Source organism: Malaclemys terrapin, chromosome 25 (genome assembly GCF_027887155.1).
Source record: "Malaclemys terrapin pileata isolate rMalTer1 chromosome 25, rMalTer1.hap1, whole genome shotgun sequence".
NCBI lineage: Eukaryota > Metazoa > Chordata > Testudines > Emydidae > Malaclemys > Malaclemys terrapin.
The window spans coordinates 12,721,588-12,791,809 of NC_071529.1; the positions used below are offsets into that span (position 1 = coordinate 12,721,588).

The window sequence follows — 70,222 nt, forward strand, 5'->3', positions numbered from 1 at the left end:
CGGGGGCTGAGTGGACTCGGAGAGCTGTGTGTGTGTGTGAGTGTGGAGCTGTGTGTGTGTGTGTGTGTGTGTGTGTGAGGGGGAGGAGTCGCGTGTGCCTGCAGCGCCCCCCCCCCACCCCGCTACGGCGCGCCCCCGCGGCCGCCCAGTCCCCTCCGCGCGCTCCCGGCCCGGCCCCTCCCCCGAGCGCGCCCCCGCGGCCCCTCCCCGTGTTTATTAGGGGCGCCGCGGCGGAGGCGGAGGCCAGAGCCCGCTGCAGCCGCCCGGGGAGCGAGCGACGGACCGAGCCCGGCCATGAACCCCAACTGCGCCCGCTGCGGCAAGATCGTCTACCCCACCGAGAAGGTGAACTGCCTGGACAAGGTGAGGAGCCGCGGGGGGGACACGTTCCCCTGGGGGGGCCCTGCTGGGGGGGGGGCTTTGTGGGGGTGCTCGGTCTTTGGGGCGTCTGGGGGGCAGGGGGCGAGTTGGAGGGGGCTCTAGGCTTTTTGGGCGGTGGGCTGAATGCAGGGGATTGGGGGAGAAGGAGGGTTTGGGGAGGAAGGGAAGGGGGATTGGGGGAGAAGGAGGGTTTGGGGAAGGGGATTGGGGAGGAGGGGAAGGGGGATTGGGGAGGAGGAGGGTTTGGGGAAGGGGATTGGGGAGGAGGGGAAGGGGGATTGGGGAGGAGGAGGGTTTGGGGAAGGGGATTGGGGAGGAGGGGAAGGGGGATTGGGGAGGAGGAGGGTTTGGGGAAGGGGATTGGGGAGGAGGAGGGTTTGGGGAAGGGGATTGGGGAGGAGGGGAAGGGGGATTGGGGAGGAGGAGGGTTTGGGGAAGGGGATTGGGGAGGAGGGGAAGGGGGATTGGGGAGGAGGAGGGTTTGGGGAAGGGGATTGGGGAGGAGGGGAAGGGGGATTGGGGAGGAGGAGGGTTTGGGGAAGGGGATTGGGGAGGAGGGGAAGGGGGATTGGGGAGGAGGAGGGTTTGGGGAAGGGGATTGGGGAGGAGGGGAAGGGGGATTGGGGAGGAGGAGGGTTTGGGGAAGGGGATTGGGGAGGAGGGGAAGGGGGATTGGGGAGGAGGAGGGTTTGGGGAAGGGGATTGGGGAGGAGGGGAAGGGGGATTGGGGAGGAGGAGGGTTTGGGGAAGGGGATTGGGGAGGAAGGGAAGGGGGATTGGGGGAGGAGGAGGGTTTGGGGAAGGGGGATTGGGGAGGAAGGGAAGGGGGATTGGGGGAGAAGGAGGGTTTGGGGAAGGGGTTTGGGGAGGAAGGGAAGGGGGATTGGGGGAGAAGGAGGGTTTGGGGAAGGGGTTTGGGGAGGAAGGGAAGGGGGATTGGGGGAGAAGGAGGGTTTGGGGAAGGGGTTTGGGGAGGGGGTGCAGAAGATGATGCACTTCAGTAGTGTGTGTCACAGTTGCAGGCCCCTTATCTTCTCTTCCCTCCCCCCCAGCTGCTAATACACGCCCCAGGATACAACCTTCCCCTTTCGCTTTAGGGCATGGGAGATTGTGCTCAACTTTCTGCCGAGTCTGTGGGTGTCGCTTGAATTTAAAAAAAAAAAAAAAAAAAGTCTGATTCCAGCCCAGATCTCTTCCCTTCTTGGAAGAACAAGTTCATAGCTGGATACAAAAACATCTTCCTCGCTTCTCTGTAAAATAACCAAACTGCAGAATGGCTGAATCTGGCACAGGGATTTACTGAATCTGACTTCTTTCCAGGCAGATTCTTGCAAGAATGTTTGAAGGTCAGAAGAGTTGGTCTGGAAATGAGACACTGAATTAGACCAACTTAGTTCATTAGGCTCTCCTAAGAGCCTGCTTAAAAAAGCAAAGGCCAGTAGACTGTAATGTCCAGATACTGCTTTTTCATAATTTAAGAAAGTCATTTCTGAACATCAAGGCAAGTAGCAAAGGAAACGGTAGTCACTGTTCTGGTTTTTCTTCTTTTTTTTTTCTTCTTCCTGTGTTAGGAGTGCAGCTGGGTGTCCAAACAGATAAAATGGAAAGAAACAGTTAATGCTTCCCCTTGAAGTTGAGAGCCCCTCATCTGTTTTAAGTTAGATGGGTTTTTCACTTTTTGGTTCCAATTCATATTTCTGTTCTGCTCCAGATTTAAATATATTCTATGTAGATTCTTGCACAGCTTCATCACCAGTAGTATCTGAATACCTTGTCTTTTAATGTCAGTTTCATAGGCTTTTTTAAAAGGGCAAATTCCTCTTTTTATTAAATAAATAATCACAACTGATACTAGTGGTGACTGGATTCTGTGTGTGTTATACCAGGGCTGGAGAGCTCAGTAAAGCTCTAATACTGTTGATTCTCCATTGAGAACTCAAAGGGCCCTCTGGTTATTGGAATCTGTTGGTTTGTCACTGGCCCAGAAAAGTCTTCCATCAGCTCTAATGGGTCCCCTTTTTGTGGATAAACTATCGTGTGCTGCTGTGGGTTTCTCCACCCTCTTTTCCACTCCCCCCCACCACCCCTGTAGGGTTCTGGGATGACCAGTTTAGGGACTAGAGGAGCAGCTTGGAGAATGCAGATGTTTTGGCTACAGCATTCCTGAGTCACAATGGACCCTGTTGCTCACATTTTTAACACATGATGTTGCTTTCTTCCTATTTCATGAATCATTCTTTTAAAGCTGAACTAAAGAACGCCTGTGGCCCAAACCCCATTGTATTGGGTCTTGATTGTGTAGTGGCTGTGTTTTCTAGAGTCCTTATTGGACTTAAATATGCAATGCAGGCAGAGCAACGGTGCCTGTGAGTTGTAACTAAAAGGATTTTTCATTCCTACTTCTACTGTGCATCCTGCATCCGTGGGTGCTGTTTTAGCTCAGTTGACAACAATTTCCTCTGAGCTGGCAATTGAAAATTCCCATGCCAGCACAACTAATGCTGACCTTGATGTAGGGTGTTCTAGCAGTATCTATGGTGATCCTTTAATGCTGCCCCTCAATGGCTGGCCTGATGTAAGCGGTCATCTGCTACAAACCTCACCCACTCACCTTTTTTGGAAATCCTGTGTCTGAATGTCCACCTAGTTTAACTCTACGCTGAGCAGGTCTGAGTGACGGGGGCAGAAAGTCTGAGCACAACCAGGTGCTTGCTTTGGTTCAGTTCCAGCAGCAGCACTAAAGATGAAGGCTGAGGGGCTTCTGGGGAGCAGAGGCATGTAGGAAAGGACCATTAGGTTTCACCAGGAGCCATCCCAGTGCACCTTGATTCTTTTCTCCTGCATCCTGATCTCACAAAACTGGGTAACAAAATGGCAGATGGAATTTCATGTTGATAAATGCAAAGTAATTCACATGGGAAAACATCATCCCAACTATACACATACAATGATGGGGTCTAAATTAGCTATTACTGCTCAAGAAAGATCTTGGAGTCATTGCGGATAGTTCTCTGAAATCATCCACTCAATGTGCAGCGGCAGCCAGAGTGAACAGAATGTTGGGAATCGTCAAAGGGGTAGATAATAAGACAGAAAAAAAATCATATTACCTCTATATAAATCCATGGTACACCCACACCTTGAATACTGCGTGCAGATGTGGTTGCCCCATCTCAAAAAAAAAAAAAAAAAAAAAAAAAAAAAAAAAGGGAATTGGAAAAAGTTCAGAAAAGGGCAACAAAAATATTGGGGGGGGGGGGTTATGGAACAGCTTCCATATGAGGAGATATTAATAAGACTGGGACTTTTCAGCTTGGAAAAGAGGCAACTAAGGGGGGATATGATAGAGGTCTATAAAATCATGAGTGGTATAGAGGAAAATAAATAAGGAAGTGATCTTGTATTATGAGAAGGAGTAAATAACAAGGGGCCACCAAATGAAATTAATAGGTAGCAGGTTTAAAACACACAGAAGTATTTTTTTCATGCAATGCACTGTCAAACAGTGGAACTCTTTGCCAGAGGATGTTGTGAAGGCCAAGACTATAACGGGGTTCAAAAGGGAGCTAGATAGCCATTGATGGATCTTTCCTCCATGAATCTATTAGCCAGGATGGGCAGGAATGGTGTCCCTAGCCTCTGTTTGCCAGAAGCTGGGAATGGGCAACAGGGGATGTAACACTTGATGATAACCTGCCGGGGCATCTGCCATTGGTCACTGTCAGAGGACTGGGCTTGGTGGACCTTTGGTCTGACCCAGTATGGCCGTTCTTACGCTCAAAATGTAGGTGCTTTAGTAGAATGGATTCTGCACCTCCGCTGTACTAAGCACTCCAATTCTGAGCCATACCTGGCAGCTCCAAGGAAATGAGGAAAAAGCAATTTGTGTCTCTAAATCTGCATTGTGAAAATTGGAGACGTGAGAATCTAAGCACTAAGGGCTCAGCAGGTGGGCCGGGGGGAACTATTCTGTTTGGATCAGGGCTTTACTGGTATTGACAAGGTAACTGAGTCAAAAGTCTCTAGGTGACAATCAGTTGAGGCTTCAGGGAGAACATATTGTGTGTGGCAGTTGTGGCATATTTTCCCCGCCCCCTTCTTCATGGACTCCTATCAGCTCTCCAGATAAAATGTCGTGTGAGGAGGCTGTAACATCCGTTGTGGAAATGATCTATGTCCTGTGTGTGTCTCATAACTGGAGCAAGTGGTGTCTGGTCTAGCGGTTGTGGCTGTAATTGCTAAGTTAATAAACCCACGAAAAAGCTGGTGTCAGGTGACTTCATGGTTCTGACTTTTTTTAGATTTCATTCTAATGGATTAAAAAAGCAGACCAAGAACCTGTCTGCACTCTGAGTTCAGAATATTTCAAACAGGCTGACTGAAGTAGCATGTGGTGTTTCCGAAATAGTTTTGCGGCGGTATATTAACGCATTACTTGAGGCTTTAGTCGCGTAAGGGCCAGTGGTGATACCTGTGATGCTAAGCTTCCCTCAGCGCAGCTGAGATCTTTTTGCCACTAACTAATTGACTTGAGGAGTAGATACTTCAGATGTACAAAGGTGGCCTGGGCAACAAGCACAACTTACTAAGAGTATGGCTGCACTGGCCCATTACAGCGCTGCAACTTTCTCGCTCAGGGGTGTGAAAAAACACCGGTGTAAACAGTGCCACGAGCCGTGCTCCCAGCGCTGTAAGCTAATCCCCTCGGAGGTGGCGTCGCGACCACTCTCGCGCTCCAAAGCATGCCGCGGGAGCGCTTTGGAGTGCGAGTGTAGCCATGCCCTAACTGTTTTGAGAAGTAGCAAATTGCAGTAGCCCTCTTCTTTAGGATGCAGGCACAGCCTGCTTGGGACCTGTCCTGACAGGCTAGACTTCTTACCAAACATCAGGCTGGCTGTGGAGTGAGCTGGACAATGCAGCAGTAGCTAGAATCCGCTCCTAGGGGTGAGGAGTGGGGGAGTTGGAGAATTGCACAGGAATATGGCTGCTTTGTGGGAATCCCCTGGCCTGTTTGGCTAGAGCAGGGATAGGCAACCTATGGCACGCGTGCCGAATGCAGCATGTGAGCTGACTTTCAGTGGCACTTATACTGCCTGTGTCCTGGCCACCGGTCTGGGGGGCTCCGAATTTTAACTTACTTTTAAATGAAGCTTCTTAAACATTTAAAAAACCTTATTTACTTTATAATATATAACAAAACTATTGTATGTAGACATAGAGACCTTCTAAAACCATTAAAATGTATGACTGGCACGCGAAACCTTAAATTAGAATGAGTAAATGAAGACTCGGCACACCACTGCTGAAAGGTTGCTGACCCCTGGGCTAGAGGGTGAGGGGTCGATAATGTATGCCTGGCATAGGTGACCAGTGTGGGGTTGCTCTCTTCCCATGCTAGTGTAAGCTCTTTGGATTGTTCTAGTCTCTTCTCCTGCAGTGGATTATTGCAGCAGTGCCCGGGTAAACAAAACTGTGTTGCAATCTGTTTGATGTGAGGAGGAGCATTCAGTGCGCTCTGGCTGGGAGAATACTGCCCAAGCCCAGCTCCTCTGCATCTGTTTAGATACAGCTGATGCCTGTTGTGGAAGGCTGGCTGGGTGATCTCCCCAAACCATGTGAGCTAGGAAGGAGTTCTTAATCCCCTCTGGCTGCTGAAGGCTGGGCATTCCTCTGAGAGGAGGCTCCGTTTAAGTGATGTTATCTGCCAGCTTGGCTCTGAAGACTTGCGGCACTCTGGTACTGGGCTAAAGGGGAATCATAAATACCTCCGAGATTGTGCCACAAAAGTTTGAGAAGCCAAGCAACACCCCTGTCAAGTAGGTCTGTGTTCCCCCCCCCCCCATGGTACAGGTGGGGAGCAGAGACCAAGGGCTAGAGCCTTAAAGGTATGCAGAGGGGGGGTTTCAAAAGTACCTAGGTGCCGAAGGCTAAATGCCTTTAACTCTGCCCTTAAGTCAGTTCTTCGAGGTCACACAGGAGGCCTGATGACAGGGAATTAACCCCAGTTGTCCAAGTGTTGCACCCTGACCACTGGACCATCCATGCCCTTCCTCTTCCTCCACAAGGCTGAAGTTCTGGGAGGGTTAAAGATAGAAACCCATGGTGGATGTGTGGGAAGAACAAGGCTAGCTGAAATGGGACTATACCATTGCCAAGGGCACGGAGCCAAAGTTGCCTGAAAAAAATCTGACTGGCCTGTAAAAAGTCCCCTTCCACTACCTAGGTGAACAGACACCTGCCTATTGTGGAAGAATTATCATGTGGGGACACACAAGCAAAGGACAAATATGTTGCCCTGAGCAACTGAAATGAGCCAGCCGCCCTCTGCTCCTGCTGATTCATACCCTCTTTTGCTGGGCTGTGGCTGTGTTTATACACCTGGGTGTGGTATCCACGGGCAGGTAGCGCAGGCTCCATCTTGGCCCTTGTCTACACATGTTTTATCTCCAAAATGTTTCACCAGTTGTGTTGAACCTCTGTGTGGGGGGGAGGGGGGTGGAAGAGAAGGGGTGTAGGGAGAGTTCTGAAGCTTACTGCTGGCACCCCAACAGAGTAGCAAATTCAGCAGCTGGCCACCCAGAGCTTGGGGATTTTTATCCAGGGTTGGGAGCTTCGCTATGCAGCTAGCAGTCACTCCTTAGCATGACAGGGGCTGTAGAAATGCAGCCTCAAGGGGGACTTTCATGGCTTGTTTCAGCTTGGAAAAGAGGAGACTGAGGGGGGATATGATAGAGGTCTATAAAATGATGAGTGATGTGGAGAAAGTAAATAAGGAGAAGTTATTTACTTGTTCCCATAATAGAAGAATTAGGGGCCACCAAATTAATGGGTGGCAGGTTTAAAACAAATAAAAGGAAGTAGTTCTTCACACAGCACACAGTCAACCTGTGGAACTCCTTGCTTGAGGAGCTTGTGGAGGTTAGGACTATAACAGGGATTAAAAGAGAACTGGATAAATTCGTGGAGGTTAAGTCCATTAATGGCTATTAGCCAGGATGGGTAAGGAATGGTGTCCCTAGCCTCTGTTTGTCAGAGGGTGGGGATGGATGGCAGGAGAGAGATCACTTGATCATTACCTGTTAGGTTCACTCCCTCTGGGGCACCTGGCATTGGCCACTGTCGGTAGACAGGATACTGGGCTAGATGGACCTTTGGTCTGACCCAGTACGGCCATTCTTGTGTTCTTATGTTTATCTCTCGTCTTAAACCATGTTATTCCCTTAGGTTTGCAAGTCTCTAGCCTTAAGCCCTCATGATGACTTGAATTTCTCTGGGTGTGGGGAAGGAGGGTGATCTGATGCCAGATGAAACTCCCGCTGGCATGGGTGGGCTCTGCTCCAGTGGGGAGGCTTTATTCCCATGCCCTAACTGAGAAGCCTCTGGGGATTGCATGAACAGAGCATCTGGGCCTGGAGGGTTTCTTCTGCAGCACCCCTTCATGTAACTTCTACACTTAGTAGCTGTAGATGTTTTCTGGGAGCCTAGGTCAGGGGTGGCCAGCCTGAGAAGGAGCCAGAATTTACCAATATTACTGTGGCTCTTTGACAATGTACGTCTAGCCCCCTATCAGCTCCCCCACTCCCAGTACCTCCTGCCTGCCGGCAGCCCCACCGATCAGCACCTCCCCCTCCCTCCCTGTGCCTCCTGCCCACCACAATCACCTGTTTCATGGTATGCAGGAGGCTCTGTGGGGGAAGAGGCAGGAGCCTTGGGGGAAGGGGTGGAGTGGGGTCAGGATCTGGGGCAGAGCTGGGGGTTGAGCAGTGGGCGCCCCTGGCACATTGAAAGGTTTGTGCCTGTAGCTCCAGCCCCAGAGTTGGCACCCATGCAAGGAGCTGCATATTGACTTCTGAAGAGCCGCAAGCGGTTCCGGAGCCACAGGTTGGCCACCCCTGGTCTAGGTGTTGGTTTCAAGGTTACCACGGGGAAGGTCTGGATTGTGTTTCTATACAATTGGTAGAACGTTGTCAGGACTCCTTACAGCTTAGGGAGGCTTGTCCCGTCAGTCAGATTCTGAGTGCAAATATTTCCTTCTGCCTTAGCATCTCGGAGATGCTTCGGCAGGGTAGATGCGTGTTCACTGAATGTCATAACCTGTAATGTTGGCATATTAGAAAAGTGGGTCATGGACTGGATTTCAAGGAATGTCTTTTCTGGCCTCCATTTAAGTGCAAGTATGTGCATTTGGGGTCTGTAAAGGAGCAACTGGGACTGGCATTCTGCTCTGTATATGTTTGGAGTACAGGCCTCTTGCTGGGTGGGGGAAATGGGGTATCCTTATGGGGTGCCCATAAAAGTGGGGAAAGACAAAGATGTCTCACTACTGGATTTCAGCCTAGCTAAATGCTGCCTTGTCAGGCTGAAGTTCCAATCAGGTACTACCTCTCTCTTCCCAGTTCAAAGCTTCCCCATGGCATGAAAGTAGAACCGTTTTTTTTTTCTGGGGGGCCACTCAAACTCTGCTTGTTGGAGCAGGTGCAGCTGTGCCATGGGGAGGGGAAGAGGGGAGCTGATCCCAGGTGCCTCCAAGGGGGGCAAGGGTTCCCCTGCCAGATTTCAAGTAGCTCTGCCTCTGTCCAACCATATGAGTTCAGGGAAGAAACTTGCTGCAAGGGGGGGCCGCCATACCTCTAGCCAGTGGGAGCAGAGGCAAGCACCAGGAGCAGGGACCTTTGGGCTGCAGAGTTTATATCTTTAGCACTCCTTTTTTTGTTCTTCCAGACAATCTGTTTGCTCTCTTTCCCTCCCTCACTTGCTTCACTTCAGCCTCGCTCCCTTCATGCTCCCTTTCCCCTGCTTTCTTTCCTTTCTCCCCTCCCATGAATGTGCCTTCTTCCTTTTGTCTCTCTGATTAGCAAATTCCCTCCCATTAACAGCCCCCCTTGGCACAAAATTAAAGATGGCACTAACATGGAGCTTGGAAACCATTGTTCACGCTGCCTGTAAATTATAGCCTCCTGCTTTGTCTTGTGTATTTGTATTGTAAACTCTGCATGGTTAGGGACTAGTTCATACTGTGCTACCACAATACTAAAAACCATAGCTCTTTTCCCCCCTTCCTGTTAGTATGTAAAGATGCCTGGTCTACCTGACGTGAACCCAGGGTCCTAGGCTGGTAGGAACACTTGATCTAATCTCTTCCTTGAAAAGTCTCTCAGATGGGTCCTGTATCAGCTGAAGGAGCCATTGAGTTCCAGAAAAGAGGCTCAGACCTGCTGCTCTGAGGAACATCCTTTCTGAGGAGCGGAATCATGTGCTGTTAGAATTGCAAAGGTCTCACGTTAACTGTTCTCTTTGTCTATTTGCAGTTCTGGCATAAAGCATGTTTCCACTGCGAGACCTGCAAGATGACCCTAAACATGAAAAACTACAAGGGCTATGAGAAGAAGCCGTATTGCAATGCGTAAGTCTCTGCTCCTCATTCTAATAACTCCTTCGAGAGTGCCATGCTGGAAGTGTCCTTCAGGGGCTGTGCTGGCTCTGCCAAACTTTGTAGGACTTGGTTTCTGGCTACCTTGAACTTTGCTTAGACACTTCCCAGCTGCCAGGAAGTTCAAGCTGATGCCGGCGGATGCAGGGGACATTCTTGGCTAAGGTCTCTTGATGCTGGAATTTGCTTCCCCATTGCTCCCACAGAACACTTGCACCAAAAGCCATTCTTGATGCCCCCGCTCTTATTTGAGGGGGGGTGAGGGTTAGAGACCGGTCCCATCTCTAAGTTCTAAACAAAGCCGCACAACTCGAGACCAGTTAGAGTATCGTCTGTACCACAGTGGGGCACTCCAGACAGGAAAGCAAACATCCCCTCTGACTTAAATGCCAAGTCAAGACCTCTGAACAGGATAGCTCTAACTTGGGGGGTGGGGGAGGGGGGAAATGTTTGAACCCTCGCCCATGTATCACAAGGATGCATTATGGTGATCTGTGTGGTGTTTGCAAAATGCCTTCAGGGAAGGAGTCTGGACCATGCTGAGCGTAGGGGCAGGGGGTGCGAAATAACTCCTTTATATGCAAAGAATAAGGATAGTCCAGTGGCTGGGTTGCTGGTTAGGATCTCTCAAGATCCTGTTTCAATTCCCTGCACTGCCATAGGCTTCCTGTGACCTTTGGCAAGTCACTTAATTTGCCTATCTGTAAAATGAGTAGGAAAATGGCACTGCCCTACTTAACAAGGATGTTGTCATAAGTACACTGGAGTGAGGTGCTCAGATACTGTGATAACAGGGACTGAAAGTCCCTGGGAAAGATGAAAGGGGCAGTGGGGATATAAAGGAGTGAGAGCAGAGAGGTACTTGAAAGCAGAGCACAGCTCTGACTGTATGTGCTTTCACAAGAAAGATGCTTAAAATGAGTTTCTACTACCAGGGCTTTCTTCAAATACACAAGTTCCACCCCCCCAATCTGAGGCCATTCAGTTCACTGTCACTTCTGGATTGGCACAAAGTTAGCTTTCTGATTGGTCATCACTGCCTATTCTCAATCCTTCTGTTGTCAAAAGGGACTTTCCATTCCTCTTCCTGTAGTCATGCCACTTAATTCAGTAGCCCGGGAGCGTCCTCTTCCTCTTAAGAGGACTTGAGTACAGGATGCTTCATAATGGAACATGAGCAAGCATTAACACTCTCGGTGCTTAATCTGCACTGTATCTTACAAGTGATTAATCTTTTGGATCAAAACAAAGTGAACCCTTTTGCAAAACCCTATTTAAAGTTCTACTGTAAACCCCTTTTCCTGTTCATAATCCTCCATCTCCCTTTGTCTTGGACTTTTAAATCTCTGCAGGGGAGAGTGAAACTGGTGCACACAAGCCTGATCATCCCGGTTTCAATGTGCAAAAGCTAAATGAATAGAGAGAAATCAGTTGCACTTCTAAGGTTATAGTGGTAGCCATATACAGCCGGCCCCTGCATCATTGGCCCAATCTTACTCCCATTGAATTCATAGGGAGGAATTTATGACGGTTAATTTGACATGTCTAATGACTATAAAGCAGCTTGTACTAGGGGATTTTTCATTGCTGCTTTACATATATCAAGTAATTCTCTTTCTAAGAGCTGTTAAACTAATACTGCTTAGAATTTGTATCGCCTGTTCCGTTTACCAAATACTTTAATCCTGATTATAAAGTGGGTATTCTCCCCCCCCCACCCCCCAAGGTATCAAATGGGGTTAGGGTAGAACTGAGGTGCAGGCCTTGCTACACCAGGAGCTGTCAAACTTCCTGCTGCTGTTGCTCCTCTAAAATAGTGCTCCCCCTCCCCCACACTACTGACAACCCCGTGGACTGTAGTAATGAAGAAAATCTTTGCCAAAAGTGTTGGCAACAGCCAGAGGTTAAGTGACTTGCTCAAGGCCACAGGAGTTGGTGTCAGAACTAGGAGTGGACCACTGCAGTTCCTGGTTCCCAGGCATGTTGAGCCTAATCTCTATAGGCTCTGATTATCTGAGATGCATTGCTACAGTGAGGTGAGGAAATGAGTCACTTGCTACTTAACTCTCTCTGGCTATGCACGGGTCATATCCTGGCACCTTCCACTTCTGGCTCTAACGTGTAGGCAGAACAGGAAACTTCTGTAGCACCAATATGCTTAGTTTCTGCAGGCCAAAGAAAGGAATATTTATTGCCAGCCCTGGATGTTGGCTGTTCAATGCCATCAAATCTGGGATTTTAACATAGGCCACATCAGTGACCCAGCTGTGAGTTGGAGACCTTGCTGGTAAGCTGGAAGGCTCTAGGCTGTCACAGGCCCACAGGACAGGATGTGTGTTCAGCAGTAGACATGCCTGCTGGATCTCAGCACTGAGTGTCATCCCAAACATCTTGTCTCTGGCTAGAGAAGCTGGATGCTCGTATAATGAGATGCTGGCTGGCTGCTCTAAAGAGCTACGTTTTGACAAGCCAGTTCCAAACAGCAGAAAGATGATCTAGGCTTATGCCTAAACTGGTGTAGAAATGGATGTTGACTTGGATTCAAGGGTTGTGTGCTTGCTGTGTCTCCAATGAGCAACCTCCCCCAGTCTGTTGCCAGGTCTCTTTCATGGGCAGGGACACTTCAGAGAAGCTACAAAAGAAAACTGGGTAGGACCTCACCACTTATTTGGTGTCAGTCCAGCATTGGGAAGAGCTGGGCACTTTCCAGCACACTACAATAAAAGATGCAGGATCCTGTAAGCCTTTTTTACAAGACCTCAAAGCAATGAGTAGTTCTGTTATTCGATCTTTGATCTGAAGGGTCTCCACTTCTAGAGCTGAGCCCTCCCCTGACCCTGGGGGTCTAGAGGCCTGGTGTGTGGTCATCTTGCCACTGATTTCATGGACTCCCAGAACTCTTTGAAGTAGTGCTGTGGCTAGGAAGAGACCTAGCTCTGCTCCTGATGGCTGATCAGCTCAGATAAGGGTCTCCCTTCTGGGCATCCCTATGTGCATGATTCAAAGACCAACAAACATGGGTCTAGCCAATAGCCAAACCTCAAAAGGTAAATGCTGTTGTCAAGGGTTAACTCTGATCTTGCTAGGCTGATCTCCTGTCTTAAACACATGGAAGCCATTCTGTCTCCTGACATGATTTTTTTTTTTAGTGGGGTTGGGGGGGAGGGAGGCAGGGAATGGAAGGTGAGAACCAGAGCCTGCACCCGGAGTGCTTCTCTTGCTCCAAGCAGAAGGAAGGGCCCAAAGTCCTCTCGCCCCGCCTTTGGTGAAAGGGAAGTGGGGATAATAGTGGGAAATTCCTGAGATTCCAAGGAGTGTGCGCAACCCTCTCTTGAGCAGAAGGGGTTGAGAAACTGAGTTCCCTGTGATGCGGAGTTGCTATCTTAACCCTTTAGTGACCTGAGGAGATGGACAGAAAGCTGCCTCTTCTCCAGAGACCATCAGGGATGGATGCAGAGACTTGAACAAAGCAATTAACTGTCCTAAATCTTTTACTTCAAGCTCAAAGAATCTTTGTTTTTGTCCTGTATGGCCAGGTTCCATTTGGGAGCCCCACATCAGACAGCTGTTCCATCTCGACCCAAGAGATTCCTGTAAACACCTGAACTCCTGGTTGCTTTAAATGCCCTGAGGTTTGCCCCAGGGCTGTTCTGGGTTGCCAATGCCTAGGCAGCATGACATGTGGGGACAGCATGTAATGACTGACTTGGTAACTTGCAGAATCTATCCTCTTCCTCCAGACTCTGGCCTTCAACTCTGAGGCTGGCGCCCCTCACCTGTCATAATGTCCACCTTATTTATTGGGGTAATGGGGATCTGCACTAGTCAGACTGGGGTTCAATTCTCTGCTCCACCACAGATGTCTTTGATCAGGTCACTTAATCTCTGCCTCCAGTCATCTGTAAAATGAGGTTCCTAGCCCTTCTGTACCTCACTAGGGTGTTGAGGATCAATGCATAAGGATTGAGGTGATTGAATCCAATGTTAATGCAAGACCGAAGTACACCTCTACCCCGATATAACGTGACCCAATATAACACAAATTCAGATATAATGCAGTAAAACAGCGCTCCGGGAGGCAGGGCTGCACGCTCCAGCGGATCAAAGCAAGTTCAATATAACACGGTTTCACCTATAACGCAGTAAGATTTTTTTTTCTCCCCCCCTCCCCCCCTCCTGAGGACAGCGTTGTATCTGAGTAGAGGTGTAGCAGAGAGATGACCGAAGCAGCCCATGTCAGTTGCTACAGAATCTGGGCTCCAGCCATTTACATCTTAGTCTTGCATTTCATTCAGCTGTTTTGGTTTCCTGCTTTCACTTTCTCCTTTTAATGTCCCTTTAGCTCGAGCCACGTGGCTCTCTCAGGGTGCTCTGGGGAGGAGCTGGGCGTGGCCAGGGAAGGTGAGCTTTGCCTCCATATGACCCTGTCTCTGGCACTGGGGAGAGCCCAGATGGGGCCCACCCTTTCTAAACAGCCTCCACCAATGATAAGCTGTTCCCTTTGCGGCTCTAGATTTTCCAAAAGGAAGGAAAGCAACGTTTATACCGGCAAGGAGAGGCTGCTGTTTTCCAAGCATGCCTTAACATAGGCATGTCTCTGTCTCTGGGCTGGCCTCTTGCCAGCCCCTAAGCCTCCATCTTCAAGAAAGCAGTAGGAAGAAGGCTGGGCTTTCTCTTTGCTATCGGACATTGTCCTGTAATAAATCTGTACGCAGCCTTCCAAGAAAGCTTGGCTGTTTAACTCTGCCCTCTGACTCTTCCCCTCCCCCTTCCCCCAGCGATAGAGGCTTGTGTTTCCACTCGTTTTATTTTCCCAGCACATTTGAGTGTGGGGGGTGTGTGTGTGTGGGGGGGTAAACTTCCTTTTTAAATCTTTCTCCATTGACTTCTGATGCAAAGTACTAGAGCAACTGACACAAGCTGTTCATTGTTGGCAGGTTTGGCCGATCCTATGTTACTCTAGAGTGTCTCATGCAAATTGGGTGCCAAAAAGCTCTGTAGATTTAAATACTGCAAGAAAAATGGAAGAGGCTTAGCTTGGGCGGGATGTGGGGGGGCTGGTTTCAGCTGTAACTTTTGAAGCAAGATCCAGAAATGCTTTTCTGGATAGCAAGAGCTGCAGAGAAGGCTTTTTTTCAACAAGGCTGAATATATGCCACAGGTCTAAGCCTGTTCAGGTGAGCAGGGTAAATCCAGTCTTTCAGGAAGATTGAAGCAAGATCCTGGGTGGTAGCTTCAAACAAGTGAGAAGTGTTACCCCTACTCCTGAAATAAATTGGGAGCCAGTGGCATTATTGGACTGAGTGCAGTCAGCTACTTGGTCCATATAAGGTGGGTAGCAGAACTCTGCAGAGCTGGGACTTGGACACTAGGCTCTGCGGTTCCTGCTGTCCTTAGCAACCAAGGCCTGGATTTGGATGGCCTCTGCAGTGACACTAGCATCTTATCCCAGCACATCCCAAAGCTCTGTGCAGAAGACCTAGCAATTTCAGGTAGCTCCTACTTAATGTACATATTCCCAGTTCATAGGCTTGGTGTCATTGCAGCATAAGGCCCTGCTTAAATCTGCCATGATGGGTATTCTGCTGGGGCCCCTGTATTGGCTGCAGTTCTCCTCCTTGAGCCTCTTAAATTCCCTCTGCTCCCAGCAGTGGAACTGACTTCTCTGGTCAAACCTCTAAAGAGCTGCTGCTTTAAAGCTTTTGAGGTCTCAGATGTGTATATTTAACCGTGTAAAGTAGACTGAAGAATCGGCATCGCCTCCCTGGAGTTCTTGTACAGTATTGCTTGCTGCAACATGGTAAGGAGGGGTTGGTAACTTTTTGGCAGTCCAACCATTGACCTCCATCCCTGGGTGCATGTGATCCTACACTGATGTTGCATAAATATTAGAATCCACTGTTTGTCTCCCTTTGCTGGTGTCTGTGTGTCACCGTCCAGGGAAAGATGCAGTTCCTTCCTCTGACAACACCGTTCCAGCCACGGCAAGACACCACCTCTGAGGGTGGGGAAGAGTCTTAACTCTACGAAAGATACTAGGCCAGGTCCTGGTCTTGGTTGAAGTTAGTGGCGCAAATGTGCACTTACCCTGGTATAACAGGCTAAGCAATCTTCTTTACATCCAACCTGGCCAGAGGCCCAATGCAAACCTGCATCCACCAGGGTAGAATCTGCCTGCCTGAATGTGGCTAATCAGAGGGGTTGTCTGTCTCTGCCTTGTACACACCCCACCGAGCTGGCTGCTTTCATTTCTTGGATGCTGTGGAATAGCTGGCTGGAAGTTAATGGCCTAGTTACTCGGCAATTTCCCCCCAGGGGGAAAGCGGATGCAGCCGATCTCTCTGCAGACCAGCCTTCTTAAAAGGGCAGCATCCTTTGTTTGAGCTTGCACAGGGGAGATGGCTCTGTCGCTGACACCGCTTCTGTTCACCTTCACCGCAGTCCTCCTTCAAAGTGCCGAGTGCCTTCCTGTGCTGAGCACTCAAAGGAAAGCCTAGCACTGGACTGCTGTACTTATTCTGGTCCTGGCCTCCTTTTTTCCCCCCCCCCGCCCCCCATACCACACCAAACAAGCTATTTCCCACCCACAAGGCACTCAGGATGTGTGCACTTGGTATGCTATGCAAGGTGTTATGGAGAGCTGTCACTTCTGCTGCACTTGCCTGATCTCCATGTTTCTTTGGAGCTCCAACCCTTTGCAAAGAAGACAGTGGGGCTACCCTGGGTAGTACCTCTCCTGGCTCTTCCAGGGTAGGGTGGGAAACTGAAACCTTGTCACTTCACTGCAGAATCAAGCTATCCTTGCTGCACGATACACAGAACCAGCGGTTGCTTATGATTCCCCAGCAATCCACCTAGGCAAGTACCCCAGGGCCACGATAACACTGCATCATGCAATTGACCAGTGTCCTTATTGCTGAAACTTTCTTTGATTCCAGGGAACAACTGCAAAGACTTGACTGAGATTCCCTCTCAAAAAAACCTCAAATTTGGTAATTTTTCTTTCCGTTCAGAGCGAACTGGCTGTTACCTCTTGGGCCAACTTCCCTCTTGGAAAAAGTTAGTAAGTGGCAGGCAAAAGCAGAACTGCTTTTTGTTTCAAAACAAGCCAACAATCTTTGTTCTTGGCACTCCTAATCACTCCATCTGGTAGCAGCATATTACACGAAAGTGACCCTTCCAAGCTGGGGGTAGGGAAGCAGGGAGGAATTGTGCGGCTGGGACAGAGTCCAGGTGTTTATGCGATGCCTTTTTGCCGAGTTCCTGGATCAGAGTAACATGTCTCTCTGTAGTCATGTACGCAGCTTTGCATAGCCACGTGGCTCGGAACAAATGCTCTCTGTCTCCTTGCAAATGGGAGCTGGCACTTCCATTTGCTGTTGTGGGGAAAGGACCCCAACACACCTGGCTCTGTGTGGGATGAGGTGGCAGAGTACTGGAAGGATACAAACAAGACTAGATTTCCCCTCCTCCTCTTGCAGCAAAAGCTCAGGGTGGGGATTTTCTGGTGTAGTAGCTTCAGGGTGGAGGGGAGAAGTGGCAGTCGGATGCTCTTCTAAAGGAATCTGTGAGCTGAATTAGTGGTTGGGACCTTCTGGGGTTGGCTTTATAGAAAGTCGGGGAATAATTTTTCTCTGGTGGAAGCCCATGATTGCTCTCAATGGAGCCACAGACTTCTCACAGATAAAGCTACTGGCCTCCGCTGCCAGACCCATTAATTCTCTGCACAGTGGGTGCCATGGAGGATTGGCTCTTTGCCTCTTGCTTGTCCTCCCTAGCATCAATGCACTTAACCTCCCTGCATAATTAGTGGGGACTTTCCCATCTCTGTGGGAAGAAACTTGAAAGCTGAAGTGGAGTTGACATGGGATCTTGACTGTGACATAACAGTGGTGGTTCTCAGAGGCCCTTGTTCTGTCTTCTACTCAATAACCTCCCCTAGCAGATCTATTTGTCTCTTTCATGGGGCATCTAATCACCTGAGTCACTGATGCAGCCTGACTCTATCTAAAGGACATTGTTGAAATGCAATAAAGCAGCACTGGGAAGCCCAGCATGTCTTGCGGTTTGCTTAGCACCCCAGTCGCTCCCTGGCTCTGGTGGGGCAAGCCTGTTCTGCCAAAAGTCTTCACCCTATGGCGGCCTTGCCCAAGGGATTATGGCCTAACATGTTGCTGCTGACTCGGAGGGAAAGTGTCTGTCATGACAAGGTCAGTGCCCTTGGGAGGGGGAGCCATATGCACTTGCTCTAGCAAAATGAGGTGGGGGTGGAGAAGTTAAGCAGCCTTCCTCCCCAGGGAGAGAGCCCCCAGGCTGGTAACTTGAGGGCACTGGGCCCATATGTCTCTGGACCATTGGCTCAGCTAGGAGCATGATGGCCGTTTGAGAAGGCAGCTGTGTGAACAAGACTGAAGCATAGCCAAGACTGAGGGACAGGTTTCACTTACCCTCAGTCACAAACCCTTTTTTTAAATGGGGAAGCGTGAGCTGGCTTGGCTGCACTAGCTTGTTAGTACAGTACTGTGGGATGCTCAGAGCAGCAGCCTTTCTCCTGTCGGTAAGGAGCTCACAGTCTCAGCTTTGCTGATCAGGCACCTTTTCCCAAAGCCCTCGAACACTGACACAAACCTTGTGAGGTCTCTACCTTCCCTCTACTTTCTTGGGCCAGGGGAAACTGAAACACAGTGGCAACTCTCTCTCCCAAGGCCACACAGCATGTCCGTGGTGGAACCAAGTGCAGGAGACCTGGCAGTTCCTTGTAACCACTCACAACTCCTCCTCTTGCGGTCTGCCCATCCCTTCCCCTGGACCTTGCTGAGGTGGGGGAGCATAAGAGTGTATTGACTTTCTAGATCTTGCCTAACCACCTTGTCCTCACTTGATGCCAAAACAACTCCTGGAAAAATCCAACTTCTTTGCAGCTCCCGTTTTGTTCCCATAAGTAACCTCAGAGGCTTGCTGGTGGTGGAGGGGCCCATCACTCTTGACTCTGGTCCACCCATTCACTCAGGGAGATGCCAACAGCCTGAGCTGTGTGGGGACAACTGGGTGTGCGCAGCTTGATATCACCAGCCAAATGATGAAAGGGGAGTGGGGTGAGACTGAGGTGGTGAAGCCCCTTCTTGCCGGCAGTTTTCCTTGGCTTAGTTAAAGGCCTGCCTGGAAGCTGTGGAGGTGAGAGCTGACCGCTCACCTGCGCTACCTTTCCTTTCTCCAGAATTATGGAGTACATCCTCCTCTAAAAGGGGTCTGAGCTGTACTAGCTACAGAGCTGGCAGAGCAGTGTCACTCCTGCCTGATGGGGAGGCTTGTGCCCTTTGCCCAGGAGACGAAGGGCCAGGTAGCCCCTAAATGCATCAAGCGCTCCGCAGACTGGGACTCCTGTGGTGTGGTGCCAGCACCTCGTCTGCTCCCATCCCAGTGGAAAATCCCTTGATTGATTTATTTTTTCCTAAGGGCAGGAACCAGTCTGAGTAGCCTAGAAAACCCTCACTTTCACTTGACGTGTGTAAGGAAGAATCCGGTTCAAGCCTTAACATTGCTGGAGCTGCCGCTCATGAAGGGGGGCGGGGGGGGGAGGATTCATTCCCTCCAACAGAGGCACGCTCCCTGCAGTAGTTAGTGGAGAACGTCTGCTGCAGAATACCCCCTCCTAGTGCCATGGTCCTAATTCCCAAGAGGGGTGTGTGTGTGTGATGGGAGGTAAAAGGTGGGGATCTTAGTGAGACCTATTGAATGAGGCTTCACTCTCTCAACTTCCTGGTTGCCTGTCTCAACTACCTAATTTTAATCCAGTTCCTTAGGGAGGCTGCAAATGGCGGTTGCTCTGCTGTACTCCTGCATAGAATGCAGCCTCTCCCTAGAATGCTTTTGAGGAACCGATGTCCCTTCCCCAAAGCAGCCGCTCCTGGTGCAGCTAGAGGCCCGCGGGCCCTCTGCAGCGGGGAGGAGGTGTCTTCAAAAATAAAGCTTTTTGTTCCCAAGAATTAGCAGCTCTGGAAAGCTCTTGGAAAGGGCGGATGTGTCTTTCTGCTTTGCCAAAAATCCAGTCTATTACTTCCTTTAACTCTTACTGAAGCTTTAATACAGCTGTGAAAAGGTGATTTGTACCCTTGGAGAGCAGGCATGCAGCATTGCAGGCTGGAGTGTTAGTGTTTGGATAGTGGGGGAACTAAACCCCACAGCTGGGGTGATCAGACAGCAAGTGTGGGAAAAATCAGGACCGGGGGTGGGGGGTAATAAGAGACCATATAAGAGAGACCCAAAAATCGGGACTGTCCCTATAAAATCAGGACAACTGGTCACCCTACCCACAACCCTCCTTGCTGTTCAGATCTATCCAAGGCACCAGCCATGCTGGTGTCTAAATCCCATTCCAGCAACTAGTTCTAACAGCTTTGCTATATGGACAAGTCATGTTAGAACTAGTCTTTAATACAGTGTTCTAGTCTAGTAGAGGCCATGATGGTAGGAACAGTCTTAACACTGTCACTTCTCAGCTTGGACAGCCCAATACTAAAAGGCATTTAGGCGTGTAACTCCCATCTATTCCAATGAGTTAAGTGCCTAAACACCTTTTGAGAATCTTGGGTGGCAAGACTTAACGTTTCCACCTTTTGGGAGACTGCTCCCTGATTTATACATTGGTCTTAAAGGGCAGGTCTGGCCTGAAAAAGGGGCAGACCACAAATCTTTCTCCTTGGTGAGAGGAAGTTTGATTTGAACTCGGGTGTTGCAAACTGCCAGTCCTGGGTCTGAAAAAAAACCCAGCCACATCTTCTCTGGTTCATGAGTTGTCAGTAAACCTGACACAAGAGAAGGGTGAAATTGAGATGGCCATCTCTGCTCAGTGTACTGGAAAGAGTCTTCCTGTAGCTTTAGGAGGTGCTCAATTTACAATCTCTACTTCAGGAGCCTCTAGTCCTGGACTGGAGCTGACTTCCACTGTCAATTTTTGATGCTGCTGTAAGAGCCGGTGTGAATTTTTTTCCCCCCTCTGTGGTGGTGTGAAAGCTAGGAAAAACTGATTGACTCGCTGGTTTTGCAATTTCCCTGGTACAAAGTGCATTTAACAGTACAAAGTAAACAGAAAAGGTAGAGATCTCTTCAAGTCATCCTAGGATTTGAAATGAACAGGAGCAAACCAACTTTAATGTTGGTAGCACTTTGACTCTATTCTGGCTCTTGCAGAGTTGTTAAAGTGCACTTTCATAGCTGACTCGTTTTAGTTGACCTGATTTAAAAATTGTAGATGTACCAGAGCCTTGTCTATACTAGGGCTCCCACTAATAGCTGAACCAGTGGTAGCCCCTTAGGAACCTTTGTAGGAGGTCTGTATATGGAGTCTTATGGGCTAAGGTGGGATTGTGTAGCAATCTTGCTTCCTAGGAGGAGATTTTCTTTACTAAGAGGAACTTTTCAGGGCAGGGGACTCTCCATATGTGTAGATGTAATACGGACCGCCCACAGAGGGATCTGTGCTGTTTCTTGCTGGGTGCAGAAGCCAGAATTCTCCACAACAACTGCATTGGCCTAATTTCCTGCGTGAGTGGGACAGGCAGCATCTGAAAACTGGTCAGGATGGGGATTTTCTTTCCCTGCCGGAGCTGTGTACTTGTCCTCCCTCCTCCTAGATCTCTGAGCTGATTGTTTGGTTGCTTTTATGTTGCGTGTGGCTTGCATGGGGTTTGGGGGAGGTTTTTACTATCTCTGCCATTGTATGTAATCCCCCTAGGTCCGAGGGAGCCTTGGATTAAAGGGGCTGTTACTCTGTTGGGCCTGAACAACAAGGCTGGAGGAAGATCCTGCTTTGAGAGCATTGAGGCTTTACTTGGTCACATGTCTCTCTCTGCCCCACATATTTAAATACCATTCCCTTAATCTGACTGCCCCCCCGTGGTGGGGATTTGGGGGGGGGGATCCCATTTGTCAATTCATTAAACTCTGTAATCGGGCTCAGCAGCTACTAACCACCTCCATCCAAGGGGCCTGAAGTGTGAGGCAAATCCCCCTCCGTCTGTTGGGGGCGGTCTCCTCCTTCTCCGCAGCACTGATGTTAAAATCTGTCTGCATCTGTGCTGCTGCTAAAGCAGTTGTTGAGACACAGGTGTGCACCGGGCTAGGAGGTCGTCTCCTGTCCTCGCTGTCCCGGCTTGATCTCCTTTTGTTCTTACTGCCCCTAGGTTTTGTAAAAAGAACAGGAGTACTTGTGGCACCTTAGAGACTAACAAATTTATTAGAGCATAAGCTTTCGTGGACTACAGCCCACTTCTTCGGATGCATATAACTTTCGTGGGCTGTAGTCCACGAAAGCTTATGCTCTAATAAATTTGTTAGTCTCTAAGGTGCCACAAGTACTCCTGTTCTTCTTTTTGCGGATACAGACTAACACGGCTGTTACTCTGAAACTAGGTTTTGTAGTTACTAGTCCAGAACTGGTGGCATTTGTGTGTCGCGCCAAACAACTTCTGTTCCACGATCCCTGCATGTAGGGTGACCAGACAGCAAATGTGAAAAATCGGGACAGGCGGTGGGGGGTAATAGGAGCCTATATAAGAAAAAGACCCAAAAATGGGGACTGTCCCTATAAAATCAGGACATCTGGTCACCCTATCTGCATGGCTTTTGGGCTTGAGGCTCAATTCACTACCTCCAGTCCCCTCTTCAGACTCCGCCCCTTCAGCACACCTGGAGCCTCGGACAAGGGGAAGTATCAAAAGAGACTTCCACTTCTCTACCGGCCCCGAGGCCACATGCAGTTGGCAGTCAGAGTTGAACCTAAACCTCTGCCTCCATGTCACCATAGCTGTAAAGATAATGACTTAAATGGATGTCAGCTGTGTCTGTTATTGAAAGGTTAGTGTCTTTTGTCTGAGTTTATCACTTAGCAGCAGACTCTACACAAACCTCACCTCTGAGGGTGGGTGGGACTAATTACTTCCTTTCAGTTAGTCACAGTGACTAGACTTAAGTTTCCCTGTATTCGCCCCCTCGGCTGCCTGTGTCTAAAAACCTTCCCTGGGGAAGTATTCCTCTTCTTCAGTGTAGCAGCAGGGCGGCCTTGAGACCCTGAGCCACAACATCCACATTGCTATTTTGATTGCGCTCGCTTGAGCCCTGCTAGCCCGAGTCTGTCTGTCTGGGCTGGGAGGCTCACTCCTAGCTGCATTGAAGACCTGCAGAAAGGAACCAGAAGGCTTCTGGTTTGGCTTTTCCTCTTAGGGGATGTCCCCTGCAATCTGAGACATGACTGCAGCACTGTATGAATGTCCAAGGTACTCTCATCTGGGTCTTTTACTCAGCTAATCAGGGCAAATATTAGCCAGTTGCCCTCCTGGGGGTGTGAGGAGGGGAATCCAGTTTAGGTCTGAAGAATTCAGTATCCCAGGAGCCAGGTTTAACCACAGATGGAGGTTAACTGTCTAGCCATGGCATTGCACTGATGCCTAGAAATGGGACCTGAGAATAGTAGCCTGGCTTATAGATGTGCACTGCTGTTAATCTTGTAGTGCAGTCTCTTTGGAAACTGACTGGATGTGTGGGGGATGCTGCTCCCTTTTCTTAAAGGATATCTGCATGGAGACTCAAATGCCCAGAAGGAGATGCAGTGGAACACGTTGTTCCAGGTGCAACTGGATTGTCTGTGCCGAACTAACTACTTCAGTGCTCAGGAGGGGTTGCTTGCTATCCCTTTGGAAGGGAAAGGCACGGTCTCTTCCCTCTGGAACGTGAGTGATGGGGACCTGGTCTGCCAAGACTGGGCCTCGCTGATGGGGAAGGCTGGAACAGGGATGTTGACCACTACACTCCTTTCTTGGTTTCTGATTTCGGCCTCTAAGCCAAGGAATACACCATGGTTCTCTGCCACCCCACCAAGAGATCTCCAATGGCATGTGAGAAAGATCTTCCTTCCCTGTGAATCCCCCAAGATGTTGAGGCGGGAGAGAGCAGAGCTATCATTCCCACGCACACTGCCTTGTATTCTGTTGCTGAACCAAGACTGCTCACCCAGTGCTTTCTCATTAAGGTTTAATTTATTGCTGCCTGTTTCTGTTGTTGATTCTCATGTATATGAGATGATTCTTTCTGCCTTGTTCCAAGAATACAGGCTCCTGTGTTTATACTGGGAAGCACTGACTTTTGTGAGTGGGTGACCGGCTAGGGCAAATGCTCTAAATCAGTAACTCCCTGCCTTAGACTCAAAGGATTTAAATGTCTGTTCTTAATCAGGCAGCCCTTCTGTCTCATGCTTATGATCGTGAGTGCGGTGATGTAAAATCTAGGGAAAAGATTCAAGTGCTTGCTTATTCTTTTATATACTCATGTCTGATCCAGCCAGACTGCTTCCCTGGTGGCGTGGGCACTTGCATGGCTTTCTATTCCTGTGTTCAGAGCAGTATTCACTCCTGTCAAACTACATGTGGCATTTAACCAAGAAAACAGGTAGTCCAGTAGTTGCGCTGCACAGTCCTGAATTCTAATCCTTTCTCCCCTTGGCCTTGGGGCAAACTACTTCATCTCTGCCTTGATTTCCCCACTTACAAAATGCAGATCTTTATCTGTTGCATTAGGTTAACTAGCCTTTGTTGGTAAAGCACTCTTGAGGATGCAGAATGTTGGGAGGGCGAGCTGCCTTTCGGGCGGCCTGTCTTTAAAAATCCTGGCACATCACAAGGGAGATCCTTCGTGGGCTCAATGTTGCCCTGGGAGAACTGCATGGGAGACTGAGGTCGCAATCAGCAGTGAGTGTTCCACGTTAGGGCTCACAGACCTGGGAGGGTGATGTTTCCAGAGCACCTGACTTCTATCTGATTTCTCTGCAAAATATATTGGGGGTTGGTGTGAGTCGAATGTACGTTCTGCGCTCTTAAATCTGACCCTTGAACTGCAAATGCAATACCTAGCCTCTGATGTGCTACACCAGGAGCTTTAAGGTCTGTTTTCAAGCATGTCTTGGTATACAAGCAAAACAAATTGACTTTTTGGGGTTGGGCGTAGAACCTGACTGAAACTGTAAAACGTGCCCTTGAATTGTATGTTTCCTGGTGAAGGAAGGTCCCCTGAGTCTCTTAACCAGACAGCACAAAAAAACCCCAAATAAACCAGTTCCTTGAGAGGAATTTAAATTCCCTCACCAGGTAAAAGCTCCTCTTTTTTTTTTTTTTTTTTTTCTTCCCCCCCCCTCCCCCCCCTATGCTATAACCATCGCTTCTCTCACACCAACACCCTGAGGCCACGGTTGGGAGTTCTGGTTCTCTTGCATTAGCATGCCCAGAGCATTGGATGCAGTTACCATAGTAACCTAATGATTAGGCTCTCAGTGCTAGCAGATAGCATGAAGCTCGTGGGCCATGACTGAACCATAAATGCAGATCCCGTCTTGCCAGTGTGTGATTTTTTACAAACTGCATTTCCCCTTCACAGAACCCATATCTCTTACTGCAGTGCAGCAGCTTCCTTGGCTGGCCTGAATGTATAAAGGTTTCCTCTTTTTCTGGGGTAAGAGGGTTTCTACCCTCCCCGCATTGATCAGTGAGATCTGGTATGGCAGGGGAGGTGTCACGGCCCAAAAAGTGAACCATAGTCTGAATATCGCTCTTATTAGAAGAGGGGCTACTGATCTTACCCCCTTACTTCGCAGATGTGTTCTCTGTGCATACAGTCAGATCAGCTGATATTGGTGACACTTCAGTCCCACGGGTATCAGGGGAGAGGGAAGCTGGGGGTCTATCTTAGTTTACCTGTTCTAATTGCAGTGTCCGATCTGGGCAACCCAATGTCTTCAAGGTGGCTGGCTATAAGCGAAGTCAGGGTTGGACTGAAGAATCTTCTGGCTCTCAAACCCACCAACAGAGAACCCAGCTTAAACTGCACTCGTTACCATGAAAAGGGAGTCTGCCTTGGGAAAATTTGTAGCTCACCCACTTGGTAGGGGGAGCAGCTTAGAATTGGGCAGCCTCTTCCTGGAGACCTCAGGGGGCTCTGTGTATGGCAGTGTGAGGAAAGAGCAGGAGAGCAAGGCCCGAACTATCCTCTCCTGCCCCAATAAACTGAGGCCGTGCCTTATTGGATTAACACACTACCATTAGCTAGGCTCCACACTTGCAGTACCAACGGTCTGCTTCTAACTGAACCGCAGCCTTGTCACTTTCAGTCTGAAATGTCAAACTTCCACTCTGCTCCTGGCATTGAGAGCATTCCTAGGGAAGGAATGGGGTGGGGGGCAGGAGAGAGGAGGAAATGGTAGTGTGGGGGTGGGGAAACACCATCCCTAGGGGTTTCAGAGATGTGATGCACTGGAATTCCAGGCCTCATCGGCAAGGGCTTGCATCATCTCTGTATGCTGCCTTGAACAGTGGAGACTAGTGGTACTAATGTCACAACTCTGGTACCATCTTCTGGAGCCTGTTACAAGCTGAATCCTGTCATGAAGAGAGATTTCTCCTGCCTTTGTACAGTGTCAGGACCAACTCTGTCCCTATCTTGGCAGTTTTCACTGGAGAAGGCTATGTCCCCCTCTAAAACAGTGCTTTCAAATCCAGGAATAAAAAGGGTGGCAGGAAACCATTGGGATACAACAGTGCCCTGAACAGGGTCTCCTAGCAGCATGGTTCAGGTTAAATCTAAATCTCTTTAATATGTAGATCCAAACTTACCACTTCTGCACCACCTATGACTGATTAGCAGCCACTTCCCCATATCTTCTCCTATCTTCCCCCCCCCCCACCACCATATGCTCCTGCCAACTTTAATGTTTCTTGTATTGGGGTCTTGATCTACACCCTTTCTTAGGCCCTCTCCCAGATAGGTTTGAAACCATGTTAACTGCATTTAAAGCCAGTTGTTAGTCTTATTTTTTTTTTTTTTTCCCCAGCCCAGTAACCTTTAGGTTTGAGATCTACGCTAGCCAAATACAACCCATTTAGAACTCTTCTTCTCTCATTGAAACCCTTCTTCCACAAAGCCCAGGGAAATTTACTAACAGTGGGGTAGACCTGTCTAAAGATGGGGTCAGATCTGTGCCAGCAACAGCCAAGCTGTCCCCACGAGACTATTTTCCTCTTTAAAAATCTATTGGTCAGGACTTTTAACAAGCTTTTTAACTCTGCCCTGGGCAAGCATAGATGACATTGTGGCTAGACTGCTGACATTTTAGTCACCTTGCTACTCCCACTCGCTGGCTAGCATTGATGGCCTGACTTTTAACTCTGTCTTTCCAGAATGGCAGGTGTGGAGCACCCAGGTGGAAGCTCCCAGTGCTGTCAAAGGGAACTAAGTTTTCTTGTCAAAGGCCACACCTTTCTACTGCTGTTCTGGGGGATAGGAGAGTTCTGCTCGGTGGCTTTTGTGTTCAGACTGAGTATATAGCTGCATCCGTAGGGCTTTGTAGTCTGCATTAGGATGTAGGGGGCAGCAGGGGTCTTCTGTACACACCACGTATATCCACTCTAATCAGATTAATCTGAATTGGAATTAAAAAAACCAAAACCTTGGTTTAAGCAGCGAGCGGTCTGTAGATGCTGTAAAACTGGTTCCCACCCCCTTCTAAATCTCTCATTTAGCCAGACTTCTGGTTGGGGCAGTGCAGGGATGAGCAGGGTTATCCGGTCTGTATCTCTCTCTGCTCCACACCCTGTGGTGTGGTGGGCCAGTCCCCTGAAGCACGGGCCAGTTTTCTGCTCAGTTTGAACGTGGCTGGAGGTAGGGAGAATATCTTCCCCTCTGCAGAGATTTAAAGGCCACTTAGCTATTCATTTCTGTACCCACCTCAAGCCAGAGTGTCCCTGTCTCTGTTGACAGGACACAGCCTGTTTGTAACCTCACCTGCTACTAGGAATTTGTGCGAGGGGTGGGGGGAATGGACTGTCTGCTGGACAGCTGACTGGGGGAGGGGGTTGTGTGCCTGAGATCACACCCCAGGATTGGGGGAGGGGAGAAGACCAGCATGTTTCTTGTTGCTTTTTACACTCTGGAAAGGGATTTGGCTTTTTTCTGAAACCTAAGATAGGACCTATTTTTAGCCTTGAATTTCCTGCACTGCTGCAGTGCTCACAGGTATTTGCTGTTGCAGGAAGGGGAGCCATGGCCTGCGGCTGGATGTCGATTTTTGTAAGGCTGTTTGCTGTCCTGCACCGGGACTGAGCTGTGCAAAAGCGGTAGCTGACAGCTAGGACTCTGCAGCCTCACTTGTGCATCTCCCCTAAGGCTGATGTGGTGCTTATGGGTCACAGTTGGGGTGTGTGGCAGAGGTGTGAACAGTGGGTGCTGTGCACAGAGTGCTGCTTTGTGCTCCCAGATCCCTGCCTGCTTCTTCAGGTCCCCAGTTTACAGATGACACAACAGGCAAAAATTGTAGGGGGAGGGATAGCTCAGTGGCTTGAGCATTGGCCTGCTAAACCCAGGGTTGTGAATTCAGCCCTTGAGAGGGCCAACTAAGGATCTGGGGCAAAATCAGTACTTGGTCCTGCTAGTGAAGGCAGGGGGCTGGACTTGATGACCAGTCAAGGTCCCTTCCAGTTCTAGGAGATGGGATATCTCCCTTTATTTATTTTAGATTCTCCCCCCTGTGCGCCCGTGCCTCCCCCCTTCCTTCCCCCCCCCCCCAAAAGCTGCAGTGCAGGTGGGACTCTGAGTGAAGGGTCAGACACACCGTAACCCCAGACCTGTCTGGTTGTAGTGTAGGGCACTTTGGCAGGAACCTACAGAAAGAGGCAAGTGTTCAGTGCTGTACCAAAATTCCCCCACGGGATTGGGAATGTCATGATTTCAAGGAAAAGGCTTAAAATTGCAAAAGGAGCTTTAGAGAGACTTCCAAATCCTTCCTCCTTGGATCTTTCTTCAGCAACTGCAGCCTGTTCTATGAACGGAGCCAGAGTAGGTTGGTGAGGCACAGTGACCTCTTTCCAGAGCTAATACACTGTGGAGGAGTGGGGTGTTTAACATCATAAACACAGACCACTGATAAGTATCTAAATGCCATGGCTTTTCATGAGAATTTAGCAATTTCTTCCTTCCTGAGGCACTAGAGATGACCGTGAAACAGTAGGTTTTACAGAACCTCAGTAGGTCTCTGCTTCATTAGTAGATCTCTAAGAACTTTACCTCCATGGAGTTTAGGTGTCATTTCAACCCTATGCGTCCATTGGCCTTGCTGTAATAGGAAGTAGCTCTCCCCTGCTTCCTATTCCTGGATCTACCGTCGAACCGCACAGCACTACTGCATCTCTTCAGCTTTTTTCAATCCATATTTCTATATCCTTTGTCTTGTGCCTGAAAGGATCAGAAGTTTCCCAGGACAAACTACTGAGGCAGCTTTCTCTCTTCACTGTCTCCTGCACAACACCTGAGTGGTGCAGTGGGGTCTTCTAGCTTCTGCCATCCCACAAAGCAGTTACACCAGTGCTAAGGCTTGAGTTTCCTCTACACACCTTTCCCAGGGAGTTTGGTGCATAAATAGTTAAGATCCCATATGACAACCAATTTCAAGGCAGTGTGAGGAGGCACCAGTCTTGGAGCTCTCCTCTCCTGAGCCTTGTCTTCCCCCAACCCTAAATTCCCCAGATGTGGAGGCAAGCAAAAGACCAGACTGACTTTGGCAGCAGGTCTGCATGGAGTGTTGTAATGCATTGAAAAGAGTGCATTGCCTGATAGTGGTGTAAGAGTGGTGGCTGCACTGGTATCGGAGGGTTAATACTTACCTCTGGCCAATTAGAACTGGCAATCAGCCATACCAAAAAAGAATCTGCATCTGTAGATCGCACTCAGCACAGGTATAAATCCTGCCTGCAACACTCTTATCAGCTGAGCAAAGCAAGATAAATGCAGGGCAAGTTCCTTTTTTGGGCCTGTCTGTCTTGTTGGACAGTGGGGAAGTGGTGAACAAATTCCTCAGCCACACTAAACACCACTTTCTGGTATTTTTAGAGCACAGGCACGCGCTGGGCCAGCTTTCCAACCCCCACTCTACTAATGCGCCTTAGTCCTGACCTGTTGTTCAAGTCCTGCTTAGAATGTCACCTGTACACGGTACCTGTGGTGGAATTTGGGCTCTTGCATTGCTTGTAGTTCAATCGTGCCTTGAATCCATAAGTAAAGAAGGCAGTGCAAACTCTTTCCTGGCTTAGAGAGTTGCTTCACTTCCCAACCTCCTTTTGTCTTCCAGCTGCAGGATTCAGTCTTGGCCTTCAGTACAAGTTCTTCTAATTGCTAATTTGTGTCTACAGCAATGGTTGCATGTAGCATTCTGATGCTGGTACAGTGCACTTGGGGATAATAGCAGTGAGGCGAGCTGCCAAAGGTGGACGGCGTTCTATTGCTGTACAGAACCCCCCGTGTTAGTGAGTTCTTGGGGCTTGTCTAAACTCCAGTGGTAACGCTAATTCTGTACCAGAATAGCCAAGCAGTACAATCCCCAGTGTGGAGGTAAGTAAACAGTTAGCTGTATTACTGTACCGATGGTCTACGCTGGCAGAAGACCCCTTTGTACCAGTAGAACTGCATCCGTGCTGCTGGTTGTACTGTTCTAATAAACTCAAGTAATTTAATTAAAAAAAAAAAAAAAATTACACTCCCTTAGCTGAAAAAGCTAAACGGGCACAAAAATCTCTGTAGACCAGGCCTTGCATCCATTAACAGGGAGACCATTACCCTGCTCAATGTACAATCGACACACTTCAGGAAGGCGTGCTAGGCTCTTTCCAGAAATCTAGGGTTTTTCTCCTGCCCCTTTTTGAAGGGGATAGGGGAGGGGGTGCTAAAGAGTCTCCTCTTAAAGAATTAAAACCTCCTTTTCCTTGTAAACTGACTCTATGCTAGCAAAAGGCACCATGTTAGCAGCCCTGAAGACTGCAGTCCTCTGGCCACACTGCTATGGGTGCCTTTAACCATATGCTGCAGCTCTACTCTTAGCAGAGGAACTATTTGAAGAACTAAAGGCATTCAGTCTAGGGGCCTGTTGTTGAGTCCTTGGTGAGCTCAAGGCTGAAGCAAAGAACTGAACTGGACGGGGGTGGGTTAGGAGTGGGGCAGGTCCATCCGGGCAGCCCTTTGCGTGAGCTCAGTTTGCTGTGGCCAGGCTCTGGGTTGGTAATGGCTAACAGGGTCTTGCTTCTCCTCTCAGACACTACCCGAAGCAGTCCTTCACCATGGTGGCAGACACTCCGGAGAACCTGCGCCTAAAGCAGCAGAGCGAGCTTCAGAGCCAGGTAAGAATGCTGTCCAAGGCTCCCCTGCCCCTTTGCCAGGCTACTGTAGCTTGCCTCTCTGTGCCACTGGTGACGCTCAATCCCTAGCTTATTCTGGGGTGGGTCACTTCTGAAATATTGCATGGACGGATCAAGTCTGGTAATTCTACTGGTCAGTCTAGACCCAGTACCCTGGCCCTGATGGTCCAGCATCTCTTTGAGCTGAGAAGCCAGGATGTCCTGCAGTCTGGTTTTTCTTCTATCCTGTCCCAACTGCGTCTCTTCTTATACCAGCATTTTGCCCTCCTGGCTAGACCAACAGGCCTGATGACATGAAGCTGTGAGCTGTCTCCCCCAGACAGGCAACTTGCTCCCAAGGTTGAAAACTGGAGGGGAGGAAGGGTTGGGACCTGGTATGGTGCGGAGTCTCCCTGTGGGACAAATCTCTGAGCTTGCTTGGGCCATGTCTGGACAGCCCCCTCCCATTCTGTGGTCCAGAGATGGAACCGGGTCCTCAAAAGCCCCCAGTTGCAAGGTAGACCTCTGAGCTGGATTAGTGCCCTAACTTCCAATGGCGCAATAGGAACTGGGTTTGGCTTTAGATCTATTAAGGGTTCAAGGTGAGCCAAGAAGGTCTCTTCTTCCTGCCCTGGAGCACTGGAATATGCAGCATTTGAAGCTAAAAGCTTAGATCATGATCTGTAGCGTTCCCTTTAAACAGGGCGTAGCTTGTTTGCGGAATAACCGCTTGGCTAGCTGGCCTTCTGTAGTGTGAATTCTCGGCCTACTCGCTATCCCTTGGCACTGCTGAGAGGGAGCAGGGCTGTACGGGGGAGTCCAAGCCCAAGGAGATGACCTCAAGGCCTGGATCTCAGGGCTGTTGCCAAGTTAGAGAACTCTGACTGTCCTGAGCTGCAGGCCTCTGACTTTGAGGCAGCAACACAGACTCCGATTAGTGCCCAGAATACTCTGCCATGGCAGGAAAATGCACCCAGGAGCAATTTTTGCCTTGTCACACATGCATGAGAATGTGGCAATTGCGCTGAGAATCTGATTACCCTATTTCCCCACCCTCCTTTGGTGAAAAGAGGTTAACAGACTGCTTTTTGAGGGCCTCACCAAGGCATGCTGGCCTGGAAAGATCCACCCAAGGCTTGCCTTAGTGCTGTTTTCAGGGTGAGCAGGCATCATTCAGTATCAGTGCGTTCCCCTCCCCACTGTGCTGTGAAGAGCAGTGACCTTCCTTTTCTCTCTCCCATTGATTGAGACGTGCCGGGAGCTAAAAGGCAGCTTGCTGGGAACAGCTTCCCTGCTGGAGGGGGAAGGAGCTAGGTCACAGGGCAGATGCTGGCTGCTGGGGTATCTTCTGGGAGGGGCCCTTCAGCTCTAGTTTTGAAACATCTGCTTTTGTAAGGTCCCTTCCTCGCAGCAAGTTTCCCAACAGCTCTCTGACTTGCACAAATGCAGCTTTGCCTGAGCAATCAAGACTTGCTTTGGGCCTCCTAGAGCTATTGGGGGAGGCAAGTGTTGCTTCTCCAGGGTAGCAGGCAGGAGAGCCCACGAGTTCACTGCTCAGGTTGCTTCAGCCAGTGCTACTTTTTCCCCATTCGAGAATCTCTTGGGGCAGTACTCCAGCATATCCCCATTGGGCACAAAGATTATCTAGGACCTCTCTGGCGCCGGTTCTCTGCAATTCCCCACTGGATCTATTCTACTTAGAGGAATTCTTAGATTATAAGGCCAGTAGGGACCACCATTGGGATCCTCTGGTCCCGGGGTCTCAAACACATGGCCCATGGAGTTATTTCCTGTGGGCACCAAGCTCCTCCTCACCTGCCACCCACCCCTGCGTCCCCACTCCTCTGCCTACCTCCAGGCGCTTCCTGTTTTCCAGGAGGGAGGAGCAGGGACCAGTGTGCTCGGGAGGAGAGGGAGAAGAGGTAGGGTTGGAATGGGGGCGGGGTCTCATGGAAGGGGTGGAGTGGGGCGCTTTTGTATCTTTATATGAAAAGGTGTCAGTGATGCGGCCCTTGGGCCAAAGTACTAGTCCTCATGTGGTCCTCATGGTGATTTGAATTGGAGATCCCTGATCTAGTCTGACTTCCTGCAGCACACAGGGCATAGAAAGGGGGAGGGATAGCTCAGTGGTTTGAGCATTGGCCTGCTAAACCCAGGGTTGTGAGTTCAATCCTTGAGGGGGCCACTTGGGGATCTGGGGCAAAATCAGTACTTGGTCCTGGTAGTGAAGGCAGGGGGCTGGACTTGATGACCTTTCAAGGTCCCTTCCAGTTCTAGGAGATGGGATATCTCCATTTATTATTATTAAAGATTCTCTGAATTCCTGTTTTTTTGAACTGGAGCAAATGCTAGTCTGCTGGGTCAGGTTGGGGGGAAACCTTGGAACTGAAATGTAGAGTCTCCTTCATCCTTGGGCCAGTTCTCCTAATCAACAGCTGCCAATGGCCACATGAGCCCCCAATTGCTCTCCGTGTTCTCTAAAGAAAACAGACCAGTCGTGGCTGTGGGGGAGGATGTCCCATGCAACTGTGGGAGCTGAGCTTACCGCATGACAGGCAGGACTCTGCAGTCACAGGCAGACTGGACTAACTAGTCATGATTTGTTCCAGGCCAGCAGCAGTCCCAGATACAGCTGGTGGTGGTGATGGGCAGTTCTTGTTGCCGGTGCTCTGAATATAGGGGACCTTTCTGGCCTAAGTCACTAGAGGGGAAGGCTAAGTGGCTCTAGGTTTAAAACACCTACTCTTTCTCTGGGATCATAAATTCAGATCCATCTGTTTCAGAGGGGTTGAGACTATATTGGGAAGTCGCTCTGTGTTGTGTCACTTTCTTTCCTTGCATAGGTAGGAAGGATCCCACAACTCTCCTCATAGGAATAGAAGTTTGTCCCAGCATCCTTTGCACGATAACAGGAAGGGATTTTTGGCCATCTTCTGTTATGCTGGTTAGCTGCTGCCCTCCACCCTGGAGGAGGCTGTTTTGCGAGGCTGTGTGTCTGTAGCTGTAAATGTCAGATGCTGTTTTTCCTTCCCTTCCCCACCCCCTTGCCACATAGTAAAGCTGTAGTCATGGCAGGGGGCGGGAGGCAAGCTGGGTGCCAGGTTAACTGGCATGTTGCCTGTCATGCTGAATGGCTGGGCCCCAGGGTACTTGTTTTACTTCTCTCTAGGAGGCTAGAGCAGGCACCTAGCTCCTCCCACTTCCCTCTTAATCTGATGCTCCACGGAGTCTTGTTTTGACCCAAACATCTGGGTACAGGAGAGATTAAAGGGTCAATGCCCCAAGCAACAGTAGCTCTGGAGTGGTCCTATTAGGGCAGTAACCCTCTCTCCTATGGTACTGGGAGGCTCAAAGCTTCTCCCCGCCCCAGTAGTGTGTACAGAGCCCTGTTATGGGAAGGTTTGCTGCTCAGGTGGGTTAGAGGAGACAATCTGTGCAGCAGTTTCCATCTGAAGACTCCCAGTCATTTGGCAAATACTAAACACTATAGGGCTCTGCTTCATTTACTACAGACCTACCGTCTCCAGGGTAGAATGAGGCAGCTGTTAACCACACGGAGCAGCACTGAACGGGAAGCATCGTCCAGTGGAAATGGCCTGGGCACAGGGCTAGTAGAAAGAGAGCCTAGCTGGGCAAGGAAGCATGGTCCAGTGGCTAGGGTCAGTCTGGCACTTGGTGACCTGGGTTCAATTCCCTGCTACACCAGAGTCTGAGAGATTTGGGTAAATCTCTTAATCTGTACTGTGCCTAAATTGCCCATCTGTGCAATGAGAACACTTCCCAGATGCTCAATGCTGTGGTGATATAGGCCATATAAATATCTTCGAGGAAGAGGGTAACACCTCAATTCTGTGGGATCTCCGAGCAATTTTTAGGACTAATGTCAAAGGTTAAGTGACTAATTCGGGTGCACAATTTAAGATGCCTTTTGAGAGGGTCTAACTTTCCTAATCTCAAACTAGGAAATCCCCAAATCAGTGGTCACTTCTGAAAATCCTGGCAGTTTTTCTCCGGACTGCACCTCTAGCAAGGAAAGCCTCTTCCTCTTCCCCCCTCCCCCCCCCCCCCCCAAACTGGGAATTTGTATGTCTTACAAAGGGTGCACATCTACTGAATCCCTTTAGCAGCAGGCTTTTCTCCAAAACCTCCCCTCAAAGTACTGCCTGGGCCTTGCCGTACTTAATTACGATCCTGTCCCACTGTAGAATGGTGCTAGTACACCTCTACCCCAATATAACGCTAGCTGATATAACACTAATTCGGATATAACGCAGTAAAGCAGTGCTCGGGGGGAGGGGAGGGGGGCTGCGCACTCCAGCGAATCAAAGCAAGTTCGATTATAACGCGGTTTCACCTATAATGTGGTAAGTGGTTTTTTGTTGTTGTTTGGCTCCCGAGGACAGCGTTCTATCAAGGTAGAGGTGTATCTACTCCATAAATGTGCCCAAACTGTTGTTCCTCCTGTGACACTTCTCTTGGATGGCTCTGTCCCCTGCTGGAAGAGGAAGTTCATCAAGCTTGGATGAAGGCAGCAGGACTGGTGGCCTGTATGAAATCTCTCCATTTGAGCATAGCTGGGGGCTCAAAGAGCAGTCGGAGGAGTAATTGCATTCTGTCTCCTGGCCCCATCTCAAGCCCTGCCCAGATGAGCAGAGAAATCTAGCCTGGGATTTCTGCTGCAGCTTCCCCAGTTGAACAGTGGGTGAATGGTCTTGCTAGTGACAATGAACCAGGCCTGAATTTGTGTTCTCGTGTGGGGAAGAGCTGTCTGGCTGTGCCAAGAGGAGAAACTGAAGAGGAATAAATCACTTCCCTTGTGTAATGTTGGAGAGAAGGGTCAGGTGCATATTTGATTGGAAATGGGCTGGTGCAGAAGCATATAAATGGCTCCTCCAGCTGAGGAAGTCTGTTCACATGAGAACAATTACTAGGCTTCTGAGGGAGGGGTATGTTCACTTATACTAGTGCATTCGAGGATCCCACCTTGAGCATCTCTTCCAGGCCAGAGCGACTTACAAGATCTAATTGATGGGTTTCAGAGTAGCAGCCGTGTTAGTCTGTTTGAAATGGGCCATCTTGATATCACTACCAAAAAAAAAGTTCCCCCTTTCTCCTGCTGATAATTGCTCATAATTAATTAGCCTCTTAGAGTTGGTAGGGCAACTCCCACCTTTTCATGGGGTGTATGTGATGTCTCCTTACTATATGTTCCATTCTATGCATCCGAAGAAGTGGGCTGTAGCCCACAAAAGCTTATGCTCAAATAAATGTTAGTCTCTAAGGTGCCACAAGTTGTCGTCGTCCTTCGTCCTTCTTTTTTTGAAGATCTAATTGCTGAGCCTGAGGGAGGAGAGGCTGCTGTTGGGTGCTGGCAGTACTGACCACAAGGGAGCCTTACTGCAGCTGGAAGGGGAGGAGGTGAGGTGGAGGAGCAAAGGGCTATGGAATAGCAGAAAACTACCCGAGTAAAATGCCCACGGCCCTCTAGGGAGGATAGATCTTAACAGGCATAAGATAAGATCCTAATTCCTCTCTCCTTATGTCTGCCTTTGTTCTGCTTACAAAGGGAGTCTTCTGTTTTCCAAGCACCAAACATTTACTCTAGTTAATACAGTTACTTTTATCTTTACTGACAGTTGCTTCAAAGACTGATAGCCGCCAAATCTGCCCAGAGCTGAGCAAACCCTGCGTGGTCTGGAATGTGATTCCTGTAGTCTTTGTACTACCAGTGAACCAACCTTGGAGGCCAACTGGACAAACCCAAGCTTCAGCTGGCAAAAGGGGTGCCAGTATAACTGTAACTATACTAGGATTTTTGCCAGTATAAAAATGAACTTAAAAAAATCACACCCCAAGATGACACTTCTTCACCAGCAGAAGCAGGGCCTGTTCCAGCATTTTGGCCGCCCCAAGCGCAAAAAAAAAAAAGCCACGATCGGCGGCGGCAGTTCGGCGGCAGGTCCTTCGCTCCTAGAGGGAGTGAGGGACCTGCTGCCCCCAAACTGCCGCACATGCCGCCCCTCTCCCTTGGCCTCCCCAAGCACCTGCTTGTTAAGCTGGTGCCTGGAGCCGGCCCCAAGCAGATGTCTTTAAATGTAGACCTGGCTGTAGAATCTGTAGGGGAGGGGTTCAGTGGCATGGAAATATGGGGCTTGCTGTGTGAACCGTCTCACACTATGTTCTTCAGGATGCTAATCGAGACTCCTCTCTAGTGCTTCGTCTAATGTTTTCCAGAGCCCTCCTTTCAATCCAGCGTGCAGTGTCCTACAACCCTGCAGGGCTGGGGAGTGAGTGACCTGTGGCTAGTCTAAAAGTCTCCATGTGCCTCTCCCAGAGACTGGAGGCGGTGGCACTGAGCTATATTGGAGAAGGAAGGGGAGAACGGGTAGGACCGTCTCTTCACTCTGGAGGATTTTCAAACTGGAGATGGAATGGACACATCCCCAGTATCCACTTTTGGCCAACACACGTGTGTGTGTGTGTGTACACTCTAGTAGGTCTATTCTAATGCTGCAGTAGTATATGGTAATGCTGACGCTAGTACCTTCCTGTTCCTATTGTTTGATGACCAGATTCTAATCCCCCAAAACAATGTTCTGAATATAAAATTCCAACTACTAGTTCCAGTTTGAAACTTTCTTGTGGACAGGGGAGCTGTGGCTCAGCGGTGTGCCATGCTGGAACTGGTTAATATAATCTGCATCAAATCTCTTGGTTTCTATTTCTATTCGCCAAGAAGGCGTCTCTTGCTCTGGTCACTCTTTCGGAAGCAGATGATTATCACTCATGCAGCTAAACTAGGCCCACAAAGTGACAGCTTTTACGCCTTCACTCCCTGCCTCCTGCCCACGCATGCCAGAAGAATCACAGGGTTTTCATCCTGTGGCTTCCCTCCCAGACGCTTGAAATTGGCCCCTTTGGAGAAATATTTTGATGCCACCTTTCCTGTCCAGGGGTGGAGGCACCTGTGTGGGTGGCATGTAGCTGTTTTGTTTCAAACTTTGCTCCCTGTGCCCCTTTCCAAAGCAAGGCAGCTGACACTGTGGTCTCATTGAAAGTCCATTAATTAAAGGACATCCGATCACCAGCTCACTACTACACATGAACTGAATGCTCCTCAGCATGGCCCAGTGAGGGGGCACTTCTTCTGTAGCTGCCTTTAGGCAGTAGCTGGGGTAAATTGTACCACGTCACAGCAGTTTTCAGGTCCGTGCCTCCCACTTCAAGAGTGGAGGACTCTTCCCTCCTGAGTGAATTGGTTTCACAGTGATGGAGAGAAGGCTAGAACCTTGTTTCTCAAATGGGGAAGGAGCCCTGGCAGAGTCGAGACCAGATCCAATAGTGAGGCGGCCTATTGATCTGGGGGTGGAACATGGACACCAATGGGTCAGGACTCCTGGTTCCGTTTCTGGCACTGTCACTAACTTCTGGTGTGAGCTTGGGCAGGTCACTTCCCCTCCATTTCTGCATCCATAGAATGGGGCAAACCATATGCACCTGGGAGGGAGGCCGCGGGGGAGTGGGGGGGGGGGGGGGGGGGGGAGACTTGAGGCACTTTCTAGGCAAGCATTAACAGCCTGAAATCCCAGGCTGGAAGGAGCTATTGAAGTGAGTGGCTGAGCTGGGAGCTAGCTGGTAAACCATTCATTGCAGGGCCCAGACCTGTCAGCCCAACCACCTCTTTTTGAGGTGATCATTGCCCTGCAGAAGGCCACTCTCGGGTTTGATACAGTTTGGGACTTGTGCATGCAAGCCCCAGCATAGACTAATGGCTTTCCTCCGCTCTTCTCCTGGGTTGTGCTTTTCTAGACACTGGGAAGGGACTCTAGGCTGGTGAATGGAATTCCTGCCGCAGTGGAGGAGTGAAGGCTGCCTGTGGGTCAGAGGGCCATGGCTTGCCCCCCTCCCCCCCCCCAGTGCATTTTGCCTCCGTTGTCTGCCCTCCCCCATCCTAGCCGGGTGCAGAGCAGTACGTGGGAACCAACGCACTCGGCTGCCCGACTCTGTCTGGCCTTCTGCAGGCAACAGCTCACTGCTCAGTCTTCCAGCCTAGTGCCCATATAAGGGCAGAAAGAACTAAAAGGCTGACTTGTCTGAGCACTTCCTCCCTTCGCTCCTGCTCAGTGCTTAACCCTGTGTGCGGCTGCTCCGGAGAAACTGCTCTTCCTCCATACGCCCATGGGTCGCTGTGCCTGGCTCGCTGCTGAAATACACGCCTGGCCGCCTCCCCCATCTGGCTTGGGTAACTTAAGGCCATGCCAAACACCGAGGGATGGGGTCTGTAGTCTAGCTGTGTCTCCTCCCAGAGCTCCCACCAAGCATTAGAATTGAACAAAACAGCAGGGTGTTGAGCTGCTGCAGAAGCTGCAACACCATAGTGTTTTTTTTTTTTTTTTTTTTTTTTTGGACCCTGTCATGATTGAAAGGCTGGCTGTGATGCAGGGAATATGGGGTTAAAGGACTGGGTTCCCCTTTTCTGTTAAGTCCTGAAAGAGACCTGCCCCTTTGCCAAGACTGCTACCCCACGCCTGTGGTTCAGATGCAGGAGTCACAAAGCCCATGGTTATGTTAGAGTAATTTGGACTGAATGAATGAAATGACTCCTGGACCAGGCTAACTCGCTGTGTGCTCTAGAGCCCTGTTCTTGCCCGGTCTGCTTGTGCTCTGAGTTGGCAGTGTGAGGCCCTTGGCCTGGGAGAACTCAGCACTGATATCATGGGCTTCTGCTCCCTGCGAGCAGAACAGCAGCAAGTTGCTCTGAAGGCCTGGTTTGGTTTTAATAGCGTGTTTGATATAGTGCTCCAGGAGTCTGGGAGTAACAGTTAAACCAGAAATGGCCACCCGGTGGGATGCATCCCCGGGTAGAGAGCAGAATGTGTGTGGTAGGACAAGGAGTAACAGCTTGGGGCTTGTCTTGACTAGGATTTAAAGGCATGTTAGCAAACACAAATAGATCCTAGCATAGCATACATGCTGCCTTGTCTAATGTGCTAAACTGCTAGTTGTACACAGCATTGTCTATGCTAGCATCTGTTTGTTAGCTGTTGCCTCTTTAAACGCTAGTTAAGGCAAGTCCTCAAATGGCCCTGTAGAACTCTCTCCCTTCCTCACGAGGCCCTTCGGTAACATGCCTTTAAATCCTAGTCTAGAAAACACAATTTCTAGTAAAAACAACAAGGAGTCTGGTGGCACCTTAAAGACTAACAGATTTATTTGGGCATGAGCTTTCGTGGGTAAAAACATCACTTCTTCAGATGCATAGAGTGAAAGTTACAGATGCAGGCATTCTATACTGACAGTTTATGCCCAGAAAGCTTATGCCCAAATAAATCTTTAGTCTTTAAGGTGCCACCAGACTCCTTGTTGTTTTTGTAGATCCAGGCTAACACAGCTACCCCCTGATACTTGACAATTTCTAGTGTAAGCAAGGCAGGGATCAGCTCCTGTCTGCAGGTGGCCAATCGTGCCAGCCTCCCCTACCTGCTTGTTTAACTTACAAACCAGCACCTTTGTGCTTTCCCCTGTCCTATGCTGGGCAGCAAGTCTAAGCCAACCCTGGGGACCCCATTCAAAGGGGGTTCGTGACCCACTTTGGGGTCCCAACCCACAGCTTGAGAACTGCTGTTAGATTATCCATTGCCCGGCCTACGCTGTACTTCTCACATGTGCTCGCTGACATCAGACCTTTTTTATTTCTAGCCCAGACAAGGCCAAGGACTGTGAAACCGGCACAGGCAGCCAAGGTGCTCCTAGTTCTTTGGCTTCAAGAGAAGTAGCAGTCCCACAGAGCTGCCACGTTTCTATGTGAAATCTGTTTCTGGGTTCAGTTGCACATAACAATCTGTTCTCTCCAGACAGCTTGAAAGATTCTGGGTTTAGGCTGAATGTGGGAAGGGGGCAGTCACAGGCTTGTTCCTCCTTAGTGCAGTAGATTGCAGAGGTAAAGCTTGGCATGGTATGCAGGTGACAAGGCCAAAGAAAAGAGGCATGTAGTCTTACTATGCAGGAGATGCCCAGGAAGGGTAGGGGTAGGGGGGAGAGAAGCAAGTGCTATTGTAGAAATGCTGTCTTGCTCAGACTGGATTGTCTCCTCGTGCATCCCTCTCTAGTGTTGCTGGCTGAGGGGAGGGTCTGAGCCTAGGTTGTCTGCGTGGTGTGTACAACTTTCTGAAGACCTGGTCGGTGTAGGGCTCCCAGGAGCCCTTCCCTGGCATGCCCAGCTGTGATTCAGCCTCTTGGCTAAGTGCTCTGCAGTTGTAGTGTTGGCTCCTCTCAGGCTGTGGGCCGGGAAGGGTTACAGGAAACTGATGGCGCTGGCTAGACTCACTGGTGTCTGGCCACTGCTTAGATGAGTGTTTCCCCCTCTCCAGCTCTGAGGTGAGGAGGGGAGTGAGAGGGAGTGACGTGTCCCCATGCTCCCTTGCCCTGCCTTTTCCTGCCTTCTCACCCTCCCAGCCCCCCTCCTTCGTGCTCGGATTCTTCTGCTCTCTGCAGCCGCTGTGGGAGTTGGGAATGGTAGTGCCTGAAATCCCAGAGGGCTGCATGAGTGCTCTCCATCCTGAGTGCCCCGACCTCCCATGGGGAGGGGCTGGGACTCTAGAGACCCAAATCAGAGGGTGCCCATCACACGGGTGCAGAGGGTGGCCATCTTATAGCTATGAGTCAAGTTATTGACCTTCCTTCTTGGCGCTGGAGTGTGGTGACCTGTGACTGCCCTAGTCATGGGTTCACTTGCTAGCGGAGGTGGGATCCCCACGTGGGGGGGGGGGGGCAGGATTGTGTAAGCTTTGAGGGGACCTCAGGGCAGCTCCTTAAAATGAGCATCTGCCGGGTAAAGCAGGGTCCTCCTCTGAAGGCTTTACTGCCTCCGAAAGGGATAAGCTGGGAGCATCACAGAGTGACCATCCCAAAGGATGCGTTGTCACTGCAGCGTTAAACTGAGCTGTTCCCCTCCCTGCACAAACCTTGCACTGGGGCTCATCTGTACTGGCTTACCTGGGTTCAAAGTGTCTCAGGCACAGATTTGTGCTCCTCAATCACTTGGGCATTCCTGAAAATCCCACTCGTAGTCCTTGGGGAGGCCCTTGGCCCTCTGGTGCAGACAGTGGCAGCTGATCCAGAGGGCTAGGGAAGGCCTGGGCTGGATGCAGACTATTGCCTCCTAAAGGGAGGGTGGGTAAGGTGCTGCCTGACCTCCTGCTACTGCTCTCGGTTGGAAGTCCTCTATGGCTGAAAGCTCTCCAACAACTGTGACCCGCTATTAAAGTGGCCTGCAGCTGTGACCGCCTCCTCTTGCTGCAAGCAGCACAGTTTCCATCCAGTGAGGCTGGTCTGAGCATTTCCTTCCTTGCTGGAGGGATTGAGTCAGGGGCTGGGTTTTAGTCTCTGTAGAGGCCGTTGTGGCTCTGGCTGACTCTTTGGGGAATGGTGAAGCTGTACTGGGGGTGAGGCAGGGTCGTGGGGGGGGGGGGGGGGAGGGCTGGCAATCCCCATGGATGGGATTAGCTCAGGACTATTCAGTAGGTCTGGGTGGTGGCATGTCATCTTATCTAACAGTTGTATGCTGCTGTCTCTGAGGAGAGATGAGACAGATGTGTGACTCAGGGCCTTTATTTTTTTTTTTTTTTTTTTTTTTAATCTCACACACACACACACACACACACACACACACACACACACACACACACACACACACACACAGGATCTGTTGATCCCCAGGTACTAGCCAAATACAAACTGAAGTCACCATAGTCTGCTTCCCACAATTCCCCCCCTGCTTTGTAACTTGGTTATAATTGTCCTAATTGGGTTCCACCCCAGAGGTGGCAGACTTGCACTTTGTTGCAGAAGTGCTGTTGTATCCGGAGCAAGTAACCCCCCTTTAAGAATAACCCACTCTGCCATTCTTGCTGGGAGGCTGGGCTAAAAGGCTATGGTGCGGGTAGCCTGTAATGCTGGGAAGAGTGGATCACGCAGAGGCTCCGGATGACTCTCACGGTGTCTAAAAGAGCTTGTTTTGCTTATCTCTCGTCCCTAGATTCGCTACAAGGAGGATTTTGAGAAGAACAAAGGGAAGGGATTCAGCGTGGTGGCTGACACCCCCGAGCTGCAGAGAATCAAGAAGACTCAGGACCAGATCAGCAACGTATGTAGCTTTTTAATCTGTGCTCTAGAGTCTAGAGTGGCTATGCTACCCCTTGGCTTTCTGTTGTGGGACGGGGGACAAAGGAGCAGCCCTGCAAACTCTGAGGTGGTGAAAACAAGGTCTTTATTTACTACAACTTTTGGTTCCTTCTAGGATAGTTGGGGGCGGGGGAGTGGGCACAGTCCTCCTGCTAGTGCACATAATTCCTGTATGTTTGTGCAAGTGGCATGGGAAGCCTCTGTTCCCTGCAGATGCCCCATGATGGGAGCTGTAGCAGGAGCTGGCAGACTTTGCAAGTCTGAATATGCCATGAAGGGTTCAAAGTGTAGTGGGATTTGGAGGCTGGTGGGACTCGCAAAATGAAACCAAGCAAGGGTGAGCCCTCGGGGATGGCCCTGAATGGGCCAGTCACATCTGCCCCATACTGTGAACTCTGTCCGCTACTGAATCCTGGGCTGTAGGAGAACTGTCTAAGTAACAAGTCACGTCTCATGGTGTCCTGCTGTGGGAATACCAGAGTGCAGAATGGCTGACTCCGGTTTAACGTCACCTTCAGTGCTGTCTTGGGAAACCTCAGCCAAACGCACCTCGCTTAGACAGCTGTGTGGTGTCCTCTGCCAGTTTCCTCTGACTGGACCATGCCTCCAATTGTCCAAAGCTGGCTCCAGCAGCCTGGCTGCCGGAGGGTTTTGCTGCAGCTGTTCAGGCCGTGTATGGGCTGAAAAGACACTGTAGCCAAGGTAATCCTGGCACCTGTTGCTCTCCAGTAGGATGGGCTGTGTAACCCAGTTTCCTACCTGGCATGGTAGAGTGCTGATTGCTAGGTCGCCAGCTGCCGCGCTACACTCCATGCTGGACGCAGCCCTCCAAATGGAGCTGGAGTTACAGCTTCAAAGGCCAGCTCTTCTTTTCCTCTCCCCCAACTCTGACCTGGATGGACCTTCTCTAGGGCCTAGCACAGTGTGGCCTTGGTCCCTGACTAGGTCTCATAGGGGCATAAAGGGACTTCTGCCCTTTGCTTTGTCACTCGGATGGCAATCGAAGGGCCCAGTTCCTAGTGTCTTGCCTCTAGGACCTCTAAGATGCTCTCTAGTGGACATCTTTGAAGGCAACTATCCCCAACAATGTGGTTAGGTTAAAGTGGTGGACTAGAGACCCTGTATGTGCCTCACCCCCAGCAGTGGCTACTCTAGGGAGTACAAAACCCTTCAAGTTAGAGTCCCAGTCCAAAGCTCATTGACTCACTAACTAGCCCCAAGTCGTCTTCCCTTTTCCCCCCCCCCCCAATCCAAAAATAAGGTTCATGTTTGAACTGAAAGCTAAGTTCACAAATCTGGGATCCACTTAACCTGGTTGTTCAATCCTCTTGCAAATGGTCTGGGTTGGTGCCCAGTTAGTTCTAGAGCTTGTGTGATGCCAGCCAGTCTGAGTGTGTTACTGTTTCTTCCCCACAAGCAGCTGGAGGGAGGGCCACCTGTGTGCGCATGTACCACGCCCTGCGCGGGAGTGCGTTGGGGTTGGTGTCACTCCTGCTTCCGGCAGGGAGTGTGAGATCTCCCACCCCTGTAGGGTTTGAGGGGGATGCAGGGGCGGTTACACACCATCTGCTTCCTCCCGAACACACAGAGTTAACTAACCTTTAGCTGCTGCCCTGTGTGTATTTAACTTCCTTATCAGACGGAGGCTGTTGCAAAACCAGCGTGGTCAAGGGCAGGATCCCCAGAAGGCTGCTAGTAAAACTAACCCTCAGTGCTGTAGCTTCGCTCGTGGTCGTGCCTGTTAACTTTCCACTTGACAGCCTGTGTCCATTTAGTCACTTCCCTTTCTTTAGAGATGTGGGGCTCTCTGATGCCCTAGGCCTTGGCTAGCACAAAGAGGATGCAAAGCCACTGTAATGCCCCCAGAGAATACCCATGGAGCCCAGAGCCTCTCATTCCTATGCTGGGCTGTTCTCCAGCTGCCGCGATACTCCTGGTGGCCATGGCAGGCAGGGTCCACGTTGGGGCAGATCTTGTCTGCCTTAGCCAGGGGTAAGGCCTGAAATAGGTCCCAGGGATGAACTGGGGACCACTAAAGGCTAATGTAGTCCAGGGGCTGGCAAGATTCTGGCCTTGCCCCAGCTCAGTTGGTAAAGAGGGCGTGGCCAGATGGGGTCCTGGCCAGGAAGTGCAGTCTCGTGTCCTGCCCCATAACCACCTCCAGTAGGAAGTTGAGGGCAGACCATTGGGGATGTGGGTGGGGGTGTATGTGTGTGTTTGTTCTACCAGCAGTAAGTGGGGTGGCAAAGCTGTAGCTAGAGCTACTCTACCCTAAGAATGGACAAGTGCCCTGGCCCCTCTCTGGGAACAGAGCAGATGCAGAGTTTCTGTAGCCGTGCCCAGAGGACAGCATCATAGCCGGCTTTCAGCTGCTCTTTCTGATAGCCGTTCAAACTTGGTCTGGCACCAACTTAGGAAAATGTCCAGGGGAAGGGGAGGGGCAAAGCTTCCAAATTGGTCACCTGCCCTGATCCTGTATGGCATCTTCTGTGCGCTAGTGAAGATCTCTGCAGGGTTCCAGCTTGCGGTGCTAAACTAGGTGCCCTTGCATGATTGAGGGGAGACCAATTCTCCCCAGCCCCAATCCACACACCCCTTTTAGCCTACAACTGTGAAAGGGAAGGGAGGAGCCTGGGAAGGGGCAAGAGGAATTTTACATGGAGGATCTGCCCTGGGGTAGGGGTGAAACTCCCAGGGGGAGAAGAGGAGCAAGATGCAGCCCTCGGGAGAGAGCAGGTAGCCATGGCAGCATGGAGTGGTGCAGCGTTATCTCCTTGGAACTCTAAACCATAACCCCTGGCTGGGGGGGAGCTGGGATTGACTGGCAGGTCTATCCCTCCCCACCCTGTGCCAGTGCACTTCCGGCAGCCATCTGCTTGCAGAGGAATCATTCACCAAGGTGAGGTGCTTTATGGACGCTGCAGCCTGCTCCCCTGTTGTGCAGCTGGGGCAGGTGTGGGGTGCTGTCTCTAGTGCTAAACAGAAATAATAGCTTTGTTTGGGGCAGGTCAGCAGCTTCCAATCAATACAGCAAGGAACAAGACCTACGCTGGCACCACTAGAGCCCTGAGCCCGGCTGTGCTATGGGGCGGCTCGCTGCTGCCATGTGGGGTGAGGCTCTGTCCTGCTCCTGCTGCTTCAAGCGCTTTGCTGCAGATTTCAGGAGAGCTGCACTGGGCCTTTAGCTTTCACTTTCCCTGGTCTGTCTCCCTTACCTCCCTCCCCACCCCCTAGGGCTGGGAGGATTCCCCATTGTGCTGCCCACCAATAAAATTAGTTATTAAATAAAGATACAAACACCCATTCCAACCCTGAACAAAGCACCCGGGAGGGCAGGCAGAGCTCTAAGGCTTACGGGGCGTTAGCAGCTGAGGGGGTACCTGGGCTGTGAGGGGCCGGGTACCTGGGCTGTGAGGGGCCTGGCCCCCAGCATGTTGAATTTATTTCTCCTAACCTTGCTGGGGGAGGGGGAATGTTCATGACAAATGCCCTTCTCTGCCCTGCCCCCTCCCCCTCAAACTTCAAAGCTTCTCTATGAATTGATAGTGATGCCTCTCTCCAGAGGCTCTAGCAGTCCATGGCAAACCTTGACCGCCCCAGACACCCTGGGTGGAAAGTATTCTAGCCAGGGAGCGATAGAACCCAGAGTCCTGATTCTCTGATCACTCAACAGCACGGCTTTGTAAGCAAGGTGATGGCTGCCTCGGGTCAGGATTTCAATCCCCCTTAAGGAGAAGGGGGAGAGAGAGCAAAATATTTTGCTTGGGGAAGTTCCCCTACCCAGAAGCAGAGCTCTGCACCAGGCTTTCTCTCCCGCCTGTGCTTCGCCTCCTGCAGCAAATAACTATTTAACCAGCCAACAACTGGGCTGCAGGTGTCTTCCCCATTGGCTGTGTATTCATTAACTCAAGTAGCTATTAATATTTACACCCACGCCCAGGCATTAACCCTTTGCCCTCCTGAGCAGCCGTTTGAGCAAAAGCGAAGCAGAAACCGATTGCAGTGGGAAACGGAAGGCTGTGAGCGTGGTACGCAACCAGTGCGTCTTGGTGGCATCTGCCGCTAGGCTTCTGAGCCCACGTAGGCTGCGGAGCCTGTGATTAGGACCCCCTCTGATTGTTAGACCAAAATCAGTTTAATGGGTGGTGGGTAGAGGTTCGCTACGTTTGCGGGCTGCAGTGTGACAGGTGGCTGCGGAGTCCTCTGACCACTAGCCCACAGCACGTTGGATAACACTTTGAAGAGTGACTGGAGCCTAAATCTCTTTTGAAAAGGGGACTTGGGTACCCTTAAAAACTACCCATGTCTGCGACAGCACGTTTAATATTAAATACTTTCTCTGAGGTTCTGTTTGATCAGTTGATCCCCACCCACGCCTGTGTGCGCACTCTGCCCGTTTGTAATAGATGGTTAAGGTAGCTCTGCCAATGACCTGAACACCCCTGCCCTGTTTGCATACAGTGGAGAGAGATGTTGGACGTGCAGCTGAGGGGTGGGCCCTAGGCTCTTGTCTACACTAAGATGTGTCCCTTGCTACAATCAGTTCAGGTCCATCAGTGACTTAGAAGAACTGCAGCTGGTGTTGTCCCAACACTGTGCACACACCTGCAGCGAGACTAGCCGAGAGAGACCGCTGCTTTGAAATGCAGAAGCTCCCCTGCAGCACTACCTGCACCAGTGTTCTGGGAGACATGGCTCGACAGGGTCATGCAGCCAGCAATTCCGGCTGTGGCTACGGGGTCCAGGCCCAGCTTGGAGAGACTGCAAGTCTGGGAGCTGGACCCCATGGTTCTCGTGGGCTCTCTGTTTTCAGGCTGCTGGATGCGGTCTCCTTTGCTTTCATTTGCAATTAAATCATGTCTCCTCTTCTCTACTGTGAAGGTCCTTGAAACTGGGCAGAAGGTAACAACGTGCCACCCTTGCTTTAATCGGCAGGGGGGCTAACTATTGCCTCTAGAAAATACAATAGCCCTCTCCTTTCTTCCGGTTGGTTCCTTCCCAGCAATCTCCCTGGCTCTGTTAACTGTTCAGAGCTCTATTTAGGAGGATTTCCCATAGCTGAACTTCCTCAGTGATGGGTGGGACAGACACCCTCTTAGCCACTGTAAAGCGTTCTCCTCATGCTGATCTCTTCTCCCCAGGGCTAACGCTGGTAGAGCGCTTGGCATTTGACTGTGTTTTGGGGGTCTCTGTGGTGACCGGTTGGGAAGGGTGACCCATACCTCAAGGTCCATGTGGTAAACTTTCACGTCGTAGAACCTTGGTTTCACATCTGCCTTGGCTTGTGAGGGAGGAGAGGGGTTTGGTGGGATTTAACTTCGCTCCTACCAGATCATAAATCAGCAGGAAAGGCTCAGGACTGGGATAGCAAGGGGCCTTTGCAGGTCAGGAATGGCTGTAGGTGCCCTGGAAGTAAGGATTCGGTCTGTCCTGGTCTTGCGCCAGCTTCTCTCCTTGCTTTTAAGCACGAACACCTACTAAGCACTTTGCTTAGTACTTGGGGAGGGAGTTAACTGGGGCTGGTGATATTTGCTCCCACCCTGTAGCATCGGTGTTGTTAGAAGGCAGGCTACATGCAGCATTACTGCGGGGGTGGAAACCCAAGTAACACCAGCCTCCCACTTACGGGATGCTTGTCTGCCAAGTGAGGGCTGATTGAGACACTCTGAAGCATCTGACTTGGTTCAGGGTCTCAGTACAATAGAGGATAATAACCCTGCCCCTCTTGGTCTGACTGAGACTCTGCCACCTAGCATGTGGCCTCATCCCTGGCTCTGTCCTCCATATGCTGTCTGGGTGGTGTGGGGGCTCTTGCACCCATGATGGGTAACTGGGACCTCCTCTAATCCTTACTGCAAAACATCTCCAGACTGTGGCTAGATAATCTGCTCCTTCTGGCGGGCTGAGAGCGGGCATTCAAAGGGTTAATGTGGGGAACCTAATTGAGGAGGTGTGGTGAGATGAAGCTAATCTGTAGCCCTCTGTTTAGATCCTCGGCTGGGATTCCCTTCCCACCCCCTCTGTTTGTCTCACTTTTTGTTATAAATACTGCAGCATTTGAAGTGAGTAATTGCCCTCTGATTTCCTGGACAGCAGCCTCTCTGCTTCTCCTTAGTGCCAGGCTGCGGGGCCCTAATTGGGTGCTTGGGAGCATTCCTGCTTCCAGGAATCTGAGCTGAGCTGCTGTGCCTTGGAAGCCAAAGCCAGGAGCGAAGGATTTTCCCAGAGCAGCCCGACGACCGAGGGAGCCGACACAGCCCTCCGCTCTAGTCTAGCGACAGCTGTTAAAAGGAGCTGCTGCTAGCAGAGTTCAAAGCCCTGCTTCTCTGACTGTCTGAGGGCGCCATGGGTACCCAAGCTGCCTCTACCCTTAGGTCGTTAACAGTTCAGCTAACGTGGCTCTCGGAGAAACTGCTGTTTGCACCAGCTAGGGACACGCTCTACACCCCTGCCAGCTGTGTTCAAGCATGGTTCTAATCTTGGTGTGAGTAGGGCCTAAGTGTCAATTAAGTAACTCCAAGCCAAGCTGCTGAAGGAGCAGTTCTGAGATCCCAGTAGAGGCGTGAAGGAGACCGGGAGGGCTGTACCTGCTGTGGTGGGGTTCTGAGCGGAGCTGCGGGACGTACGTGTCAAGCTCTGCATGTAACTGAGTGAAGGCAACGTCTGGGGTTGGTTTGGGGCCTGTTCTCTGCTCTAAAGCCCCCTTGGCACTTGCTGCCACAGCATCAGGGGATCTGTTCAAGATGTCCTATAATGTGGCTACAATCACAGCTGCACTATTTGTACAGCACCCTGCACAGTGAGGTTTTGGTTCTTGACTGGGGCTTCTAGGTGCTACTGTAACACACACACTGAATACTGTCCTGACTTGAAGCACAAGACAAAGCAGGAGTCAGGGAGGGAGAGAGAGAAGCTAACACTTGCAGGCACGCCTGCCCGCATTCTGCTTAGAGGCCCATGAAAAATGACAGCCCCAAGCCTGGAACATTGGTGGAAACGCAGCTGGAGTGGCCAAGGGTTTCCTGCCTGTGCAGCAGCGAGCCCAGGTACTGAAGATGGGTCTGTGCGTGTTCTCTGCTCTTGTCTCCTCCTCCGAGGAACACAGCTAAAGCCAAGCCAGATGTGGGGGGTGGATGTTCCTCAGCAGCCTCTGGCAGGCCAGGGAGATTTGAGGCCTCTTGCCCAGGGGATGCTGCAGGCTTGTAGCTTCTCACTACTGTTGGAGGCGTTGCCATGGTAAGGGGTTGTAAACCGCAGCCATGCCGAGAGCCTGCGGCAGCCTGAAAAGGGTGTCCTCACCTCCATGCGTGTGCTTCCCTCGCAAAGCATCACTGAGGAACAGGGCTGGTGGGGGGGGACTGGAGAGAAGAGGGCCGCAGTGGATGCTGGTGTGAGGTGGCTATTGCATTAGCCTTTCTTCCGAGGACCTAGGTCCAAACCCGGCCTTGGTCACAAGTGGAAATGAGCTGGAACCAAATAAACCACAGCAGAGCGTTCCTGGCCTTAACCCGCCACCCTCAGACAGAAGCTGATGGTAATGCAAAGAGGCAGGGCTCCTGCAAATCACGATCTAGGTGCAGGGGCAGAACTGCCTGGGGAGCCCGGACTGCAATAGCAGGGGGGCTGTGGTTGGCATTGAGGGGCATTGTAGAGGTATGGGGGGGGATTCTAGGACTGGCAGAGCAGGGGCTGCAGGTCAGTTTCACTAACTGGCTGCATGCCCCTTGCTTCATCATGTCACTTCAGAGTCTTCTCTCCCCTCATCCCCCTTACTAAATAAATAAAGATATCCCATCTCCTAGAACTGGAAGGGACCTTGAAAGGTCATCAAGTCCAGCCCCCTGCCTTCACTAGGGGGACCAAGTACTGATTTTGCCCCAGATCCTTAAGTGGCCCCCTCAAGGATTGAACTCACAACCCTGGGTTTAGCAGGCCAATGCTCAAACCACTGAGCTATTCCCCCTCTCCCCTTATGGCATTATGCCCTCCCCCTCCACCCCCCATGGCATTATGCCCTCATTATGGCAGATCCACTATAGCACACTTTATATACACCCCACACACACACACCCTCCCTACACACAACTATCCAGGGGATACCGCTGTCCATCTCCTGTCCCCAGGCATTGCTGAGCTGGTCAGAAAGCTGCACTGTGCTGACGGGAGAGGGGTGGGGAGGAGCCTCTGTTTTTTTAGAGCTGCAGTCTTGGAATAATCCCTGTGGCATCCTTCCCCTTGGCCTTGCCATGGAGGTCTAGTAGCCAGCCCTGAGTCCAGCGGTGCTCATCAGCTGACTTGGGCCTAGCAGTGTTCCTCATCGCTGCCCCGTCCCAGCCGTCTCCGCAGGCCTGCTCGAGCACTGTTGGGTGATGGGGCGCTGTTTGTACAGTGCCGAACTCGAGCACAAAGGGTCCTCCTGGTCCATCCCTGGGCCTTGTAGGCACTGCAGCCGGGCTCCGAGGAGCTCACAATCCATGCATAAGATGGGACAGCAGGTGGCTAGCGCCAGATGGGGGAGGAGTACACTGGCCAGGGGTCCCAGCAGCCTAGACGGCTGGAAAGCTCCTTTCCCGTGAAGACCTGGGTGGCACAAATGGGCCCCTCAGCTGAGGGCCCTAGAAGAGTGCAGCAAAGGTGAGGAACTGATGCTGGGCGGCAAGAGGAAAAGGATGTCACCTGCCAGGAATCTGTCCAAACCAAGTGTATGTGTATGGGGGGGAGGGAGGCATTGCCTCCCCTGTTTGTTAAACCCTCCAGCTTGGGCGGAGGGGACTAGGAGGCCTGATTCCTTTCCTCCCACCTGGGTTATTTCTGGAATTGCCAAGAGTCTGCAGTGCCACCTGCTGTACTGGAACGTGAACAGCAATCATTTTTGTGCGGTCCCAACCCAGCCTTTTTCAGGCAGCGTAGCGTGTAGGACTGGCTGCGCTGCGGCTCTGGGCTGGGACAGAACTGTCTGACATCCCGCTAATGCGGTGACCCTTCAGGACAGGCAGGGAGGGCTACACCATTGAAACTGCTAGGTGGGCAGAACGTAAATAGCCTGGATGTCCTGGCCGGATTCTAGCTGCCCCTTGTGAGAAGGGCTGTGGGATCGATGACCACAAAGATGGCCTCTCCAGCTGCAGCACATAGCACCATGCTGTGGGCCTGGCACACGAGAGGAGCGCCCAGTGCACCTAGAAAATTTCACGGAGGCTTGGTCCAGGTGAGGTCTTGCTGGGGCTGTTGCCTGGGGATTGTAAAGGTCCTGGCTCTGGTCTGTGCCGCGCTAATGGGTCTGATGCAACTGGTTTTGGGGGGGGGGGGACACTCTTAATGGGTTAAAACCTGCTCACCGGGGGCAGACCTGTGCGACTGGCATGGACAGGCTCCCCTCTGGACCAGGAGCCCCCTGGTGCTGTTCTAATTCCAAATTTCTTCTTGTAGATCAAGTACCATGAAGAGTTTGAGAAGAGCAGGATGGGCCCAAGTGGCGGCGAGGGTGGTGAGGTGGAACGCAGGAACTCCCAGGATGGTGCCAACTACAGGAGACCTGTGGAACAGCATCAGCCACCGCCTCAAGTCCAGCCCAGCAGTCCTGGTAAGGAGCTCTGAACACTCTCTGGGGGGAGCCCTGGTTACGCAGATCACGGCGTCTCCTGCACAACCTCCCCCTTCTACCTTCATCTTCTGACACCGATGCCCCAAAGAGGCCAGGTTTCAGTTCTCTGGCTGCAGTGGGGCTATTGAAGTCCATGCCCAGTGATGCAGAACTTCTTCCCAACACGTCTGCCCACGTGTGGCTCCCCTTGAAAGGGCCTCCCCCGCCCCCCCAGCTCTGAGTGAGGCTCGTTACAAAGAAGGGCAGCATCCCAGAGAGATGCAGGGCTCTGGGTCTCCATAACCCAATGCTCCGGCAGTTTGCCACGACTGACCGGGCCTGTTTCTTTCCCAGCCTACCAGCAGCCTCCATCTCAGTCCTATGGCTTCAAGGAGCCTGCAGCACCGGCCTCTACACAGCGTAATGCCCCTTCTGGAGGAGGAGGAGGAGGAGGAGTGAGTATAGCCCGGAGGGCGGCAATAGCGCTTAACCTACCGAGCGCTGACGCTCGTTGGCGGGATCCCCATAGTGGCCACTAGTGCAGGTCAGCGTTTTTCTCCAGTCATGCAACCTATCCCAGCTGCTGCAAACCCTCTTGCCTGGGGGTGAGGGTCAGGTAGATGAGGGGGGCCCCCCACACCTCGTGCTATCCTACTGCAGCCATTATCAGGGCTCATGCTCCTGGTTTCCTGTTACTTTGTCTTTTGGTTGCCTTCTGACTCCTGACCCCCCAGCCCAGTGTCTGGCTTGCACTGACCTGCTGGGAGCTGGGCCCAGCCCCGCAGCTCGCTGACCAGTGGCACTGTTGCTACAGAGCCCAGGAGCGGCTCCTTCAAAGTTCATTGCCCCTCAACTCCCCTTGATTGCAAGCTCTTCCCCATAGAAAGCTCAACTGCTCTGGGGGGGCTTTGCTGGCTGGAAGGAGAGCAGGGGCTGCTGCCATGAACAGGCTGCGGGGGGAGGGAAGGGAGCTAGAGCCCCCATGTGTCGCTGACCCTCCTCTCCCCACCCCCCAGAAGCGGTTCCGCGCAGTCTATGACTACAACGCTGCTGACGAAGACGAGGTCTCCTTCCAGGATGGGGACACCATCGTTAACGTGCAGCAGATCGACGATGGCTGGATGTACGGCACGGTCGAGCGCACGGGGGACACCGGCATGCTCCCTGCCAACTACGTGGAGGCCATCTAAGCCATGGGCGAGGGGGCGAGGAATAACACCCGAAGCACCCAGCCCACCCGAGGCCCCCTGTCATGTGTCTCTCGCCCAGCATCCCTTCTCCGCCGCGTTCTGCCATTACTCCATCAGAGCTGCACCCCTGGCCCATCAGTACTCTGCAGCGGCCTCTGGTTTCTCTTGCCAATTTAGCTTTGTTTTGTAGCTATTATAGCTCTGTTGGGACTAGGTGGGAAACCTGTCCGGGGCCACTCGGGCTGGCCCCAACATTGCAGCTTTCCTCCTCTAATCTCTTCCCCCTTCACCCCCATCTTTCTGAAGGGGTGGCGGCCTAGCTACCAGGCGCATGCATCCCCAGGGAATATGAGGGAAGCAACTGGAATCGCTGTGATCCTGAGCTAAGAAAGGATCCCAGCTGACCCGTCTGATAGGACCAAACCCATCCACCTCGGCTGGGGACCAAGCCAGGCAGCTGGAGGGGCAGCAAGGGACAAATGACTAGGTGGTGTCCCCTTAACAGCAAGTTAGGGGAGGGGGTGTTAGTGGGGATCCCCTTCTCTAGATCCAGGAGTACCTCCCAACCGGAGGGAGGGCTTAGCTGGCACCAGGGAAGCCTGCAGGGATCTCGCATTGGGCCATCCCCAGTCGCCTCTCCCACCTCATCGCCACCGTTAGACTGAAGGGAAACCTTTTTCTCTCTCTCTCTCTCCCCCCTCTCCACTTTCCATTTTTTCACAAACTTAAACAAAAAATATTAGTTCCAAAGAATCTAAGATCAATCAATTTTTAACCTTTTTTTAAAAAAATCTTTTTTTGCTCTGTTCCTCTAGCGTTTTCCTTGACTTTTGGGCTGTGTCATTGCCTGCAGAGGTGCTGGGATCCCCAGGGTCTGAGGGGGACAAAGGCAGAAGTGGCAGGCAGTGGGGCTTTGGGGCTGTGGTCCTTCGAATAGGGTAGGGCTCTCAAAAGCAGCATCGCACCGGCCTGGCCATACCCTTTGAGCTACGCTGGATTGGGCCGTTTCATCTCAGGACCATCTCTACGCTCTGTGGGGTGATTGCTGCCGCACTGGGAGCGAGGAGTAGCCCATGGGCTGCTTATGCGTGAGGCTGGATGAGCTGCTTGTGTTTAAGAGCTATGGGGAGGGGCAGAGGGCCTGCCTCCCCCCATGGTCATCCAGGAGTCCCCATGGGGGGTGCGGAGGAAAGCGATACCCAGAACCCCCTCTAGAACCAAATACCATTCCAGTAGAGGGGAAGGGCCCATGTGCCTTCCAATCAGCTTCTTCATTTTGTAGCAGCACATTCCTTTTGATCTCTTGCATAGAAGAGTTATGTCTCACGTCGCTCAGCCAGGAGCTCTGCTCACTCTCCCATCCCCGCTGCTGGATAAACTCGCTATCTGCGTGGCCATGTGGAGCAGGGTCTGGGGCGTGGTTCCTAGTCTCTAGTGCCCCCCTCACCACCCCCTGCCCCTATGGCTGTTTGGAGCCACTGACTGCTCAGTCTAGCTCTGCTTTCATCCTATGTCCATGAATGAACTGAGCCGACCATTGGAGAAATTCTGCCCCATGAGTGGCTGGCGGAGATGTCGTGAAAAAGGCATGAGGTGCCTTGGGGTTTTTTGGAGGGCAAAGACCAGGGACTCTACCAAGTTCCAGTTAGTTTCTGCTTTGCACTGGCATGTGTCTTGCACAGCGGGAGCCACTACTGGGACTGTGGTTCTGGAGAGCCGGATGGGGGCAGGGAGGTAGAACAAACCTCCTCACACAAGTCAGCCAACCCTCAGCTGGAAGGAGGAGAAGGAGCCAGCCAGTTCCATCCGTGCCTTTCCCAGGGGCAGCAAGGCCAGGCCTAGTTCCAATTCCATTCCAGTTTGAGCTGGGATGTTTACAGCCTTCTCTCTGCGGAGGGGAAGGTCAGTGGCAAAGGGACCAGGAAGGGCAATGAACAGATACATTCCGCCCCCACCTTCTCTGCATTCTCGCTGGGTCCAGGCTGGTGGTAGACGTTCCAGGCTGCTGCTGGCTTGGATCGCATCAGGGACCAAAACTTCAAAGCACATCCCCAACCCAACCCAATGTTTTGGGCCCAGGGGCCACTATAACTGGAAATCTGTCTGCAGGGAAGATGGTGCTATGTTGTCCTTGGTGAAGGAAGTTGGGCATTGAGAAGAGCTAGCTGCGAATCCTCCCACGTTTCCCCAGTGGATCAACTCTGCTGCCCTCTCTGCCTTGGCATGCTGAGACCCCCACTCCCTGGTGCCTTTCTCCCTCTCAACTGGAATTCCATGTAGCATGACTGCCCTCATTATCCCAGGGGAGTCTGACCTGATGGTGCATTACAGGGGAGGCTCTTTACGCTGCATCCAGTGAGGGGGGTCTGTAAGTTCTCAGCAGACAGGCTTGGCTAAATGTTTTGTAACTTTTAACTGGCTTTAAGAGGCAATGTGGGGACTACGCTGGGCAGCATGTCCGTTTCAAGAGGCTCCCTGATGGGTGCCCCCTTCTCCCTGAGCACACTGGAGACCTCTGCTTGATCCCAGTGCACTGTTTCGGGTTTACACTTCCACTTCTGCTCCGTACACTCTTACCGTGGTGCTGCCCTTCGGGGGAAGGGAGAAACAGGCTGCTAGGTTTTTAAAATGGGGAAGCCACCCCTGAAATATGGAAGAGGACTCCACACACGGCCTCTCCTCTTTCTCAAGTGCTCATTGTTTCACTTCCAGAAGCACAAGGGAGATGCAGAACCGTGCCTAAGGGACCCTGAATTGAAGGTGAAATGTTTGAGTGAGAGGGCCTAATGGGTGGGTAGCAGCGAGCCCTGAAACCTGTTACTTCCTAGTCTCTCTCTGGTAGTTGCTATAGTGCTGAAGCTTGTATGGGCAAGAGGGTCTCTGGTCTTCCGTCCCCAGATCAATGTACTGTACTAAAAGGGTTGATGAGCTGTTCCATCCCACTGGACGAGCCAGCTAGCAGCAGGGCTGGGGATAATGGTGAACGTTCTGTTTTTTTAACCAGCTTTCATGTTCATCTAAGGGCTTGTGGGAGACTTGGGAGGGGCGTGGGTGAAAGGAGATGCAATCAGCCTTGGGCAGAGCATAGAAGTGACAGCGATGGGCTGTAGGGAATTGAAATCCTTGGTGGTGCTGAAACGTGTGAGCACAAGACCTGGGGGAATGGAGAGGTGCACATTCCTGATCACTAAAACTCTGTTCTTAGAGCCAGTTGTCTGGGGAGGGGGGAAGTAACAATGTGAATAAACCTTTTTTAATGGACCAAATAAAAACACAGGAAACTAAGTTTTTGGCCTAAAACTTTTTTAATGCTACCTTGACACTGTTGTCCCTATCCTCCCCTTCCCCTGCCTGCCCCCCCCCCCTTTTTCCTTCTGCCATGGAAAACAGACATCTTACTGCTTGATTTCTGCCTTCTCTCTGACTTATGCACTTTTTTGCCTTTTTTTCATAGCTGAAAAAGCACCTAAACCTGTATTTAAAATAAATAAGTAAAATCTTAAAAAAAAAAAAAAAGATAAAAGCTAAATTTGCATCATTGTAACCATTTCATTCATGTGTTTTTGTTTTTAAACAAACAAGTCTTACATCTTAGCTTTCCAAGTTGCATTTCAGTGCCGGGTTTAGATTTTTTTTTTTTTTTATGGGTGGGGTTTTTTGTCTGTATATTTCTTCCGATGGGCCTGAACGCCCCCCAGACAATGAAATTTATTTGGCCTTTTTAACTGAACCATTCAATGGAACAAACCAACAAATCCTCTTCCGGATTTATTCAAATTTAAAATAAAAATATAATTTTTACCTGCTGACTTCTATGGTCTTAATTGTGTTTTTAATTTTCCTCTGGCTTTATTTAAACAGGTTACCAGCTGTGCTGGAAGAGGGAGGGCAAGTAACAAAGGAAATTAATTTGAATCAGTTTTTGGATATTAAAAAAAAAAAAAAATGTTTGCAGTGACGTGACTTCATGGGCGCAATGTGGTGCCCAGTGAAGTCTATTGGGAGCTAAATCAACAGCCATGCTTCTAGTCTATTCCTAATAGCTACCTGCCTGGCTCAGAGCCACTTCTGTCCCTACTATAGAGGAGAATGGTTGTGCTTAGAACACTTGCCTGCGCTTTCAGAGACCTGGGTTTCATTCCCAGCTCCGCTATGGACTCCCTGTGTGACTGTAGGCATCTTGGTTAGGATCTGATCCTTTACAGGTATTTAGGTTCCACTGAAATTGGTTACAAACCTAAACATCTCTTGAGGATCTGGGCCCTACACCAAACCTTTAGCTGCCTGGCCCCAATTTTCAGAGCTCCACAGCACTACGTGTCTGGTAACTCCCATTGCACCCGATAGGAGGTCTGATCTCCCTTATATCTGTTCATTAACCTCTGTGCCTTCAACACCTCTGTAGAATGGGGAAATACCTCCCTTCCACACAGAGGGGAGGATAAATCTCCGAACAAGGTTCTCAGATACCATTGTCATGAAAGTGATAGAAGTCGGTGAGTTTAGCAAGGGAAAACATTTGGCAAAACCTCCTGACTTTCTATGCCCTCTCTGTAGCAATTATCAGTTGCTGCAGACATCAAGTTAATTGGTCGAATGGGAGACCTTTTCTATAGAGGGGAAAACTCCCATTCCAGTGTACCTGGTCATACTTGAACTTTGAATACCGCGTAAGTAGCTCATCATTCCTCCAGTTGGTGACTAAATCCTATTGTCAGAAAGCAGATGGCTACTGCTTCACTTTGGCTGTTGGAGCCATGCAAGGTGGGATTTTCAAAGATACCTGAAAGATTTAGGAGTAGAAAGTCCCCCTGAAAGGAGAGAAAGAGAGGAATATTAGGTGGACCTATGTGAGGGGGAAAGGTCACCATTACGTTTAACTCCCTCCCATGAAAATGGGTGTTCTAGTGAAATTAAAGCAAGCTGCAGTGGATCTGCAGGGAGCAGCTGCGTCAGACTCCGAAGAAGGAAAAGTTTTGCAGGTCCCCTTTAAACTGGTTCCATGTCACTGCATCAAAATGGCTTTGCTTGTCATGCCAAGGGAAAGGCACCAACCTGGCAGTCAAGAGCCCTGGCTCCCAGTTCTACGGCTGAACCCACCGCGATGTCTCCACCCCAAGTGGAAACCTGCGGCCGCGAGTCTCAGAGCCCGGGTCTATGGACTCAGTATTGTGCGACCGTGCTAAAAATAGCAGTGTAAAGGTTTAGGCTCAGAATAGCTTCACAGCTGTTTTTAGCACTGTCGCACGAGCCCCAGGCTGTAGATCCAGGCTCTGAAATGCTGCAGGTTTCTGCTGGCCATGTAGAGGTACTCTGTGTGAGTCACTGAGAGGGCGTGTACTCCTGTGGCCAGTAGACTCTGAAGATGTGGGTTCCATTCTTCCTTCTGTCGCAGACTCCCTGCGTGACCTTGGGCAATCACTTAAAGCTCTGTGCCTCAGTTTCCCTCCTGGAGATGTGCGTGTAAGCTCTTTGGGACATAAGAGCATAAGACTGGTCAGACTGGAGCAGACCACCGGTCCATCTAGCCCAGTATCCTGTCTTCTGACAGGGGCCAGTGCTAGATGCTTCAGAGGCTGTGAACAGAACGGGGTGATTTACTGAGTGATCTAACCCCTGTTGTCCAGTTCCAGCTTCTAGCAGTTAGAGGTTTAGGGACACCCAGAGCATAGGGCTGCATCCCTGACTATCTTGGCTAATAGCCACTGATGGACATATCCTCCATGAACTTAGCTAATTCTGTAAAAAGCAACAGAGGGTCCTGTGGCACCTTTAAGACTAACAGAAGTATTGGGAGCATAAGCTTTCGTGGGTAAGAACCTCACTTCTTCAGATGCAAATAATGGAAATCTCCAGAGGCAGGTATAAATCAGTATGGAGATAACGAGGGCTCCTCTCCAGTTAGCTAATTCTGTATCTCATGATGTGCTTGAGCAGCCTTTAGTGCAACGGGGCCTTGTTCTCAGTTGGTGCCTCTAGGTCCTACTTTAATATAATTATATATCTCACCCTTCCCCAGGGCTCAGTGCATGTGTGTAGGAGCTAAGAACCCATTTACCATTTCACAGGCAGAAAACAAGGCCACATACCCAGTTAAATAGCCCGGCCCCCCTGGCTCTGGGAAGGCAACCAGGGGCTGTCCTGGGGCTTGCCTCATCCTCACTGTCTCTCCACAGCCAGCCATGCAAACACACAGCAAGCCCCATGTTCAAAGGTGATGCCTTAACAGGGCAGCTCAGACCTCCATTGGGATGCCCTGAACTGCACCAGACATACTGCAGTGATGACCGGGGTTTATAAGTGAGCCCCACAACGTGACCGATAGTAATAAACATCTGAGCCACAACAAAATCAGCCCCAAATGGGCTGTCCCATTTCCTCGCTCCTGCCTGTGCCTCTGCCCAGCCAGGGCCCAGAGCTGCAAATATTAGCAGCAACACCTCCATTTAGCTCGGCCTCCTCTGAACCAGCTGCAGCCTGGCACTTGGTCTGTTTGAAACAGCGGGTGGCAAAGCAACTCTTCCTGGAGGTAAATGACTACTGCTAGCTCGGCTGCGGACTGAACTCCTTTGTGTACAGTCAGATCCTTAGGAACCTGGGGGGCTCCTCCCAGTTTGAACCTTTGCTCTCCACCCCCACCCCTCCTTCTCATTTTTTTTAAACTCTGCTGTCGTCCTTGATGGAAAGCTATAGCTCAGTTTGATCAGGCATCCTCACTCTGTCCTGGGCATGGCTCCCTGTCCTCTGGCGGGGAGAGGAGGGAAATACTGTGGGGGTTGGGGAACGAGATCTGGGCTAGTCCTTGTCTCTGCCATTACAGCCACCTTGCCTGCCTCCCTCACTGCAGCAGCATCTGCGGCTCAGGCTCTCCCTCCCCTGCAGTCCAAACAGGCAGCCGGTGTCCCTGCCTCCGCTACATCCACCATGCTGGATATTTTCATCTTAATGTTTTTTGCCATCATCGGCCTGGTGATCCTCTCCTACATCATCTACCTGCTCTAGGAGCCCCAACAGCAGTGCAGGGGAAGGATGAAAGACAGCAGCCAGCCATCCTGCCAATCAAAGCCTCGTCCAGGTGAGGATTTGCTCCAAACCATTTGAATTGCTGGGGAATAAGGTGATGGTTAGTTTTGTTTGCAATGCTCTTGTTTTCAGCCAGCGCGCTCCCAGGCTTTCTGACCCAGACATGCTGCTGGCATCACAGCAGCTGTTTCCTGCACAGTAGCTCATGGGGGGGGGGGGGGGGGAGAGAGAGAGACACCTTTTTGTTTAATCAAGCTGCTTAGAACAGTTAAATATATATAATCTATTATATTTTTCCTCCAGCTCTATCTATCAGTTACTCCCAAGCAAATCAAGGGCTTTCTGCTGCCTTTAATAACCATGCTGTGTGCGCCAGCGATTTCTGGTCCCACTGAGAAAGAAGTAAAATATAACGTTAGTTATAGATAAAATAAGTGAGTCTGGTCGCATGCTTTGAATGGAGGCAGATGGGTGTTTTGCAATATCTGGTGCTCTCACTCATCATTTTAGCAACAGCTCCCACATTCCCACTTCGCTGCCCAGTTGATAAAAAAGCTGATGCCTTTTGTCACTTGTGTTTATATACGTGCAGTTTTCCCATCCTTAAACCTGTTTGGGGTTTCTGCAGCTTTCAGGCCTGGGTCAGACAAGTGTCACCTTATCCTCAGCAGCGGCAGCAGCAATGCCAGAGCCATCAGGAGAAAGAGTTAACTCTTTGCAAGCAAGCCGCTTCCCGAGCAGCTGGCGAGAGGAAAACCAGCCATTGGACAGTGCAGATGTCAAGGCTTATAAACGCCCTTGACAGAATGTCTGAGCTGTAATGCATTTGAAGAGCAAATACAAAGCAACCTGGCCTCAAGAATGGACAGAGAGAGAGAGAGGGAGCGATAATGAAACCTCACTATGGAGAAGTGTGTTGTTTTGTTTGCCATGCTGGTATTAAGGAAATGTAACTGTTCATTGTTCTGTGGCCACATAGATATCCCCCCTCCTTGGGAAAAGTACCTGCTGTTTTTTAGTTTTAGAAAGTATATATATATTTTAATTAAAAAAAAAAAAAAAGCTAAGAAAACAACACAAAATGAGAGCAAAATCTGAATATCACAATAGTATCTTATTCAGACACATCACCTTTCATTTTCACTGATCACCCACTGCTTATCACTGGGTATTGCTAAAATGCAGCTACTTCTGGGGTGGAGGGTGGCAACTAGCTAGAACACTTCGGGAATGGGAGCACGAATTTTGGACAAGGACTATAAAGGAAAATCCCTATGCATAAGAAAGATGCAAGGGACCTTTTGGACCAATTCATCAAGACAGATGGTGCTGAGCCTGTGTTTGAAAAATGCTTTTAAACACATTTCTGCCACTAATCTGAGTGCGCAGTTTATATGGAGGGGGTAACAACCAGAACACAGATTAGCCTCAGAAATGCTAGTTAGCCAGCAACTCATACTCCAAGCCTGTTCGGGGAGATGTGAATGATCATAGAATATCAGGGTTGGAAGGGACCTCAGAAGATCATCTAGTCCAACCCCCTGCTCAAAGCAGGACCAATCCCCATGATACCATGGGCCCATCTGTTTTGAGGGTGGGGGGGCCCCCATAGCTCCAAATAAAGCCACTGGTGGGGGGTTTCTAAACCCCCTCTCAATGCAAGCTGTGTGTCCAAACCGCCTACTGCACCCAGCCAGGAGTTAGATCAATAGATCAATGGGAGGTCAGAGCTTAATTTACAACTTCTTGGAGAGGTTTGAGTGAGAGGCTCTGGGGCCTTTTGGGAAATTTCCCTGTAGGCCAACATGATCCTGAATCAAGCCACTGCCTCTGTGTATTATTTCCAGTCTGCAGGACCAGGAGGGGTCTGGAGTGGGGAATGGGTGGGAAAGAGAAAAGAGGCCAAAACACCAGGGACAAGATTTTAAAAAGCGGCCACTCTTGGTGCCCATCTTGGACCATCTGGACAGTCCATATTCGTGGCCACTTCCACAAAGCTTGGCCCATTCCCAGTGCTTGAATTATAAGAAAAAATGCCCATAGGCCCTTTCCTTTTGTTGACTCAGTAGCAGTGAGCAGTGCAGGCATACCATATCCACCTGAGCACTGGCCTGACCCCTGCAGTCACGTTTAATTCTTCCTCACCCTCCAGACTGCTAGTCCACACACTGGATTATAACAGACACTTTTTGTTTTGGACAAATGCAAACAGTTTTCTGGAGTTAAAAATGGAATGCAAACCAACAACATGAAAGACTTAGTCATCCACTACTGTGTAATAAGCATCACATGTAAGGTTTATTTCAGATTGTATTGTATAATGAAAACAACCCTCCTAGAAGGTAAGATTTTTCTATGGCTGGTCTCCCACTGCAGTTAATTCTTGCTGGGAAGCAATACACTCCTGGAAATAGAAGTTTTGTAATGGAAAAAAGCTTGATGCATCCTTAACTCACGTGACACCATTATAATTAGGAGGAAATTTACTCTGAATTGTAGTGTTTGTGGCTTATATAAGCACTTTTGGGGTACAAGTGGCAAGAATTACTTGATATCTGTTGATAAGACTTTCTACAAAAAAATGTTAACCATAATTCCCATCTTTATGTAATCATTGCCAGCTGAGTACTTGACATAGTACAATTTCCTGTCAGTACAAAGTTTCCCGAGGGAGAAGTACAGTGCGTATATCTTTGCCTTTGGATCCAAATTGATGTTCTCCAGTGCATCTGTTTCAGTCCAAACTGCATTACACAGCATGCCACTGCCAGGACCCAATTGTGAGTCACAGTCAGGGCTTTAAAAAGGGTGAGACACCCAAAATGAGGAACCTAACCCTTCTCTCCTCCCCCACAAAGCAGTTAAAATGGAAACTCTAAATGTTATGGGAAGCAACTCTTGAATATAAATAAAATGTTCAATAACCTCAGTTTCATGAGTCTGTATATCTGATGTCAACAATCTAAAGTGATAAAGACAGAGAGAGCAGCAAGGAATGTGTGGAATGGTGCCTCAGCTGGGTGTAAAACCAGGGACACTAATTATATCCTTCCATAAATGCTTTCTTTCCCCAAAGGATTTCAGCAACCTAACCAACTATGCATAACAATCACTTTAGCCATATCCCAAATGCAACTAATTCAGCAGTGGAATGTGGCAGCTGTTTAACAAGGCAGGGCCAACACCACACAACAGCTGAAGATGGGAAATGACGAATCCCTTATCCAATTGAAACTGCAGGGGGAGTTTTATGTAGGAGAAATCTAATTGCCCGGGATGAAATTTAGCCATGATATCAGGACTAATATCCCTACTCTTTCAAGAACTACTAGGTGGTCTTTAGTGATAAGAAGTGTTGTCTTTTCCTATACAAACAGATTCAGGGTGAACTCTTGATTGCATTGTAGTTAATGGGAATTTTGCCATTGACTTCAATGGGGCCAAGATTTCACCGAGCATTTCTAGGAGCTCAGTGCCCCTTTAACATCATAGGGAACACCAGTTCAGTACTAACTCAGAAGAAAAAGTGCCAATTCCTGAATTGTCATCATCACCAATTCCTTTAGCACACTGGGTTTTCCTCAGTCTCCCATTTGATCATTGACTTAATCAGTGTAATAATGCCCCTTCCCCTACTCTGTGTCTGTCTTGTCTACTTAGATTGTAAATTCTCTGGGGCAGGGCCACCTACTGCTATGTGTTTGTACAGTGCCTAGTACAATAGGGCCCATTCTTGGTAGGCCTGAAGGCACTACCCTAATAAACATGGTTAATAATAATAAATTTGGGAGATCTAATGGGATTCTGACACAAGACTGTCTGGCTACAAAGCTGGCTGTGCTGGACTGTTTTTCAGTTTAAACAAACCTATTTGGGAAGTCCTGTTTGAGGACAAAAGGTGTGAACTTCAGTTGTTTGCAAAGGAAAATCTCCTTCCGTAAGGAAGGGCTGGAGCACCAAGAAATTGAAACTAATGCCAAACACTCGCTGAGCTATTGTATCTATTAAAAAGCAGCCACTAATCATCATAATGCCGGGAACACTGTAACATTTCAAGCTGGCACACCCATAAACTTAAAGTCCTTGAAGATTTGCTAAGAGAGTGGACTAATATTGGTGAAGTCAGTATTTCTTATCATATGTTGCTGCTATTAAATCTAAGGGCCCCACTTTCTTGCATAGCTGCATTCTTATGCCATTCTTTGTGATTTGCTGCAATTTTTATTGTTGTGTCTTCACTTAGGGGTCTGGTTCACTCATGGGTCTCTAGAATTGGCATATACTGACGCAAGACCTACAACATGTTTGTGTTGTCTCATTTATAATTGCATCTTTTTCATTATGCTACAGCACAAAGCATCACAATGACTTTACAGATCCTTCCCATTATTCTGTATTTTATTTTAAAATAGGTCAATAATTATTACACATAAAAGTGAGATTCAGAACAAAAATGTTTTAAAATATTGTTTAAAATCCAGAACATGGATTTTAAAAACAATATTAACAAACTAGTATGTTTCATATTTTGTTTTTAAATGAATGGTTTCATCTCTGATATCTATTGGTGCACAATTAAGTTTCTAGGTGAATGTTAGCAAAAAATTTGCCTTCCACTCCAATCCATACATGCAGCCAAATTCGATCCTTGGATATGTTTAAAAAAATAAAAAGGATCTTTTTAAATAGAAAACATCAGGAGTTATCAGCTCATTACCATTGAAATCAATTAGGTGCAGATTTTCAGCTGTGTTAATTGTCAGCTTCCACAATTTATGCCAGCTGCGGATCTGCCTCTTGGAGATGAACAGCTGTCTCAAATGGCAAAATTTGGCACATATTTAAATAATTTGGAAATATTTCAGATGGGGGAAAAAGGTATTTTAATAATATGAAGAAAATAACCATCATGTAAATAATCCAAAATGAAATAATTACTGTTAGCACATATTAAATATTTTCAATTTTTAAAGCTATGTACCATAAATATAAAACTTTTTGTAAATAGGATACTTATCTGTGTACTTCAATAAAAAACAGTGATCTTAGAATGTCTACATGCATTAAACATCCTTCAACTTTGCAGAGTTCCAGAGACATATATAATTTTTTTAACTGTCCAGTTATTATATTTAGCACAAAGGTACATTTTGAAGTTTCTTCTGCTTTATGGCTGAAAGGCATGTGCTGTAAAAAAACTAAATTTTTGCCTTCCTTAAAAAACTAGGACGCTTTTCAGAGACTGTCTCCTTCTGTGTTGAAACTTAATGCACAATCCATGCAGGATATCTAGTTCTGAAGCTAAGAATGTAAGAGTGAATTATAGACACCCAGGTGTGAGCTGAACTGGAGAAACCTGGCCATGCCTTTCTCATTACATTGGTTTTGTCTTAATGGATTCCAAAGAGAAAACAACATTACAAGAGCAAAATATTTTCTGTTCTGAACTAAGATAACATTCTTTAATTTGTGGATGTACATCAAATATTAACACCATGTCATTTTTATTTTGTATCCAGACATACACAGTGGGAGAAGAATGCAGTGTGTATTCCCGCCCATAACAGCCAAACCATGGAATGCCACAGTTAGGCTCCTCAGCACATCCTGACATCCAGGCTTAGACAAGTTTATGGCAAAGACTGTGCTGTAGTTTCTTAGAGATGCCTCAATATCTCTTCATAGATTTAAGTAATTCTTCTGCTTTGCATTTCACTAGCATCTCCAGTCAGCCTCCTGCTGCTTCTGCAAAGGTTATACCTCCAGATTTAACTGGTTATTATATTTTCTATTTTTGTAGCTGCTAAAACTTTGCAAGCAGCTGCTGGAGAGTGAATTTAAAAGGTAGGTGGACACTGTTTTTTATGTGTGAGAAAATAAATGGAGAAAAAGGCCACCTATCTGAATCACTGTAGTATTCTCTAAAAGCCTGAGATTCGAAGTATTTAGGTAGAGGTGCTTCTCATGGTCAGATACAGAATTTCCTTATGGAAGTTAGCTTGTGCATTCACGAGGTGGAACAAATTCAAAAAGCTGCTGTCTTCTTCATCACGATCTCCTAAGCACCAGAAGGGAAACATTAAAAATAGCTAATGAAAATAAAGGGCTCATTTGTAGGGAGAAGATCTCAGAAACTACTTAGTATCTTAGCAGAGGCCAAGTATGACCCAGGTACCTCTTGACACCAACTGGCAGAGGGCAGGGGATAGAGTTTAACAGGGATCCCCTATGTCAGATGCACACAATAATTCACCAAAGCACAGCATGCAAGGTCACTACCAAAAGCTAGTAGCCCATTGGTCATCATAATTGTTGTGAAATGTATACACTGACAATATTTGAGAAGTTATGTCTCTATACTGAAAAATATGTTCTTAAAGCCTTGGAGTTAAAGGCAGGTCACCAGGAGGTGACATGCCTCAGTCAGGTTGTTTTCAGGAAGGTGGTAGCAGATGCTTATTTCTGTCTGGTCATTGTATATTGTGTCTCTCTCAATGTAAGTCATTTGCACACTGAGCCATTGGCTAATCAAGATTGCAAAATTGATAAGAGATCAGAAAATCTGCAAGAAAGGAGTATACAGGAAAAAACAACTAGCAGGGGGCATCCCATTTATGAATGAAGACAAAGGAAGGGACTTGTATATCTGGGGAATCAAAACAAAACACTTGTATCCTTTACCTCGGGGGCAATGTGTCTTGTTTTATGAAAAAGGGATCACAGCCTGCCTGGCTAGAAAGCGTTGATGAGCAATACTTTATCAGCCATGAGAGTATTTTGTTAAACAAGTCTACGTTCTAGGATTCATGTTTTCATTATATATGTAACCATTTGTGTCCAATACTTTTACTTGCTATCATTTGAGATTCTTTTCTTTGTTAAATAAACTTCTGCTTGTTTTCACTATGAACATATACAAGCGCTGTGTGTCAAATGGAGCAGTGATCTGAGGTGAAACTGATAAGTTGGAGTGTTCTGCTTCTTTGGGAGCAGTGAATGTATGAATCCTGAGTGTCCAGTGAAACAGGGGCTTGACACTCCAAGAAGATGATCAGAGCACTCAGGGGCTGGGGCATGCCTATTGCTAACCTGCGTAGGGGCAGCAGAGCCTGCTTAGGCTGAGATGCGAGTACTTAGTTGTGCTACTCTGATTTTGAATGGAAGGACAGACCAAAAGGACTCCAGGTACCAAAATACAATGCTCCAGCTTGTTCCAAGTAGTTTTCTATTGGGATTAAGAAGGAACACTGCACACGGGGACTACTAGAGTCTGAGTCCTTGTTGTCCTGTGCTTTGTGTCATCCTTCCAGTGATTCTCAACCAGGGGTCTGGGGCCCCCTGGGGGGCCATGAGCATGTTTCAGAGGGTCTGCCAAACAGGACCAGTATTAGACTCACTGGGGCAGAAAGCCTAAGCCCTGCTGCACAGGGCTGAAGTCTGGGGCTCTGAGCCCCGCCACCCAGAGCTGAAGCAGAAGCCTGAGCAACTTAGCTTTGTGGAGTGCCCTGTGGTGTAGGCCCCAGGCAATTGCCCTGGTTGCTACCCCTTAATGCCAGCCCTGGCTTTTATATGCAGAAAACAGTTGTTATGGCACAGGTAGGCAGTGGAGTTTTTATAGCATGTTGTGGGGGCCTCCGGGAAAAAAAAAAAAAGGTTGAGAACACTTGCTTTACATCCATGTGGAGTGAGTGCAGAGCTAGGTGTAAAATGCTACTATGTCAGAACAGTGCAAAATGAATGTAAAATACTACCATCCCTGGATGAGGGGCAGGGCAACTGAGAATCAGGACCATAGTGTCTTCAAACCTGTATCTTGCAGAAGGAAAGGGTATCTGCAATTAGTCAGAATTTATGCAAATTAGGTGCTTCTTATAATCTGACAAGATAAGTGTGTCCATCCTTTGGGCAAAGTTTGGGCACCTCTGATTTAAATGGGTCAAATAAGTGATATAAAACTTTTGTCATGTGTTTTTTTTTTTTTTTTTAAATGAAGTCAGTTTCATCATCTAAACCACTAGGAGTCTCTTAGTGTAAGCATACAGATTTCACTCCTACCCTCTGGATGTAGTTACATATTTTGAGTACCTATGGTTGAATACATTATCACTGAACAACACTTGCATATTTATTTCTTCCTACAAAAAGTCTCTCTCCTAATGCTGTACCACTAAGCAGTCTAGCATAATCTTCACACACACACACACACACACACTTTACAAAACCAGCTGAAAATAACCCAATCCACATGACAAAACAATCAGCCAACAGGGCATTAGAATTATAAAAAGACTAGCCCATCTTTTGCAATGAATCCCATTCCAGGGTAGCTCTGGCTGGCTAAGAAGGGGGCCTGGCTGAAGTTGTGATGATACAGGAGCTCCCATCCCCTTCTCTGGTGGAGTCTTGGCTAGTGAGCATGTCCCATTGAAAGGGCTCACCTGTTGCAGACAGCATAGATACTCACCAGACATTACTGATTGTAGCATGTCCATGATCATGTGAGCAAATGCATTCTCCACACTCTGCAGGAAGTTATTCCTTTCGCCTGGAGTGCTGAAAACCTTGCAGACTTTCTGCATCATTTTTACTGCCCAATCCATGCAGTACAAGTCCTTCTCACAGACCTAGAACATACAAGAAATATTATAATACGTGCCCAGGATGGTGGTGAGGTAAAAAACAAAACAAGTTGAAGTATTAAAATTCATAGTAGACAATTAAGGCACTATCCCATAATACAGTCAACTTCAGTCCTACTCTGGAATCTATTCCAGGGCCTAGGGGAGAAGGTGCTGTTGCAGAACTGTTCTATCAGTGCTATGAAGGTGGGAGAACTCCATTCCCACCTTATGCTGGAAGAATTTTTCCCTAGGGACAGAGCTGCTACCTTCAAGCAGTGTATAGGGGCCCTTAGGGCAAAAGAGAACCAGGCCCATTGATTTCAATGTAGTTACTCTCGCTTTACACTAGTGCAGGGGTTCTCAAACTTCATTGCACAATGACCCCCTTTTGCCAGCAAAAATTATGACAGGACCCCAGGACGGGGAACCAAAGCCTGAGCCCGCCCAAGCCCCACTACCCCGGGTGGGTGGGGGCAAAGCCAAAGCTCAAGGCTTCAGCCCCAGGCAGGGGGACCTGTAATCTGAGCCCTGCCACCCAGGGCTGAAGTCTTCGGACTTGGGCTTTGACCCCAGCAAATCTAAGCCAGCCCTGGCGATCCCATTAAAAGAGG

At 49.6% G+C, this 70,222-nt stretch overlaps 2 protein-coding genes and 1 long non-coding RNA gene across 3 annotated transcripts in view; 2 read left to right on the forward strand and 1 right to left on the reverse strand.

Moving 5' to 3' along the window:
* Positions 1–213: 213 nt before the first annotated feature.
* Positions 214–57,776, forward strand: LASP1 (LIM and SH3 protein 1). Its single transcript, XM_054014051.1, has 7 exons — positions 214–363; positions 9,690–9,784; positions 30,930–31,014; positions 43,049–43,156; positions 52,624–52,777; positions 53,132–53,232; positions 53,794–57,776. The coding sequence occupies exons 1-7, from the start codon at positions 295–297 to the stop codon at positions 53,965–53,967; spliced, it is 786 nt and encodes a 261-aa protein (XP_053870026.1). The 5' UTR covers positions 214–294; the 3' UTR covers positions 53,968–57,776.
* A 2,933-nt stretch (positions 57,777–60,709) lies between these two features.
* Positions 60,710–63,919, forward strand: LOC128829325 (uncharacterized). Its single transcript, XR_008443327.1, has 2 exons — positions 60,710–61,042; positions 61,619–63,919. It is a non-coding gene; the product is annotated as an uncharacterized LOC128829325 (long non-coding RNA).
* A 2,207-nt stretch (positions 63,920–66,126) lies between these two features.
* The window catches only part of FBXO47 (F-box protein 47), a 16,010-nt gene continuing 11,914 nt past the window's right edge, over positions 66,127–70,222 (reverse strand). The window contains exons 9-10 of the mRNA XM_054014703.1: positions 69,455–69,614; positions 66,127–67,048 (exon numbers count right to left, since the gene is read on the reverse strand). Of these exons, the coding sequence (XP_053870678.1) occupies positions 66,936–67,048; positions 69,455–69,614 (273 nt within the window). The 3' untranslated portion in view covers positions 66,127–66,935. The remainder of the gene's footprint in view (positions 67,049–69,454; positions 69,615–70,222) is intronic.

What these genes read in the sequence shown, in the direction of transcription:
- LASP1 (XM_054014051.1), top strand. Translation starts at nt 295, where the DNA reads ATGAACCCCAACTGCGCCCGCTGCGGCAAGATCGTCTACCCCACCGAG. An exon ending in AGGTGAACTGCCTGGACAAG is followed by an intron (nt 364 to 9,689) that starts GTGAGGAGCCGC and finishes GTCTATTTGCAG; the next exon opens with TTCTGGCATAAAGCATGTTT. An exon ending in GAGGAGGAGGAGGAGGAGGA is followed by an intron (nt 53,233 to 53,793) that starts GTGAGTATAGCC and finishes CCCACCCCCCAG; the next exon opens with AAGCGGTTCCGCGCAGTCTA.